At 37.9% G+C, this 72,089-nt stretch overlaps 1 protein-coding gene and 1 pseudogene across 2 annotated transcripts; both read left to right on the top strand.

Annotated features, from left to right (window-relative positions):
- The first annotated feature begins 33,492 nt into the window (after positions 1 to 33,492).
- On the top strand, positions 33,493 to 33,852 carry LOC143619393 (uncharacterized). The gene has a single exon (XM_077091336.1). It carries the CDS (start codon positions 33,493 to 33,495, stop codon positions 33,850 to 33,852), a length of 360 nt encoding a protein of 119 aa, XP_076947451.1.
- Positions 33,853 to 56,958: 23,106 nt separating this feature from the next.
- LOC143619410 (12S seed storage protein CRD-like) lies at positions 56,959 to 60,165 on the top strand (annotated as a pseudogene). Its single transcript, XR_013151180.1, has 3 exons — positions 56,959 to 57,174; positions 59,130 to 59,856; positions 59,936 to 60,165. The product of XR_013151180.1 is annotated as a 12S seed storage protein CRD-like (transcript).
- Positions 60,166 to 72,089: the final 11,924 nt, after the last annotated feature.

The following is a 72,089-nucleotide window of genomic DNA, read 5'->3' as shown; positions in this document are numbered from 1 at the left end:
ATTGTAAAGTTTGGTTTAGACATGAAATAGGTTGTGTTTAATGGATGGAAATTTGGTTAATTCATTGCTTAAACCCCTTGCGTTGGTTAACTATTTTCGTATTGACTGATCGGTGCTTGTTTGATTCTAGACTTTGTGTTTAAGGTTTGTTTGCGGTAGGTACAACCGTAGGGTTTTGTTTCGTGATTATTTGGTTAAAGTACAGCGGTTAGGCACCTTCTTAGAGACCGAGAGCTGATAAGAAGTTAGGGTCGTCTCATTACCTTTGCATGCTAGAAAAAGGATTGCGCGAGAGCAAGTTCGTTTCTTGTCCGGTTTAGGTGTTTTGAGCGACTAGTTGATCTATTTTGTTTAAATTAAATTGTTCCTCTATCCTTGGTTGTGTAGTATTCATTACCATTAGGGTCGAGTGTTGGTGAGACCGAGAGGTGAGTCAACATTAGAACACGTTAACGATTGTTTCCTGGTTTGGTTGTTTTAGCTGATTTTGAGTAGTTTAGGCTTGTTGAGTGAGACCGAGAGGTAATCCAGTGAGCCCGAGCGATCCTTAGTCTTGTCATCTTTAGGAGCCGGTGTCTTGATATCATCCAATCCATTTGCTTGTTAGGCCTACAATTTGATTCAAACCTAGGTAGACGTTTTTCTCCATCCGAAGTTAACACAGTTAGTTCCCCGTTAAGTTTTCTATTTTTGGTAACTTTTGTCAGTCAGTCCAGTTAGTCCAGTTAAGTTTTTAAAAATCAAAATCAATTAAATGTTATTCTTGGGTAGGTATTGTCTAGGGTTAGTGATCTTAAGCGTCATTCCGTGTCCACGTGTTCGATACTCGGACTTCCTAGGTCTATACTACTTACGACCGGTATACTTGCCGGTTGTGTGTGGTTTAGGATTTTTGTTTTATATTTAAAGCTTAGTTGTGAGATTCATTGTTATAAGGTTATCCGACGCACATCAAGTGACTGTTTTCATAGGAGGTTTAACTCTACTGATCATCTGTTCACCGTGTTACTAGTGATGACTCTATCTTCTCAACCGTACTAGGAAATCTAGAGACTTACAAACAATGAAACATCTCTAAAGAATCTTGGATTATTGATCTTGATCAACTTTTCCATAACTTGAGTCTTTTCACTTGATTTGAAGCAATCAATTTGCAATGAAATTCAAGAATTTTTACTCCCCCAATTTCGTTGAAATTGTCTTTGAAAATTGTTTCTTCAAATCAAGTGTGGGTGAAACAACGTTGACCATCCTTATCAAGATTGTTGATTTTGTAATAAACAAAGATAAACAAAACATTATGTTGGTTGACACTCATAAGTGATTAAATCGGTAAGCTTGGTCAACACTTGTTCTTGTAGAGCTCTTTGATGAAGTTGTGAAAAATTGATAAGGCCTTTGATTTCCTTTTGCTTGTTGATGATTGGATAAAATTTATCAAAATAAACCTGGGATATATCTTCCGTAAAGATCAGCTTGGTCAAACGGTCAACGGCACCAAATATTTCAAAAGTTTCTTCAAAACGTGTAATTCATTCACGAGTATGGATTATCGGTTCACAAGCACACATAAGTCCTTTAAGTCCTTTATTTTTTTTACTCGAGTGCATGCTCAAGGGCATGCTCGAAAACACTTGTGTTTTTCTTTTCTTTTTCTAAGCATGCTCAAAAGCAAAGGTGTGCTCGAAAACACTTGCATTTTTCTTTTCTTTTCATGAGCATGCTCAGGAGTAAAAGTGTGCTTGAAGAAGGTTTGCTTTAGTAAAATAAAGTTTGCTCAAGAATAAAAAATAGATTGTTTTGAGATAAACCAGGATGTGCTCGAGGTTCATATGCTCAAATCCAAACTTGATATGCTTGAGTTAAGATATGCTCGAGATAAGCTGTGCTCGAGACAAAAATGTGCTCGAGAAACACATTTTGTGCTCGAAGAAACACTTAGTCATTTTTCATACTCGAGACCATTCTTATCATGCTCGAGACATCCAGACTTCTTTTCTGCATCATAAATCAATGATTTTCCAATACAGAATCTGCTTGAATATTCCTTTTGCATCTTCCATCTGCTGCTACAAACAATGTTTAGATTGCTCCTAGTACCTGTTCATTCTTAAATTCTACATATCAATTGTACCAATAGCAATGTTCTTCAATATTCCCTTTACTGTTCAAGCAGCACACTCATATCATAAACAATTACGAGCACATAAAACCCTAATTTTCAGATCAAGAACCAAGCTTCGTTATCTGAAATTAATCATTGTAGCAATATCCCAGTCATCTCGATATCAACAATCTATCTTCAATCTATCAACAGCCGTTACAGATATGAAAATCATCTTCAAGAACAGTTTTGCCCCAAAACGAGCTAAAACACTGTTACATCAGATCTGGACCGATATGACCAAATAAACATGAAATTGATGTTGAATCTCCGAACGAGTCATCAACCCAAACATTAATCCACATAAATTTTACCCAAATCATCAAATAATTTCAAAACCCTAACAATTTTTCAACAAACTTCATCAGTTTAACGTCCATGGTGGATTCAAGAGCGAGATGAATCAGATTCAGCGGTTAGTCTAAACGATTCGGTAACCCTCTCTGATATCAACTGACACAACTGGTGACTTAATGATGTTCTCAATCTGATCAATCACACAGTCTTTCCATTCATTTAACTCCTTCTTTGTTTTCTACTGAAACCCTCTTGGTTCAAACCCTTGCTTCAACATGAATTTTTCAATCACCATTAAGAACACCAGGTCTTATCTTGGCTTTTCCCTTGTCATTTAACCTTTTGTTCTTCACTGGTTTGTTTGAAACTTTTGTTTCTTCCTTGATTTTCAATACCTGCTTCAATCTCTTCTCCAAACATGACTTTCTCTCTTCATTACTGGAAGTGTCCTTCTCTTCATTCAAGTACCGTTGATACATCTGTTTGTATCCTTTCATGTCAAACCCACATACAACATCTGGAACAACAAACTCTTCTTCCTCAAACCTGCAGGAATCAGTGTGATGTCCATAAGCATCACATTTCTTGCACCACACCTTGGCATAACTTCCCATGTCCTCAAGCAATTGCTTGTCCTTAATTCTGTCACTTGGCTTGGGAAAGTCAAATCCTAGGGAAGTCTTTGGGCACAAGGAGTTGCTGAAATCCATCTTGATTGGCTTATTTAAATCAGGCACTAGAGGATATTTTCTTTGACAAACACAATGTTCTTCAACTTTGATGGAGTTTTTGAAGAGCTTCCTTCTTTTCATCTGCAAATCTTCTCATGGGCACATAATCCACATCCCCAATATCAAATAGTTGATGATTAGAGAAAACTGGATAAATTGTAGGATTTTGATCATATGAGTAGCTTTCAGCTTTATCCTTTTTGATCTTTGGTTGAGGTCTAACACAGATGTCAAACACCTCATGCTCTCTTTTCATCCTTTCATAATTCTTCTTCATTTTGGGATTTATGTTAGGCAATCTTGGAATCTTTCCATCATTCTTTTTGTTTGATCCCTTCTCCTTTTTCTTGCCTTTTGATGATTTGGAGCTGCCACAGCTGCATGTACTCCCTTCACTTGAGTATTCACTCCATTTCTTTTTTACTTCATCCTTTTTTACCTCCTTATCCACTGGCTTCTCAATCTGTTTCATAGAAAACTCTCCCTCTTTGTCAACAATTACATCTTCATACTGTTTTACAAAGTCAGTTCTGTCTTCAAAGACATTCTTAAATTGTTTTAAATATTCATTTCTGCTCTCCTTGTCTACTCTCAGTGGATACTTGTTAGAAAAAGGTGGTGGTATCTTCTTGTATTTTTCTTCAGGGGTCATTTTGTCCACATATCCAACTATGTTTTTGGTAGATACCAAGTTCTTCAGAAAATCCATTTGAATCATCAGTTCAGAATTCTTTAGCTTCTCATCAGCATACATCTTCTTAAGACGCTCAATCTCAACAGTCATTCTTGATTGAGTCCTGTATGCTTGCATACAATCTTCTTCTAAGCTTTTTATCTGGTTTTCATATGTAGCCTCACTGGTCTCATAAACATTTAGAAAAGCTTCTTTTCTTCCACATTCTAACTTCCACTTTCCAACCTCCTGATTAAGCTCATCAATGGTTAAAAGAAGATCAGAAATAGAATTTTCAGAATGTACCTGTGAGTTTGAAGATTCAGCCTTGTCCTGCACCTTGGCCATGAAAGCAACATTTTCCTTTTCAATCTCTGCAGCATGGTTTCTCCAGTCAAACTCTCCATCTTGTGGTACCCTTGTGACAGCTACATTTCCTTGATCCCTTACTTGATTCACAGCATTTGGATTTCCTCTGTTTTGATTGTTCTGAATCTGTAGTTGGTTGTTTCTTTAAGGCTGGAAATGTTGTTGTTGGGGTCTCTTCTGGTGTTGGTAGGGGTTTTGATTTACTATTTGATTTCTCTGATTCTGGAAGTTTTGGTTCTGATTTTGGTAGAACTGATTTTGATTGACTTGATTTCCTACTTGCTTTGGCTGGTTACATTCTCTAGCGAAGTGTCCAGGTTGCTGACAATTGCAGCAGATGGCTTTTGACTTGTCAAACCTTATTCTTTCATTAGGTCCAGAGAAGCTTGATCTTCCTGTCCTGTTGTACAGCCTCTTGCTTCTCACAGCTAACATGGCAGCCTGCCATTTGATATCCATATCTTCTAAGTCATCTGCATCAATTTGCTCAAGGTTTTCTTACACAACACTGGTGTGTATCAGGTTCTTTGCAACAAAGGCATTATATGAGTCAGTGAACAGCGAGAACAATGCCTGATAATCAGTTCCTTGGCTTGAATTGTTCTGCACAAATGTGGAGTGTCCACTTGCTGTAGAAGCAACATCATCTTCAATCAATTGGACATTGAACCTTAACTGTCCACCACATACTAAACCTGATTCAGAAGGTTCTTCAATGATTGGTTGTTTCTGATTCTTGACAGAGAGATTTCCTATTGGTGCTACAAGAACATTGGTCATTGGAAAACTGGGCTTATCCTCTCTAATCATATGATTCTCAATCATTTCGTGTTCAACAGCCTTCCGAAAAGCAAATGGCATCATCCAGTTTAAAGTTCAGAAAGTTGACTTTCTCTTTGATGAATTTACTTGCAATATACCACTCTCCATATAGTGAAGATAATAGCTTCTTGTTTAGGTCAAAATCAGATATTTGCAAGTCAGTTGTTCTGATTTCGTTTACAATGACCATGAATCTCTGCAGTACAGACTTCAATATTTCTCCTTCCTTGAACTTGAATCTATCCAACTGTTGCTTTAGTCTATCCTTTTTAATGTCTCTGAGTTCTGTATTGCCCTCAAACATATCATTAACTGCATTATACATATCCTTTGCAGTTTTATGATAATTGACAGTTGTTAGTATTTCCCATGATAGACCTAGCTTCAGCATAGACAACGCCTTGTCATCCCTTTTCTTCATTTTCAGCTCTAGAGTAGCACTGTTGTTAGCAGCAGCAGAAGGAACATGTTGTCCTTTTGTGATAGAAGTCTAGAGCTCAGGGTCGTTGTAGTTCATAGCAGCTTCAAAAAGCACCTTCCATTTAATAAAGTTCTCTTGTCCAAGAAGTCTTGGAATCTTGTTCGTAGAAACTTCCTTGTCTTCCATTTCAGCAGATCTGACCTTTGAAACTGTCTAACACAGTAAAGCTTCAAACTTTACCACAAACCTTCAGTCCCGTGGCCTTCAGCGAGCTTCCATAGCTCTGATACCACTTGTCAGGACCGAGAATCTGGTGCAAACCTTAATAAGGTTAACAAGAACACACAGACTCAATAACCCAAAGGCCTGTTGAATATCCCAGCGGAATCAGGATATCCAACGGATGGGAGTGAAAGCGTGATATAATAACAAACGAAGCAATAAATGATAATCATTAAACAGAATCAAAGACAAAGGTTCACTGTATTTAATACTTCATTCAATGAAATAGTGAAAGGAATGTCTAGGGTTTCGTGAAAACGGCGGCGGATGTATGAGGAGACAAAATGAATATTCGTTAGAAAGTTTCTCGTATTCCGTGCCTTAAATGGAAACCTAGGACCCTATTTATAGACCCTGACATTCCTTCTAGAATCCCTAATTATTACATAATGAAAGATAAAAACAAATACAAGTGTAAGAGTATTCGAGCATGATAAGCATCTTGCTCGAGCAGTCTCACTATGCTAGGTATGCTCGATGAGTGTCTTCGAGCATACTTTTACTTAGAATATTTTCAGAGAAAATATTCTCCTCTAGCGGACTTCATTCTTCTTGACTAATTCTTACTTTGCTCGAACTAGGTCCATCGAGCAAGCCCATTCTTCTTGATGCCTTCAATCCTTTCTTAAGACTTATTCAGCAATCTTTAGCATGCTCGGAAGTAAATCTTGCTCGGAAGATTGAACCATGCTCGCAGTCCATGCTTGGATCATGTGACATCTTCTTATTGCATTCATGCTCGTCACCTTGTGCTCGGACATCCTGTGCTCGTATCACTTTGTTAAAACTTGAATGATCAAGTTGTTTACTCGGTTGGCAATCCATACTCGATAGAAGAATACTCTTGCTCGTTGAAGTGTAGCTTGCTCGAAGCTTTAACACTTAGAAGAATTATCCACCAAAGGTTCTGAAGACCTTGCTCGAGGTAGTAAACCATGCTCGATCGTCCAAGCTTGCTTGAAGTCCATACTCAGCCGATGTTCATAGGAGGTTGAGAAGATTCCAATCTTCATAAGCAAATATCCGACTCAACTTACTAACTCGAGCATGGTCTTTCAGCATATTCTTCTAAGTGTTGAAGGCTTCGAGCAAGCTACACTTCTCCGAGCAGGAGTGTTCTTCTATCAAATATGGATTGCCAATCGAGCAAACAGCTTGATCATTCAAGTTTTAGCCAAGTGATCCGAGCACAGGATGTCCGAGCACATTGTGATGAGCAAGGATGCAATAAGAAGATGTCAATATTGTGAAGTATAGACTTCGAGCATAGTTCAGTTCCGAGCAAGATTCACATCCGAGCATGATGGAGATTGCTAATAAGTTTAAGACAGAATTGAAGGCATCAAGAAGAATAGGCTTGCCCGATGGACAACTTCGAGCAAAGCAAGGATTAGTTAAGAAGAATGAAGCATGCTAGAGGAGAATAATTTCTATCAAATATTATTCTAAGTAAAGTATGCTCGAAGCAACTCATCGAGCATACACTGCATAACAAGTTTTCTTGAGCAAGATAGATATCATGCTCAAAGACCACACTTGTATTTTTGTTTTGTCATTCATTGTGTAATGATTAGGGATTCTAGAAGGAATGTCAGGGTTATAAATAGAGTACTAGGTTACTTATTTTAAGAGACAAAAAAGAAACGATAGACAAGAGAGAGAGAGCATGAGGCACAAAATACGAGAGAAAACATTCCAAAGAATATTCTCTTTGTTCCTCATACCGCCGTCGCCGCTTTCACGAAACCCTAGACATTCCATTAACTGTTTCATTGAATGATATATTTAATACAGTAAATCTTTGTCTTTGTATCGTGCTTACTGATTATTATTCTTGTTTCGTTCTTGTGTTTGTCTCACACCTTCGTTCCCATCCATTGAATATCCTGATTCCGCCAGAACATTCAATAGGCCTTTGGGTTATTAGATCTGCGTGTTCTTGTCAACCCTCTTGAGGGTTACACCATATTTACGGTCCTGACAGTGACTAATGATAGTGACTAATAATCAGTCGCTAATACTTTGACACCTTATGTGAGACCAAATTTCAGTCCCAAATATGATTTAGGAAATATAAGGTTTTGATGGAAACTTATTGGCGACTGAATTTCAGTCCCAAATATATAATAAAAAATTAGTCAAGTGTATAGCAACTGATCATGAGTCTCTAACATTGAAGGAACACATTAGAGACCGGGACTAAAGTATTAAGGACTAATGTTTCAGTCTTAAATACTTAGTATTTGGGACTAAATTTTCAGTTACTTGTAGAACTGGGGCTAATTTTTGCGCGACGTATTTTAGTGACTAATAATCAGTCGCTAATATTTAGACACATTATTTGAGACTAAATCTCGGTCTCAAATACATTCATCTAGAATAAAAAATGGGGCAAATTTCTTCAAGACTAGTCTTTAGCCTCTAATTTTTGAGGGAATGTATTACGTACTGAATGCTAGTCTTTAATACGCTTAAAACGTAACGAATTATGGTTTGTATTTAGTCTTGAACGCCTTTTACTCTAAGAAGTGATTAGTGACTAGTTTTCAGTCTCCAATTATGTTACACAGATTCTACCATTTTACAGGAAGTATTAAAGGTAGGGTTGCAAACAAGCCGAGCTGCTCACGAGCTGCTCGAGATCGGCTCGTGAAAAGCTCGATGGAGAGCTCGCTTAATAAATGAGCCTGATCCCGGACTTCACTTATCAATCTCGAGCCAGCTCGCGAGCTTAAACGAGCCGCCATTTATGTAATTTTTTAATATATATAATTATTAATTATATATACAATGTTAGGTAAATTAAGTAAACAATATACATTATTTTATATATATATATATATCATAATTTAAAAAAAATTCATAAAAATAATTATAAACATATAAAAACTAATTAATAAATAGTTAATGAGCCGAGTATAACGAGTATAACACATAGTTAAATATCTATTACTATAGATAATGGATATAAGAGAGAGAATGTTTGAAATGTTGAAAATTTAAGAGGTACAAAATTTAAAGCATAATGTCTAATAGGGGTGTTCATGGTCCGGTTTTCGCGGTTTTTAGATCAAACCGTGAACCAAACCGTTAGTAACGGTTTTTTATTTTCGTAAACCAGAATCTAACCGTTGAACTCTTAAACCGAACCAAACCAAACCGTTAATAAAGGTTTGGTTCCGCGGTTTGGTCTTCTTAGGTCTTTATACAATATGTCTAAATAATTCATGATATGTAAATATTTTACAACTCACAATTTATATAATTTAACAAACAACTGATTTTTACCTTTCTAAGATCTCATTTAAAAAAATAAAAGGCCAATTAAAGTTTCTTGCATTTCCGGTTTGGGCTTAGCCCACGTTTTTTGTTTACTATCACTATTTGTCAATATTTAGTAGTGTATATGTACACACACACTTATATATATATGTATATATATATATATATATAACAAAATACAATATATGTCTAGTTATAAATTTAAATAAACATATATATTATGAAATATTTAAAAAATACATATAAAAAAAACATATGGTCCGGTCCTGTTTTTTGCGATTGGTTTTTGGTTCAAATCGTAAACCAAACCGTTCACTACGGTTTGGGAATTTTCAAACCAACCGACCGAGAGTAAAGAAAAAAAACCAACCGTGAAACTAAACTGATGACCGGTTTGGGTGATTTCGCGGTTTCGAACCGAACCATGAACACCCCTAATATTTAATGCTTAAAGCATATGATGGAGAAATAGTTATGCAGGGAACTTTGGCTCCAATCCAAACTTTTGAAATTTGAAGTGTGTTTTGAAATTTCCATTTCACTCTCACCATCTCATTCTTCATCTTCTTCAAGTATTCTACTCTCTCTCCTCTCACACACACTTAATCTCACTATTTGACCCTTTGTATTATGAATAAAAATTTATATACCATTTGAATTTGTCTGTCCTGCTAATTATCAGGTTTCAGCAGCAGATGTAGGGACTAAGGTGGAGTATATTGATGACCTCTATGCGCACTTGGAGGTAATATAAAAGTTGAATATATTATGATGATTTATGAGTTATATTTCGAATATAGTTTATAAATCTTAATCAAGCTGCACATATTATGATGATTTATGAGGTAACATATTTTTGTTTTTTACTTGAATTGGACTAGGTTGGGCCCAAACAGTTATTTTTAATGCTGGTCAAAGGGTGCTGATCGGGATTGGGAAATATCCAATTTCACTGAGTTGGTTTCGTGCCTATTTATTTATTTTTTTATTTATGTTAGGAAAATATAATTCAACATAAACAAGCAGCCATGAAGAAACTAATATCTGAAGGAACCACTCTTACTACTTCTATGGACCATGAGATTGACAAAGAAGCCATAAAAAGTGCTTGTTGCAGGAAGAAAACAATACAATCAGCTTGGGAGGTTGGTGTAGGGCCCGTTTGAGGAAGAAAGATATTTGGATGAAGTCGGTAGCTGAATCATCTCAACAAGATTCAAGCGAGAATGAAGTTTTGAGAAATAAAGTTATTGCACTCGAGGCAGAATAGAAACAGGATAAGGAGAAATATGGAAAAATGTTAGAGTTCATAAGCACAAAGTTTCCAGAATTTGAGAGCACAATGGCTACACAAGCGAGTGATGAATCTAATAGCGATAACACCATCTAAGGCGCTAGTTAAGAAGTTTAGTACTTTTTTTAGTTTTTAAATCTAATAATCTTTTAAATTTTAGAATTTGTTGAATGACATTATTGTTTGGTTTTTGTTATGACATTAATGATTAGATAATTGTGGTTTATGGGAAACAAAAAATCAAATTTATGAATTATATTACTCTTTTTAATTATTGTATTGGTACTGTTTTTCAGTACTTGAAGGGATTTGTTAGATATTATAAATACATGTTGGGGACTAAATTAAATAGTATCGGGGGCTATTTTTCAGTCCTCATAAGAAAAATATTAAAATCTACACATAGTACAAAAGACTAAAAAATAGTCACAACACAAACACATTAGAGAATAGCTTAGGAGACTGATTGATTATCAGACTCTAAAAGTATATACTAGAGACTAAACTAACATATTATACAGGATTAATTTTCAGTCCCTAAAAGAGGTGTATTAAGGACTGAAATTGAGTAGTAACAAGAACTAATTCTATGTCCTTAAAGCAATTCATTAGAGACTGATTTAATATGGAATCATGAACCACAAAACATATTAGGGACTATATTGTTTTGTTTAGATGACTCATTTTCAGTCCTTAAAGTCATACATTAGGGACTGAAATATTATAGTCTCCGGGATTAATTTAGTCTCTGAAGAAATGTTTTAGTGACTTAAATGATATAGTATCGGGGAATATATTAAGGACTGAAAGTTTATGTTTCAGAGACTGACTGTTGGTCCTTGTTTGTGTCACACAACGGGGACTGACTTTTAGTCGCTAAAGCTAGTATCAAGTACTAGGCATCTGTCACTGGTTAGGGACTAGCAAATCAGTCCCCGATAACCATTAAGTACTGATTAGGGAGCATCAAAGAATAATTTTTTAGTCCCAAATAACAATCTTTTTTATCTGGAGCTAATAATTTGACTTGTATATAGGTTCAGACACTTGTAACCTCAATCATTTTGCGGGTAACCATGAAAAATACAAGGGATAGGTTGGTGTGCAAGTTTGTGGATTGTGGTGGACTAGAGAAGAGGATAGCAAAGGAAACCAAGTACTCGTAAGTGATCATAATAGGGTGATCGGTTGTAGACACGATGGGTGGGTGTTTGGAATTTTTGAAGTTTACTACGTAAATTGTTTAAAATATGTGTGGCCATCTCAAGAGCATGATGCCACATATTAGGAGGTAGGGAAGCATGAGTGAGGAAGGTTCGAACAACATTGTTAATGGACCGAATTTTGCGTTCAGCCTTGCCGTTTTGAGATGAGGTATGAGGGCATGATAGGCGAAATAACATGTCATTTTGGGCACAAAATTTTTTAAATGTATTGTTTATATATTCGGTGCCATTGTCACATTGAAGTGTCTTGAAATTACGTTTGAATTGTGTTTCCATTTGCTTGTAGAAATTAGAAAAGATGCCAAATACTTGTGATTTATGAGATAGAGAGTAAGTCCACAAGAAATTAGAGTAATCATCTAGAAACAATATATAATAGCAGTGTCCGGCCGTACTGATGATAGGAGAAGTCCATATATCACTATGGACGATATCAAATGGTAAAAATGTACTAGAATAAGAGTCTAGAAATGGTAATCTTAACACTGTTTCCAAAAACACAAGATTGACAAAGGTGTTTATTATTTATATCATAAGAGATAGAACTGGAATGTATTAATTTATTTAATAAAGTTTGTCCTGGATGACCAAGACGATTATGCTAATGGTCTTGAGAAACAGCAGCAAAAGTGGTGTGGTAATTGAGGCCGAAGAGCATGGACAGGAGAAGGTGATAGAGATTGAAAGGGAGCGAGGGGACTAATGTAGACACTGATTAGGATATGATAGAGTTATAGCTTATGTCTCAAGGTGTAGAACACAATGAGATTAAGCATCACAAGTAACATTAAGCACATACATCATTGATAATATCAAATGTTTACAAGATATAACACTTCAGGAACTTTCTCTCTCTAGTCTCTCTCTTTAGCATGTGACATGAATGGCCAAAAGTCTAGTTAATCACCCATAAGTCCCCTATTTATAAGAAACATATGAAAGTACACTTGGGGCATATATCTTATACGGCGCATAAGTTATGTGCCACATAACATATACGGACCCAAGGGACTTATGCGCTAAACATATACCCTAACATATACATATGACATTTAAAGCCGTATACAATCAAAACTAAGACCCTAGCAATAGACATTATGCTCCAACAAATTCCCCCTTGGATGTTACTAGGTCTTGATCTGCAATCTTCAATCTTTCGTTCCAAAAACCTTTTTCCCTGTACTCCCTCCTCAAGTCTTCCCATGAACGTTTGTTTGAAGGTTTCTGATTAGTAGAAATTGATACTCCAACACCTTTGTATTGGAATTTCTTCAACGAAGCAATGCTAATATTTTCCTTGATCTTCTATTCATGCTCTTTCTTATTTTGCTCTTCCTCTTCACCCATTTTAAACCATTTGCTCTTCCAAACTTCACCATAATGAATCTTATATTTATGACAGATTCTCACCACTTTCTGGTATTGCATAGCAGACGCATGATGCTTATCCCGTGACACTTGTATCTTGCACTTATATAGCGTCTCTATATCTTTCTCTGAGCAATTCACCAACCACATCGGGTCCATAACATCAATCACATCCATACCCCATCTCAATTCAGCACAATCTGAGCCTCTCCTCGATTCTCATCATAGTACCACCATCTGAAGTATACGTGAAAATATTGTTCCATCGGGTACATAGGAATCATCTTCAAGGTCTGTGGCTGCTTGTACCTCCATGTCTTTACAAAATCATCTGTTTTAGGATCCTTCATCACACGAGACATATGTAGGAATGGTGTCTGTGGAGTCCAACTCCTGAATCTACATTTTGCTTGCCTTTTAATGAAATACCAGATTTCCTTTACCCGCCCTCACTTAGGACAGTATAACAATCCTTCCTTTACAATATCCACAATGTCCATCCATGGCAACGATTTCAACTCGCAAAGACTTTCGAAATATTGCACTCCATATGTTCTCCTAACTACAATTTTTCTTATCTTAGGAAGATAAGCAATACTCTCAACTTTCCCGAGCTTTACTTCTTTTTCCTTCTTATAATACTTGACAGGATTCAAGTATATACATTTAGGTTCGATCTTTCGTCTTTCGAACCATTCTTCCTGTTCCTGACTATTAACCTCTGCTTCTTTAGTAGATTTTCCCTTGTCAGATGGTACCGGATTACCTTGACTATCCAACTCTTGACTCAACATCTCAATCTCTTCATCAAATTCAGGAAATACTTGATTTGCATTGATGTAAGTCACTGGCTCTTTGTCTAATTCCTAATCTAGAATAGGTTCATTCACCACAACAACATTTTCTTCATCAATCGACCCTAAATCTTTCTCAAAATTGAATAAAAATTCCTCTTCAGTCACATTCAGCATACGGGCTAGATCAGCTCTAGTCACCTCAATCTCTCCCTCTTCTAACTCCTCTCCAGTAGATGAAAATCTAACAGGAGGCTTACAGGAAATCGGATCAATATCTAGAACTTCAAGCTTATCTACATTTCCCCCAGCCTGAGTTTGTTCCTGAATAGGCTTATTTTCGACAACTGGTTCAGTAACTGATTCAACAACTGCACTTGTACTCGAACCAATCAGCACTCCAAGTCCGCCACCCGAACTTGGATCATCTTTATCATCATCATCAAAATCATCATAACCTTGGGTTCTTCAACATCTGGCTCACAATAAGTTTCAACTTAAGTGATGAAGCCCTCTTTGACTTTTTCTTAATTCGAACCACTTTTGGTTTACCCTGCTTCTCAACCACAACTTTAGGCACATAAGACTCATCTTTTTCATCTGTAGACTTTCTTTTTCTTGAGCTCTCAACCTTTTTCTCAAATAGAGCACGTGGTTTTGCTAACCTCATACGTCTACCCTCAGAATCCGATTCAGTTTCTTCAGGATCCTTATCAGACGTAGCAGAATACACCTATTCTTGTGTTACCGAGGTAACAACTTCTTTCTTGATAATCTTCTGTTTCTTTTCTTCGGAGCTACAGATTCTTCTTCAGATTCCGACTCAATCTTTACCCACTGGTTTATAATCCAACATCAATCTAATCTCCTCATCCCGATCTGAATCACTTCCATCATTTCCCCACTTGTTCTCAGTAGGTGCAACATAATCAAGATTCTTCAAGTGACCAAACAAACCTCTGTACTTAGGAATATCTTCTTCTTTCACTTTCTAGTAAGATGCTAACTTGGCTAGATTATTACCAGTCACATGATCAAGAAAAATCTTTGGTCCTTCCTTCTTGACTTGAGGAAACTCCTCCTCAACAAACATCTGCACAAAAAAAGGATACTACCACCACTATTCATCTCCAAAATTCCTCTTCATAATATCCAGAATCATACGGGAGAAGTTGTACTTTAGATTCAAACACAGTGCAACCATTGTACTCATCTGATAATCAAGGATATCATCATAACCTCCCTTTCGATGACCAAGACAGTTAACCACCACATGCACCAGATACTTGTAAGGTCGGGATAATCCAGTCTTCATCAATGATAACCTGTTTCACGAATCTCTATAACCCATACGAAGCATACACCCTTTAACCAACTTTCATCAAGCTCTACTGGATCTGTAGATTCATCTCCAAACTCTAAAACCTTCCTGATCAAAGCTTCATCTACCACAATCTTTTGATCTTTCACTGTAGAGTGAATATCTTTCCCAAAAACCTTGGCATTCTTCCAGAATTCAGAAACTATACTCTCATACGGATCCACAGAATATGTAATGGCTTTGAAGATTCTGGACCTCTTCAAGAATGGTATGATCACAACAATTTTCTTCGCTTTGGGATCTTCTTCGTTTAAATAAGCACAGATATTATGCTTAGCATCTGTAACTTTCACATTTTTAAGCATCTGAAAATACAAAACAAATAAACATGTTGGATTCGACGGATATGTTCTGTTCAACGCATATGTATACAAGGAACGTACAAGTCTATAACAGCGGATATGTATACATGTAACATATAAGTTTATTTCAACGCATATGTCTGAATCAGCGTATAAGTACCCTCAACGCATAAGTCTTGACTTAGCGTATTTGTAACCCTCTGTGTATATGTTTGTGTTTAACCAAAGTCAGCGGACATCATATACTCCACATATGTATTGACATATGCGGCGTATATGTCCTGGTTTTTACCAAAACGTCAAAGAACAAGATTTAATCACCAAATGATTAAAACAAACATTACGCAACATTCGTTAAAGTCCGATTAAAACAAATTTCTTTTCAATTTTATGATTAATCAATTTTTAACTGGACTAATGAAAAGTCTCTCAAACGGATATGTCAAGTTTATCAGATCAGGCCATAAGAACATCAAATTATTTCAATTAAGTGTGAACATTAAACTTGTTGTCTTATTCCGAGCCTAATATGATGATTTATCAAACTGATCAGGTTAAAAAATTAGAACTTATACGGATTACAGATATACTGTTCACTACTGGATCTTTATCAAACATCATCCTTACCTTTCTAATTTGGATTGGTGTGTAAATAACCAATACAAATATCACAAAAGCAGAGTAATGGTAGCAATTTGTGAAAAGTATGAGTCTTCAGAGAGAATCAAAGAGTCAGGCGCATAAGTAATGGACTTATGCGCCGTATACATCCTTTTATACTCTCTTACTTATGCGGCGCATTCCTTATACGCCGTATAAGTTCTTATACTTATGCGTTGCATAAGAACATCCTGAATAAATCAGGAATTTTGTTCAATTCACACCAATGTAATGTCCCAAGTACAACTTAATGTCCTTGTACATTAAAATAATAACTTAATTAAGCTCATTTTGATAATCCACTGTTTACCAAGTCCAAATTAATGACCTTGAGTATAACATATAAACGTTTTGATTTCTATTGTTTTGAATTTGATAAAACACAACAAGTTTCATTATTCTAGAAAAACCCCAAAGAGACAGTTCACCCGCACACCAAGAGTCGAAAACTAAATCTAAAATAAAATCCTTTTGGTTTTTCAAATAGAAGCAATAACAAATGAAAACTAGAAATTTAACAATACAGAAATCACATATTTTTGTGAGTTTGAGCAGAGAATCATATTGACCAAATTGCCATTCCATCATAGTTTTATTTTCATCGTTTATTATGACTGGTGTTAAGTCAGTTATTGGTATTGTTCTCTACCTAAACCTTCCAAACAAATGATTTAGGAATTTCTATGACACATTTAATTGGTTCAATTAAGTACGAATCTTATGTGGACCCCACCCATCAGACATAATTTGTATATCATTATACAGTGAATTTTTTTTCACATGTATACTTTTTCACTATTTTCTCAAATTTATTAGATGTGACTCATGCAAAAATAACAAAGCAAAACAATTCAGAACATTAAAATTTTCCCTTAAGGTCGGTATTACTACACGTAGATAAGGTTCCATTTTAACAAAAATAAAAAGATAAAATAAGTTGAAATTGTATAAAGCCTTAACAATCAGTTCGGATAATACCGTATTATGGCGCGGAGAAAGTCCAAAGCTTTATACAAAACACCAAGAAAATAAAGCAGAATATCCAAATCTTAACCCTTAGGTCGGATAATCTTATCGCGCAGGAGAAGATCCAAGATTTGAATAAAAAATAAAGAAAAATTCAAATTGAATTTCTTTGCAAAATAAACGAAAAAAATAAGCTGAATTTCTTTGCAAAATGAACACATGCACACACAGCAATCTTTAAACTTTTATTTGCTTAAAACAGATATTAATCAAGCTTCAAGATGTTTCCCACTAGATTCGGCAATATTTTATGTTTATATCACGTAAATTTCCTTGTTGTTTTAAAGGCCTACCAATGTACTGATGCAATTAAGCACTCAGCCTTTATGCCTAGTTTTTATTGGATTTAGGACTAGATGATCAATGTACTATCATCTTCCCTTTTGTTTCAAAAACTCATTTTTCTGAGGAGCATTTTTACTATTTTTGACATTTTTGAATTTTATAATGTTTTTGGCTTTTTCAAATTTTGTCAATGTTTTTGGTTTTTCAGAAAATTTCTCCCCCCTAAAATCAAAAACCATATTTACAGAAAACAAAACGTGACTCTGATGTTTAGGATCACAAGGTACCCAAGCCACCCATTATCTCTGTAACCCTCTTATCACCGCCCAAAACTTTAAACCATGGAGTTTTATTAAGTATTGAAATCGTGACTTATCAAAATCTTTGGTGAAAAAATTTGCTTTCTGTTCATCGGTGTGAATTTTGTCTACTGTGATCAACTTCTTTTCGTAGAAATCACGAATGAAGTGATACCGTATTTCAATATGTTTAGTTTTATAGTGGTTTACCTGATTCTTAGTTATCGAAATAGCTGCATTATTATCTACGAAGATAGGGATAGTAAGAAAATTCAAACCGTAGTCGCGCATCTATTTTTGAATCCATAGAACCTAAGAACAGCAATTGGAGGCAGCTACATACTCACCTTCACAGGTAGATAGCGAAACCGTGGTCTGTTTCTTGCATTGCCAGGTGACAAGACGCTTATCGAAGAACTGTCACCCTGCCGTTGTAGATTTGGCATTCAGCTTACAGCTTCCATTGTCTAAACCTGAGTATGCCCTCAGTATAAATTCATCGTCTTTTAGATACCAGAGACCGACCCCTAGACATCCTTTGAGAACGTGGAATTCTTTTGACGATTATGAGATGTGAAAGATCCGAATAGCTTCAAGCCTTGCTACAGGAGCATAAACCTCATTGTAATCAATACCCTCTCTCTGGTTAAAACCTAGAACAACCAGCCTTGCTTTTTTCTGACTATAATCCCATTCTCGTCCCGCTTGCATTTAAACACCCATTTCGTGTTTATCTGCTTCTTGTTTTCAGGCAACTCGACGAGCTTCTAGGCACCGAGCTTTTCAAACTGCATTAGTTCCTCTTACATAGCATTGACCCAGCTCTCTTCTGTCAAAGCTTCCTTATATGTCTTTGGTTCAACCTAAGAAATAAAACATTTGAATGAGAATTGATTCTATAACGGGGATACCTTTGTAGAAAAACACCGTAGGCCATAATCTATTTGACTTCTCGTCTGGACCCCAGCGTTTAAATCTCCAATGATGTTCTCTTCTTGATAATAAGATACAGTTCTTGGCACAATTTTAGTAGAAACTATCACTTCATTTTAAAGATTGGTGACATTCTCTTAATCAGCAACAGTGGATGGAGAAATAGCCTCGATTATCTCCTCGTCTGTTTCACTATTATCATCAAACACGGGTATAGTCTCTGGTACATCATCAAATAGAATAGGATCAGGTGTAACTTGAGGAACAACCATAACAGGAACTTCTGGTATTGATATGGGATCTTCTGATAAATGTTGTTGGTATAACATTGTCACAATCTCATCAGAAAGCACTTCCTCAGGGAGCTTGAAACTATCCTAGAGGCTCTCATAATCAAACAACCGAGAATCTCCTGGTCTTTGAACTGGAGGAGTATAACATTGACAATCAATGTTCTGAACTTGACCAATCTTGTGGAGGCTAGGAATGTATACACGTCTTAGAGGACTAGCATACCCCGCAAAGAATCCTTCAACTAATTCGGGACCGAACTTTCCACTCGGTTCAAGAATAGTACATGTTGATCCAAACGGTTCAAGCCACTTAAGATTTGGTTTTCGTTGATTAAGTAACTCAAAAAATGTTTTACCGAACTTCTTCACGGTAAGTACCAGGTTGAGAGTCTAACAAGCTGACGCCACTGCTTTAGACCAAAAATTCGTAGGTAACTTTGAATCAGAAAGCATGGTACGATCTGTTTCTATCAATGTGCGATTCTTTCGTTCAACGACCCCATTATGTTCTAGAGTATAAGGTGCACTAAACTCATGAAGAATCCCCCGGTCATTAAAATACTCCAGCATCTTGTTATTCTTGAACTCTGTCCCATTATCACTTCTTATTCTTCGAATAGGTAAGTTGTATAATGTTTCGAGTTTCTTGAATAAGATCATCAGGAAATCATAAGTTTCATCCTTGGATTCCAAAAACATCACCCATGAAAATCTAGAATAATCATCAGTAACCACAAGACAGTAGAGTTCTCCTATGATACTTCTGACATTCACTGGACCAAAAAGATGCATGTGTAGACGTTCGAAGGGTAAGTTAATGGAATTAACAAGCTTCCTTGGATGAGGCTTCTTTATTTGTTTTCCCTTCTTGAAATCCAAACATTCATCATTCAGTTGACAACTTCTCAATTTCACTCCCTCGACCAAATTATTTATGAACCAAGTGGTTCATCTTCCTCACGCTAATGTGACCCAATCTACGATGCCATAACACAGACTCCCGTTCAGATGCCCTTGGAATGAAACATTGAGCAGACCCTGAAGATGTTGATGCAGTACCCATGTTAATAACATAAAGATCATTCTCTCAGGAGCACGCATTAACACCCAGTCATCAAGTATTTTGAAACCTGGCTTCAAAATAAGACACTCCTTGTCCATGAAATGTGTAGAGAAATTCTTATCACCAATTTGTAATGTGCTAAGAAGATTATTCTCCAACTCCGAAATGTAGTTGACTTTATCAAATATAACTTTTCTGTTTGTCAACGTGCCTTCTCCAACAATCTGACCACCTTGGTTTCCCGCAAAACCAACATAACCTCCTCTAATAGATTTGACATTTTTAAGCAAGTTGAGAGTACCAGTCATGTACCTTGAGGCCCCACTATCCATAATCTAACGAGAATCGTTGGATCTTGGAAGCCCCTGCACACACAGAAAACTATTTTAATGAAACAAGGAAACCCAGGCCTTCTTGGTCTTAGGTTGTTTGAAATTCTTGAATAACAACCTAACATCTTAAGAATCCGATTCACATGATAATAAATCAGCACTTGCTATATGTGACTCAAACTCAACTTTCTTTTCTTCAACAATTATTGGAGGTTTTGACACAATCTTGGCCAGCCAATTCTGACCCACAGCTTGTTTCTTGCTGTAAAAAGTAGTTTGTGAAGTCTTGAAAATCTCATTTTTAATCACATCACTTTTTACTGATTCACCACGTTTTAAAATTCTCACAGGTTCAGAAACAACACTTGGTTTATTCACAAATCCAAGACCTGGTTTCTTGCTAACAGTCTTTTGGGGCGGAACATGATCATGTTTAAATTGATTGGGACAAGCGTAAAATACGTGCCCTACTTCATTACAATTAAAACAACATCTCCGATAAATGAACTTGTTGATTTGAGATGTCGTTTCAACCATATCACGCTCGGCCTTTAGATGATAAAACTCTTTATTCAACTGATTTCTAAAGGCAGCCTCTTTTTCAGACTCAAAAGTCTTAACTTGAACAAACACAACTGGTTTAATTCGATGAGATTGCATGTTTTAAAAACTTGTTTCAGCAAATCTTTTCGATTCAACGCAATTTTCTTTTCCCAACCCATTATCATCAACCTTTTATTCAGTTAAAACTAACTCAGCAACTCTAACTCCAGTTGACATATCACAGCCAGAACTTTCATTTTCAACCTTTTCATAGGTAACACAATCATCATCATCAGACTTTGAGGTATCATGAAGTGGAGATTTGACATCCACAGTTAAAGCCTTCTTGAAACCTTTTGGTTTCATGGGAACATAAGCATTCCACATAGGTGGGGGCACGGCATGATAATCCTCAGTAGATGTTATGTTATCATTCACATCATCCTTTGTTTTTGATGAATTTTTAGGCATAATGTGATCGAGAACATAAGATGATGCAGCATAGCTTACAAGTTTTAAATTGACTCTTTCAGTCTCAATCTTGAGTGTTTGTAACTCAAGCTTTAGAGCTGCATTCTCATCTATATGTCTGTTGATGGCAATTTGTTTGTCCTCAACCCTATGTTTTAACATTGAAATAGTCTTCTGATATTGAAAAATCTTTTCCCATAAATTCTTTTCATACTTTTGAAGTTTCATATATGCCTCATTAACAATGTTAAGATCTAATAATGATTTGTCATAATGCCTTTTCAACTCTTTAATTTCAAGAGTAAATCACATTCATCGCAATTCACATTTTTCACATATATTTGAGTTTAGAATTACCTCATTAGCCATGAAAGCATGATCAGTTGATGAGAATTCTTCATTGGAACTATCTGACTCTTCATCAGTTATGTCTTCAACAATTCCATCAACCAACTTCTCAATTGATTCTTCAACCTTACTTGATTCCTTGACTTCTGATTCATCCACATTGTCTTCCTCTCCAAAATTGATTTTACCATGTGGTACTTCCTCGCCATTAAACCAACCTGCAAAACTTTCAATTATATCAGGCGGAAATAAAGAAGTAAGATAATCAGAAGGAACCATATGAATTTTGTCATTGGTTCTCGGAAGATCGTCATCAGAATAATTTTAATCAACTTCTTGATCAACCTTGTCACTCTCTTTGTCATCAACCTTTAACTCTTTCTCCAAACTTTCATTATCAACTAACTTATCCTTTAACTCATTCTCAACTAGCATGACTTCTTCCCTTGTATCAACCATCTCAACCTTTACACTGTCCTCAACCACTTCTGCTATATTTGCCAGAAATACCAAGTTCCAGTTCAACCCCTCGTCCATCTGTGCAGTAGCAGCCTTTTGTTGTGATGTTGAAGCTTCTGACGATTTCTTAGCCTTGGAAGATTCAGCTTCATTTTTAGAAGGACGATGATAAATTGCTTGTTTGTAATAATCTCTCCCAAACGGATTTACAACATTATCATCTACATTCTTGCTTGTACACTCCCTTTTGAAATGTCCCTTTTCCTTGCATCAAAAACATCTTACTATGGATTTATCAAAACCCACCTTTGAAGTAGGCCCATCCAACACATTTCTTCAAGTTATTTCATTGAAAAATTAAGCTTTCCTGATTACACTAGCCATACACCAACGAATATCATCATTTCCATCTCTTCTGGGTCGATCTGATCATAATCTTCTTTTGTCATGTTGTAGTTACCAATTCGACCAGCAACTAAACATTCATAAGATTCCAGAACTGAGCCCAAAAATGCCATATGTTCCTTGACTATTTCAGTGGTTAGGCCTCCTGTTTTCTTCAAGTTTACAGCAATGTTGCACTGTAGAACATCAGGGTCTTGTATGTTAGGAGCTTGAGATACTGGAATGGTGTCCGAGTAACTACTACTATTTTGGGAAGTAGTAGGAGTAGCAAGTACATTTGTTACAAAGGCTTGTCCAATTTGTTTAGCACAGAATGCAGTGGGAATCTTGGGATTAGAAGATACACCAGATTGTGAACCTTTCTAATACAAACCAACATCTTGTAATATAGCACTTGATTTCATCTTTTGCTTCTTCCTAAGCTCTAGATCATGAGCTTTAAGCTTCTCGATAAAACTTGCTAGATTAAGACGAGAATATGCTATGGGGTTTGATTACTGAATCATTATAAAAGTACCCCATTCTTCTGGCAGTGCATCAGCAAGCTTGTCAATGTACTCATAATCAGGCTTATCAATCTTCAACCTCTTCATCCCACTCACTATATAACAATATCTTTCAACCAACTGTGCAAACGACTCTCCCTTGACTTGAGTGAATATGTCAAATTCTTTCTTGAGCAACGTCATCTTACTCTTTCTCATATCATGTAAGGCCCCGAATCTCGGGAATCCTACAGTTGGTAATCACATCCACAATTTCACAAAAATTTAAAACTGAATAATTCATTTTATTTAAAACCAGTTCAGAGTAAATAACAGCGGAAGAAGTTTAAGTATTTAAAAAAAATCCCAAACACGGGTACAGGTGTCCAAAATCAAATGTAAAGAAAATGTTTGTTTTATTTGAATTCCTCGAGCAGAAATGCCTTCAACCTCCCGAGTAGCATCCAACACGTCCAAGCGGTAGCATCCACTTCTTAACCTGAAAGTCAATCTAACATACACACAAAGTCAGCTTGAGCTGAGTGAGTTTAAGTTTTAGTAAACAATAATTCATACTTTATTTCAAAACTATAGTTATAAACAATCGAGAGGATAAAATAAAATAAATAATATAATTCACCAAGTAATATAATCATCGTCCAACACACGTACACGGGCCTCTCCACCACGAGTCAAGACTCGAGTAATATATTTGACCCGGACGCGGTAAGACCTAAGCATGTGACACGAGCCTCTCCACCACGAGTCAAACCCGAGTAATATATTTGACTCGGTCACAGCTTATACATCCAAGCACGAGATACGGGCCTCTCCACCACGGGTACAACCCGAGTAATATATTTGACCCGATCTCGGCTCATACATCCAAGCACGTGATACGGGCCTCTTCACCACGGGTACAACCCGAGTAATATATTTGACCCGATCACGGCTCAACATCCAACAGGCCTCTTCACCACGGGATTTTAAAACCCATGTAATATATTTGACCCGCCAAAATTATGATCACGTCACACGGGCCTCTCCACCACGGGTACAACCCATGTAATATATTTGACCCGGCCGTGAATCACCATGCACACACACATCAATAAGCCTACACACATCATTCTTAGTCACGAGGAACTAAATATCATTACACAATCGTAGGCTATAAGGTAACACATCCTCATACGTACATATATACCTCCATATATACATAAATATATATATACCTACATATATATATATATATATATATATATCATCCCATACAGGAACTAAGTAGATAGGTCTACTCATATTCAATTACTGCCAAGTCTACTAACATCCTCGAGTCTAGACCATCAATAATGTATGTAACCTTAAGGACACAAGACCTTGAATGAGTCTAAAATATCCTAAGGCATATAAAATAATTCAAATATAGCTTTCAAAATGCACCATCACGAGTGAGACCATGTAAAACTATTCAAATCATTGTAACGAGTAAAATCGTTTAAAATTGTATTTCGGTGTGTATGCTAGCCCAGAACGTAAAAGAGTAAAAAGGGCTTCATGAACTCACCTGAAATCAATCGAACACCTGCAACGAGCTAGGAAATCCCTAAGTGCACAATCACAAGCAAGGGCTTGTAAAATTATACACAACGCGTTACTAAGCTAGACCGAAAGAACACTCTTGCCTAATGGGCCGCCCAAGGCCCAACACTTGGCCCAAGGCCCAACCACTTAGGCCGAGGCCCAACCCAACCCCAATTACTCTACCTCAGCCCCTAAACCTTTCAACTAACCAAATCCACCCTACGAATATGGCCGGGGCTAACCATGATGCACAACTCACCCGCCAGTAACCAAATCGAGTCAAATACGCGCGTAATAAATCTTAAAACCAATTGTCAAACGAATCAGCCCCAAATGGACTAAATTCCCATCTTAGCCTTTTCTTACATCATAATTATGTCACCCGAGTTGATAGGGTTGACGGTTCCTTTTTACAACTTTCAATTTTACATTTGAACGAAAATTCGCGCACCGCCGACTCGATTGACCAATCACCAACCAAACAGCCCCGAGTATCAAAAATATAATTTTCCCACAGCCCTTAAACCCCCCCTAGGGCTGTACAAACTGATTCAGTCGGTCATCCGATCGTTTAACGCATCAAGCTCAACAATTGCCAATCCTACACCCGATAAACCATAGTTTTCGAACTAAAATCGATTGACCGACCTAAACACCTCCATTGACCATGAAATTTTAGTATGTTGTAAGTGACATACCTAAGATGATGACGGAGTACGAACTTCAATTATAACAGCCCCGAAAGATGCGAGAAAGGGCAGCCACCGGTTAAGCCTAAAACGAACTTATCGATCAATAACGAATATAACATGCAGATTTTAGCATGCAAAGATGTATTTTATTACATAGGAAAAACATGGAATTAGATTATCAAATTTTTACCAGTGTTGCATAAATATCTTAAGTTTATAAAAATATTTTTATTATATTTTTCTAGTGGACACAAAAATCATAAAAATTCTTCCAACACAGAAAGGTATGTGCAGCTATTTCAGCGCGCAATAAAATGGTTTTATTTTTATAAAATTCATTACCAAACCAAATTAAACGATTCCAATTGGGTTTGGTTCCTAACTCAAAATACTAATTTCCAGAAGTGGAACCAACCAATTTGGACCTGTCTAAAAAAGGTTATGACGTCGGGAAGACAGACCAGAATCCGACATCCCGCATCAGCTTTGACACTCGATTTTATAAAATCATAAAAACCATTCAAATCTCGTCCAAAAATTACGTACTATACCTTTCTGGAAACTAGACTCAAAGTATAACATCATGGTATCAAGAATCGATCAAAAACAGTGGATTAACATCGCGTTACAGACCCTACAATAAACGTATACGAATCTGTCAGCAAGTTGTTATCATCAAAACTCAATCTTAACGACCAATAAACGCGTTAATGTGATCAATTAAGGTGTAAAAGAGTTGTAGACACTTTATACCGACCTTGAATTAGACTCGGGAGGGCTGGAACTCAGCTGGAGCTGCACGGAAAACGAGGTGGGAGGGCTGTAGCTGCTGCGATCGGTTGCTGGTAGGAGTTAGGATTAGGGTTTGTTTTGTTTTATGATATAAAAACAAAAGTTACATCTAAGTCCATCCAAATTGAAGTGTAAGGCAAAATGGAAGGAAATTTAATTGGTTTAATGTACCGAGATGACGCAAAGGCTTCCGAGAAACGTCGGATAAATCCCGAGAATTATACATACTCTACAAGCTTTAATTCTTGAAACCTGAATTAACGGGCGTTACATATTAGGGTTTCCTCTGTCTTTGTTCAACAATGCTTGCCATATTGAATAACATGAACCATTGTGCTGTAACAATTGAAAGATTTCAGCTTTGATGGCTTGTTGAAAGAGATTCAACATTTTCTTCTCTTTTAAAAACAAAGCTTTGTCAACATCTGCAATTTGTGACAATCGATAGTTTTCTCCATTCTCATTCTTAGGGATTATATAGTCTTCTTCAACAGCGGTCCATGTCTCATAGTTTATAGCCTGAACATAGGTTTCAAACTTATCGGCCCAAGAAGGATAGTCTTCCATACGAAGAAGCTTTGGGGGTTTGTTTGACGTCCTCATTTCATTCTCAAGATTAATGTTCTGAAGCAAGGCAGATGGTTGAGACACGAAAGCATTTAGATTGTCCATGATGTGAATAACCACAAGTTAACGTATATGATAGATGGTCAATGTATATGTAAGAACAGATATGTATGATATAATCAAGTCAACGGATATGTGTGAGTGGTCAACAGATATGAATATCAACGTATATGTTATATCCAACGTATATATTTATAACATATACGGCGTATAAGTTATGTGCCGTATATGTTATACATGAGAGGCATATACGTGAAGACAACATATGCGCCAAGAAGATACATTTTGGTAATTTGACAATTTGAATGTCTAAATTTTGATGAAATTGAATGAAACTTTGAAGGGTTTGTCACGAACGTATAAGGAATTACTTGTGATAGTTTGAAGGAATTGTGACGGTTGAAAGTGAAGATAGAGAGAAAAACTTGAAAAACTTGTGATATTCAAGCTAGTAACGAGCCAAATTCTCTGATACCACTTGAAGGGGGCGAGGGGACTGATGTAGACACTGATTAGAATCTGATAGAGTTACAGCTTATGCCTCAAGGTGCGAAATACAATGACAATGAACATCACAAGTAACATTGAGCACATACTTCAGGAACTTTCTCTCTCTAGTATATGACATGAATGACCAAAAGTCTAGTTAATCACGCATAAGTCCCCTATTTATAGGAAACTTATGAAAGTACACTTGGGGCGTATATCTTATATGGCGCATGTGTTATGCTCCGCATCATGTGTTATGCTCCGCATAACATATGCGGACCCAAGGGACTTATGCGCTAAACATATACCCTAACATATATATATGACATTTAAAGCCATATACAATCAAAACTAAGACCCTAGCAATAGACATTATACTCTAACAGAGATCACCGCTGCTATTGCACTGGAGGATAGGAACCCGGGTCTTGTAATCCTTTACAAAAGAACCAAACGGATCAAATTAAATGGATATCCAATTTGTCGGTTGTAAGACAATGAACCAAAATTAGATTTTTTAATAGTTTAGGGGCATTAAGGACATTATTAAGTTTAAGAGGTGGATAGGGTGGTGGTAAGGTTTGATTTCCATGTCCATGAATCGGGATGGTCTTGCCATTAACAACTATAATATTTTGTGAAATGTAGTTATTAAAAAAAAGTTTGAAAATTATCCAAGTTGTTTGACATGTGAGTAGTAGCCCCGGTGTCCAATGCCCAACTTTGATCCAGAGGATTAGGAGACACCATGTACAATGCTTTCTCAATATTTGTAGGAGTGTAAGCTAAGTAGTGGGCTTGATTGGGAATGGGTCCTAGAATACCACTCCTAGTAAGGTTAGGCTGCTGATTAGATGTAGTGGGATAGGGACCTGGTGGTGTCGGCCAAGTTGTTTGGTTTTGAAACTGATGTATATGGTTTTGGTGCCAAGGATAAGAGACGGTGTAGAAGTTTGAAGAGAATAAGGTGGTTTATTGAAGAGAGGTGGCAGGGTAGCAGAGATCGACAGAAGCTAGGAAGGGAGGCTAATTAGGACAGGCTCTAACACCGTGAAAGAATTAATTCTGAATGATCGATCCCCTTTTCTAATTCCTTATCTCCTTATATTATTACAATCGGTATCCCAAATATATAAAACAATATCTCCTAATATAATACAAGATATGAACAAATATTCTGAGTAAATATATTATTCCTATTACAATCAATGTTTCAATCACTTCTTTATGTGTATCTTCTTCTTCATTTTCAGCATTCCTCAAATTAATGACTTACATTAGATTCTCTAGCTCAACTCTGGCAGCATCATCAGCATTTTCAATCATCATAAATTGATCTCCAGAAGTTGGCTTAGGGGCTCTAGTGGGGTGTAAGTCTTCTTCTGTAAGTGTCACACCTTTCCACTTGATTTTCCTCCTTTCCTCTTCATTAGCTCCTTCATTAACACTTTCAGAAACCCTTTCTATCTCCAAGTCACCATATAAGACTTGCATTATTTCATTATCCTCTTCTTCAACTTCAGTATGTTTTTCAGCTACTTTCTCCCCCTCTTGATTTGCATTTTCAACTACATTCTCCACTTTATCTTCATCCTGATCATCAGGCATACCATATAAATTTTCTATCAAGTTCAAGGCATTGGTCTGCACCATTTCCTCTTCACCTTCCTCATAATATTCACAAATTTGATGCAGAGCATTGATATTCTCCCTCTGTCTTGGTGCATCTGAGGTCTTCTCAACCTCCAAATGTTCCAGGGTTTGAATCCTTTTATGTGCAGCCTCTAGGGCTTCTTCAAAAGACTGATTCTTTAGTTTCAGCTCTATGTTCTCAGCCTCCAATTCAGCATTTCGTGTCAGTAAGGCTTCATATGCATCGTTTGGAGAAGAGATTGGCGATTCATGTAGTGGTTCATCTTCTAGCTCAAATTCATGATGACTTGATAAGGATTCGAGTGAATAATTGAAAGGTTCATTTACAGAGATAGGAATGTAAGGTTCATGGTGTTGAATAGGTTGTTCATGTGATTGTTGGATGGGTTCATTTATAGGTAAATGTGGTGCTAATAAATCGGATGGATTATCCATGGGTTCTTGAATTGGTGAGTAAGGTGGTGAAGGAATGTTTGAATTTGGTTGAGTCATGTGGTCTGGTGAGATTGGTGTTGTTATCATTTGAATGTTTTGAGTCACTTGATTAACAAAAGTATCAATGAAAGTATCATCATCAATTGGTTCATTTGTCTCTTGATCATCTTCCCTTTCTCTCAGCATCGGTTCAGTCAATACTGGCTCATCCACAACATTCTCAACCACCACTTGATCATTCAGAGTTTCGGGTTTATGATACCATCATTATGTACTCCCGCATTACCAAAAGTCTCATCAACATTGTCAATTTTAGCAGTATCATCTCCACCATTATGATTATCATCACTGCTTTTAGAATTATCTTCCTCATTTTGTACTCCCGCATTACCAAAATTCACTTTCCTCCACCTCAGGTATAGGTGAGGCAGGAACCTCCATGATCTCCACTTGGTTGTTCAACAACCAAGGAAAGGCATCAATCTCTACCCTTGAATTGAATTGGCTTTTAGAACTCACATTCTTTATTCTTTTGAATACATTTGGATCTTGTAAGTTACACGTTTTACCATTGGTTGCAAGTCTGTTCAAAGCACCATTAATAATGATCTGTAGTTCTAATTAGATCCCTTTAAGTTTGTTTGATTTAGAATTAACATATATATATATATGTGTGTGTGTGTGTGTGTGTATATATGTCACACCCCGTTAAGCAATTTGCGGAAGCGTAAAACGGTAATTTTAACGGACATCACTGCTATCAAACACATTGTTTATAGAGAAACCTTGCTAACTAATTTACAATATATTACATCGTTCTAATTTCTTTTACAAACTAGGTGATACAAATCTAAGACAGTCCTTTGACTGCTTTACTCCTTACTAGTACCCTTGCATCTACACATAATCTAGATCGCAATCCAAACACGTAGCACATAAGCGATTTATTCGACTTTTCTGTACACCTGAAAAGCATGTTGGAAACAGGTCAACTACGAATAGCTGGCGAGTTTCATAAGTTTTAATGAAATCAGTTCCGCGTACCACACAATCATCGTTTGTATGTACGCACGTATGTAAATATGTCTTTGTGTTTATATGTATGTGAATATGTATGTTTAGATGTGCGTATGTATGTTTGTATGTTTATGATATAAGTATGAAAAATTATGAGAAGATCGAGACTATTCATTCAAGCTACGTGCCTCCATTTTCCACGTAAAATCAACCACTGTTGCCCCCCTTCCGCCCACAACAGATTCCAAGTAACTAAATCAAGCACTACATAGTATGTATATATATATATAGTATTTCCCACACACACCTAAATAGTATGTAATAGATATGTGTGTGTATGTGTGTGTGTATATATAGTATTTCCTACGCTCACTCACATAGTATGTGGCACGAATATATGTTACACCCTGCCTCCAGGCCTAGGCGTGTGACTCACAGTTGGTACCACTTTTGTCAAATTATCAAAGTTTGCAGCGGAAAATGTTAATTTAAAATATTTACTAATATTAATTTAAAATGTTTACTTTTATAACATAGGGAATTAAGTACCCTGGTTTGTTTTACAAAAGTACTTGTTTAAAAACAAGTTTTACATATGCATCATTTCAAAATTAGCTGAGCCACCAGCTGCATACTATGCCTAGTGATCTTCTATCTCTACTGGCATATTCACCACTATTCCTTACTCCTAATTAGCTTAAAAAAGTTTGAAATTACGTCAGCTATATGCTGGTGAACACGCATACTCGATAAAAGGTTTTCACAATTCATAATGACACAACACCAATAGCATTCAACGACTCGGTGGGTCTCAATCCCATCTCATCGGAACTAAATATACGCACAAACCACATAATCGGACTTCACTCGCCGTAGAGACAATCACATGCCTCATGGCTAGTATGTCTGTAGTGTGCCCACTACAGTACATATATGTAAGGATCCAGACACGTGTGTATTTTAGCCTAAGTGTTTAGAACTACCTTGTATCAAAACGTTTTAGAGGATTTGAACCAACCCTCATGCAAAGCTATCCATAGTTTATGAGAGTAAATATCTTTCATCAAAAGACAGTACATAGACGTATTCATGTCTAAAACATATACTATAAAAAGGTTGAGCGTATTCACGCCTATAAAACATACTCATATAATAAAAGGTTTAGCGTATTCACCTTTTGATATATCAATGTATCTCACTGATAATTGCTTTGATCTTTTATCTCGGACCTATAGTACGAGAATAATATTTCATAAATAACTAGATCTACGGTCTAGCTTTAGACCTTTAGTCTACTTGCGTAACCTTTACCTTGATATTCATTTCTTTTATAAAACATTTATATGCTACATTTCTCCATCATGAAGAAACGTGTATATCAATTTCATCTTTCATAAGAAATAAAGAACGATATTTCATCTATAATCTTATCTTATGAAAGCTTATATTTCACTTACTTAATTGATCAAGGTATAGACTCTACCCCTGACTAGTGTCTAAGTCATATAAAATAATAATAATAATAATAATAATAATAAGTAAAGCATAACCCCTACCTTATACAGGTATTTTGCCTAAGCTTTACACGGGCAGCACCTCTACTTCCTTATCACGTATTGAAGCTTAAACTGTCGGAACCTTGTTTTGAACTCGCTTAACCACTCAACAGAGCATTAGAACTTCAGTTTATGCACGAATCACGAGAAATTGGGACCTCGGAACCTCACAATGGTCGGGCACGCTTCCCAATGTTATGTGTGTGAAAGAAAAGGTGATTGTGGGATGAAAATGTTTCAAACCCGTAGCCCCATTTATAGGCAATGCTTACCCCCCGGTCGCGTAGCGTGATGGGCCTTTCCATAGACCATCGCGTAGCGCGACGACGCAATGTCTGAGATCCTGCCTCGTGTGTAACATCCGTATTTTGAGAATTAATAAATAACGGAAAGTTTTATTATTATCGGTGTGTCGTTAGTTTGGTTGTGTGCGTGTTTGTATTTGGATAAGATTGGAATGGAGGTGGATGGTGGGGCCCATGGCTCCCTATATAAGGCCATTCTGCATCCTTTCACCATGTCTTTACACAACACACATACTAGAAAACACACACTTTCTCTATAGCAATTCGGATTCGGATCCAAGCAAAAGGAAGGAAGAATCTTGAGTGTAAACACCATAAAACAACAAGAAACACCACCAAGCTCCACGAATTTATCCAGATCCGAACCCGAGACCAACAAAAGGTGAGTTTTGGTTTTAAAGGTTAAGTTTTAGGTCCGATTCGACATGCAAACCGATAAACGGATAGATCGGGGTATATGATGGAAGAAAAACATGAACTTGATAAGTTATAACCCCAGAGAATGTTATATGGTAAAAATGTGATGTTCGGGCCTTATAAAATGCAAGTATACAAAGTTGGTACAACCCAAAACCCTTAAAAAAGGGTAAAATCGGGTCCTAAGGAAGAGTCACGAAGTAAAATGGCCATTAAATGATAAAAACGAAGAAAAAGAAGAATTTCGCATCGCATAAGCCATGCGAAGCAAAAAAGGCTATTTCGCATCGCATGACCAAACGAAGCGAAAAAGGTAATTTCGCATCGCACAGTCATACGAAGTGAAACAGTTTCATGCGAAGCGAAACAGTTCCATGCGAAGCGAAATTCCATGCATGCGAAGCGAAATTCTTCCATGCAAAATTTTATAAAAATTCATTTGACTAAGAGTGCTCACTTTTTGCCTATACGAGAGGCTATCTCGTCGGAAACGTTAGCAAACGTGTTCGTCAAAGAGGTGGTTACAAAGCATGGGGTGCCGTTATCGATTGTGTCAAACAGGGATACCCGCTTTACTTCAAGATTCTAGAAGAAGTTCCACGAAGCCATGGGAACAAGACTAAACATCAGCACGGCGTATCACCCTCAAACAGATGGGCAGTCTGAAAGGACTATCCAAACCCTTAAGGATATGCTACGTGATTGTGTGTTAGACTTTGGAGGAAGCTGGGATGATCATCTGCACTTGGCAGAATTCTCTTACAACAACAGTTATCATTCAAGTATCGGCATGCCTCCTTTCGAAATGCTGTATGGAAGACGTTGTAGAACTCCTGTATGTTGCGGAGAGATTGGTCAAAAGGAGATTGGAAGTGGTGCAAGAAACCTCTTAGAAGTTTGATCAGATTAAGGCCAAGATGAAAGCTGCTCAAGACCGCCAGAAGTCATATGCGGATAAGCGGAGACGGCCCATTGAGTTTGATGTTGGAGACCACGTGATGCTTAAGGTCTCGCCATGGAAGGGGATCATTCGTTTCAGAAAGAAAGGAAAGTTGAGTCCGAGATACATAGGACCTTTAAAGATCGTGGCCCGTGTGGGTGAAATGGCTTACAAGCTTGATCTACCCGATGAGCTGGAAGGAATCCACTCTAACTTTCATGTTTCTCACTTAAGAAAATGTCTAGCGGATGACACGTCCCATGTGCCGCTGCTGGACATCGAGGTAGACGAACAGTTGAACTATGTCGAGCAACCCATTGGGATAGTTGACCGCTAGGAAAAGCAGCTTCGTCGTAAGGTTATTCCCTTGGTGAAAGTATCGTAAGGGATCGGATGCTACATGGGAAGTTGAAGAAGAGATGCGCAAGTTCCACCCGCAATTGTTTAGTGATAATTGTTAGGTTTCAGGGACGAAACCTCTTTTAAGGAGGGTAGACTTGTAACATCCGTATTTTGAGAATTAATAAATAACAGAAAGTTTTATTATTATCGGTGTGTCGTTAGTTTGGTTGTGTGCGTGTTTGTATTTGGATAAGATTGGAATGTAGGTGGATGGTGGGGCCCATGGCTCCCTATATAAGGCCATTCCCCATCCTTTCACCATTTCTTTACACAACACACACACACTAGAAAACACACTTTCTCTCTAGTAATTCGGATTCGGATAAAGCAAAAGGAAGGAAGAATCTTGGGTGTAAACACCATAAAACAACAAGAAACACCACCAAGCTCCACGAATTTGTCCAGATCTGAACCCGAGACCAACAAAAGGTGAGTATTGGTTTTAAAGGTTAAGTTTTAGGTCGGATTCGACATGCAAACCGATGGAAGGATAGATCGGGGTATATGATGGAAGAAAAACATGAACTTGATAAGTTATAACCCCACGAGAATGTTATATGGTAAAAATGTGATGTTCGGGCCTTATAAAACGCAAGCATACAAAGTTGGTAAAACCCAAAACCCTTAAAAAGGGTAAAATCGGGTCCTAAGGAAGAGTCACGAAGTAAAATGGCCATTAAATTGTAAAAACAAAGAAAAAGAAGAATTTCGCATCGCATAAGCCATGCGAAGCGGAAAAGGCTATTTCGCATCGAATGACCATGCGAAGCGAAAAAGGTAATTTCGCATCGCACAGTCATGCAAAGCGAAACAGTTCCATGCGAAGCGAAATTCCATGCATGCTAAGCGAAATTCTTCCATGCGAAATTTTATAAAAATTAATTTTAAAAATTTTTCTGAGCTGACCTGACAGCTCAACCCCAGCCAGGGGCGCTGCCCCTTGGACCCTGCTAGGGGCTGCCGCCCCTAGACCCCGCTACCAGGGGCGCTGCCCCCGGACCTCTGTTAGTTGAGGGTTTCATAAATTTAGATGTATGAAATACTGGTGATAGATAATTGATACGCGTAATGTATTGTACAGTTAGCCGTGCACAACTAAAGGAGGGAATTACCATTAACGGCGAGAGAAATCGACTCTAGGTGAGTTCTAGCCCCATTTCTCTTTGAAATGTTTTCGGGGCTATGTGCATACTCCTATGTGATAGTTAGTACATTTACTTAATTGATAAGCGTATGATACGTGTATGGCTATGTATTGGATGTTATTACTATATAATGATAGTATGAATGAGCATGTATATATATATATATATATATATATATATTATATACATGAGACAAGTAAAATACACACGTATGATAAATGTATGGTTATTCGAGGCAGTAGGGACCAGACCCTTATAATATCTGTGATGTTAGGGACCAGACCCTTATAATATCTGTGATGTTAGGGACCAGACCCTTATAATATATGTGATGATAGGGACCAGACCCTTACAATATCTGTGATGTTTAGTGTAGCATAGCTTATGGTATACCATAGGGTTTTATGAAAGAAAGTATGTAAGTATGTATGCATGTATATAAAGTATGTATGAAAGAAGTACTAGCAAAGTAAGGTATGAATACGTATCTTCGGACGCATATGAGTAAGGATAAGAATGTATTGTATGTTAAATTGGTTAACTAGAACTCACTTAGCGTAGCTGACTTTTATTATGCACGCAGGCAGATAGGTTAAGGCAGCTGGCTTGAGGCAAGACACATGGCACGAGCTAAAGAGACTGGCATCTATGAAGAAGTGTCAAGACTATTTTATGTTATGTTATGAAAAGACAATTTGTATGTTATGACAAAAATGAATGTTTGTAATGTGATGTTGAAGTTTTAAATTATTCCGCGAAAGTTTAAATTAACTCTGATGTTAGAATTGTGTTTATGAGTAAATCCAACACCAAAGTAGGGTTACCGGGAACGGGGCCTTACATCGTGTTGACACGTGGTTGGACACGTGTATCCAGTTACTTAACCGGGTCATCGCATAGCGCGATACCCCCTTCCTTCTGGACCATCGCGTAGCGCGACGCTCCTTTTTCTAAGCTTCTTGGGAAACACCATCGCGTAGTGCGATGATCAACATGTTCTACCCATCGCGTAGCACGATGGGTCTAGAAAACAAAAATTTTTATTTTTAATCCTTTATCTTTATACATATATAAATATATATAGGGGAAGGTTAACGTACAATAATCGCTTAACGTACATTACGTACGCGACATACGTTCAGCTAAAACGTTCAAGCCATAATTCTCAAACTTTATTTTTAGCTTTATTGTATATCTATGATGATGTTTGATTTGAATTCTGTTTTATTCCATTTTTTGTTAGATTTCTACAATTTTGAGAAACTAAGATTGAACCTTTTAACCTAATTTAGATCACTGGGGAACGATCAGAAGGTGAATTCCCATCGTTACAAGCACTCTGAGATATATATGTTTATGTTACTACTTAAATCTAATTAATCTATGATATATATTAGCTATCCCTAATTTACTGATTTGATGCAAATTGCTGTCAACTTTGTTGTTATTCAGGATTTGATGATTTGATGCGAATTCTTGTGAACTCCACTGTTATTCCTAAATTTGATAATTTGATGCAAATTATTGTTAAGCTATGCTCGTTTTTGTGACCTAATTTTGTTTCGTCATATTACCTTTTTGTTAGATTTATACAATTTTATTTGTTCGAATACGACTTAAAGTATGGGCACAACCAAGTCGGATTCGATTTGCTAGACTTAGAGTGAAATGGCAATCGATTGGGGCGAGAAAATGCACAACCAAGTCGGATTTGATTTGCTAGACTTAGAGTGAAATGACAATCGATTGGGGCAAGAAATTCCTCAGTGGTTCTTGAATCTTCAGCAACCTGCCAGTCCTGCCTCTATCCCGTTCGTCTTCCATCGGTTATATTATCCTCCAACCCATTCCAAGTTAGTAAATAGCATGTAATTGTCGATTTTGCTCAACAGAACTAAGAGCAAAAGTGAATCAGGTGGTTTTGTCTCATTGTTATATAATTAAAGCTAATTTATGATACGGAACTTCTTTTTTAGCAACCGATCATTTTTGAAAATTTGTGGTACAGTAACGGTTTATGGTGATAGAGATAGTTCAGGGCTTAACGTCATTTCGATGATAAAAGCTGAAGGTTTGTTAAGACGAGGGTGCAGTGCCTACCTGGCGTATGTTGTCAAAGTTGCGGCCGAGACGAAGGAAGTGAAAGACGTTCCTGTAGTATGTGACTACCCAGAAGTATTCCCTGAGGACCTTCCGGGGTTACCACCGGAACGAGAAGTAGAATTCCAGATAGAATTGATACCAGGAGCATAGTCCGTCACGAAAGCACCTTACCGTTTGACGCCGTCTGAAATGAAGGAATTGATGTCCCAACTGCAAGAACTCCTCGACAAAGGTTTTATAAGACCAAGTGTTTCCCCGTGGGGCGCACCGGTATTATTCGTTTAGAAGAAAGACGGAAGCTTGAGGATGTGCATTGACTACAGGGAATTGAATAAGCTTACTGTGAAGAATAGATATCCGTTTCCACGGATCGATGATTTGTTTGATCAGTTGCAAGGTGCTAGTTGGTTCTCGCGAATAGACCTCAGATCGGGTGATCATCAGCTGAAGGTAAAAGAGGCAGACATCCCTAAAACAGCGTTTCGGACGCGGTACGGACACTACGAGTTCCTTGTGATGTCGTTTGGTCTAACCAACGCTCCCGCGGCCTTTATGGACATGAACAGAGTATGTCGGCCGATGTTAGACAAGACGGTTATCGTTTTCATTGAAGATATATTAATTTATTCAAAGACCAAGTTTGACCATGTTGAACACCTGAGGGAAGTATTGGAAGTTTTGAAGAAGGAGAAATTGTATGCAAAGTTCTCGAAGTGTGCATTTTGGCTGCGAGAGGTACAGTTTTTAGGTCACATAATCAATCCCGAGGGCATTACTGTGGACCCAGTCAAGATAGAAGCGATAAAGAATTGGAAGACTCCGCAAAACTCGACCGATATACGCAGTTTCCTAGGGTTAGCTGGCTATTATAGGAGATTCATTCCGGGCTTATCCAAGATAGCCGCACCGTTGACCGGCATGACCCGGAAGACTGTAGTATTCAGTTGGGGTAAGAATCAGGAAGAAGCGTTCGAAGAATTGAAGAGAAGACTCACTCAGGCTCCAATCCTTGTTCTGCCCGATGGTGAAGAAGATTTAGTAGTTTGCACTGATGCTTCATATCAGGGGTTAGGTTGCGTGTTGATGCAATGAGGGAAGGTCATAGCTTATGCGTCTAGGCAATTGAAAGTTCACGAAAGTACGTACCCGACGCATGACCTAGAGTTAGCGGCTATGGTGCATGCTCTCAAGATTTGGAGGCACTACTTGTATGGTACCAAGTGTACTATATATACAGATCATAAGAGTTTGAAATTCTTCTTTGAGTAGAAAGAGCTGAACATGAGGCAGAGAAGATAGTTAGAACTGATAAAGGATTATGACTGTGACATCAAGTCCTATCCCGGAAAGGCTAATGTAGTCGCTGACGCCTTGAGCCAGAAGAACGCAGAAGTTATCGCGACGGTCAAGTCTTACAAGTTGGTTATCAATTCGGATTTCTTCAAAGAAATCAGCACGGTGCAGTCAGAAGTGTTGGTAGATGAAGGATTGATGAAGAAAGAGAGGATTTTTGGGCAACAGAACGAGTTGATAGATAATAATCATAGTGTAAAGACCAGGTTTGACCGGATGTGGATCCCACGACATGGGAAACTTAGAGGTCGAATCCTAGATGAGGCCCATAAGTCCCGTTACTCGATTCATCCAGGATCCACCAAGATGTATCAAGACGTGAAGATAGACTACTGGTGGCCGGGTATGAAAAACGAGGTGGTGGATTATGTTAGTAAGTGCTTGACTTGCTTGCAGGTTAAGGCCGAGCACCAGAAACCGTATGGGAATATGCAGCCACTGGAGATACCGGAATGGAAATGGGAACACATCACAATGGATTTCATAACTAAGCTACCACGTACAACTAGAAATCATAATACCATATTGGTGATTGTGGACCGTTTGACAAAGAGTGCTCACTTTCTGCCTATACGAGAGGCTATCTCGTCAGAAACATTGGCAAACGTGTTCATCAAGGAAGTGGTTACAAAGCATGGGGTGCCGTTATCGATTGTGTCAGACAGGGTGTAACGATTCCGGCAAATCCAGGTATACCCTAGCCGGAATATACTATTTACGTGTTATTTAATATTGACTATATGTGTTATAGTACGTTTATACGAGTATATATGATTCACAGTACGAATCATACTCGAGTATATAGTGAATCGTATTGGAATTACAACTAACCAATGAACGATTATTGAAACCCGAACGAATCGGGAATTACATTATAGACGAAGTATATAATGTTTAGTGATGTTTACGAAGTATTAATGCTTCGGGATAGGTGAATTATAGCACAGAAAAAGGATTTCGATTTAATGGTACGTCGGTACGCTAAACGAAACCTTTAACACCAAACCAAGCAAGAGACGATCAATCAAACCGAAAAAGATGCACAAATACCGACAATATGATGTTTTAATGTCATGGGTTAAGTTTTTAAAGTTTTTAAATCAGTTTTATATAAATTTTATTTTAACCCGAAAAACAACCATTTTAGGCTCGTTTTAAGCCGAATTACGAGTTTAAACGAGAAACGAACTGAACCAGATTATCCACAACATTATCCGGATTGTGTAATCCAAATGTGTGGCTAATATTGAACTTGTGGGGCCCTCCCACCCCACCATCTTGGCCGGCCCCTTTATACACTCAATTATACACTTTCATATTTTTTTTTAACATCAAACTCACTCAAAAACTCTCCAAACACTCTCAAATCTTCAAGTGTTCAACCAAATTCTTGAGTTTTAACCAAGAACACAAGGTATAATACATGTTTTGAAGCTTGATTCTTGTTTCTAATTTCATAATTCTTGAGAAAAGGAGGTTTTCATGTGAAAAATGGGTGAAAACCCGAGATGAAACCGATTCTCGTGTGATCAAGGGATGTATACAAGTTATACAAAGGATCTTGATCCAAGTAATTAGTTAAAAGTGTTTAGAATGAATTTTTACGGTTGAAATCTTGTCAAATGAGTTTTCCATGTGAAAGACGGGTGAAAACCCGAGATGAAACCGACTCTTGCATGATCAAGAGATGTATACATGTTATACAAGGGATCATGGTCCAAGAAATGAGTAAAAAGAGTCGGGAATGGATTTCTACGGTTAAAACCTTTGTTTTTACTTAAAAACCGACACTATGAAAGAAATGGTTTGATTGTTGGTATAGTTTTCTTGGTATAGTGTTATGGTGCTTGTAAGTGTTGTATCTAGCGGCTAGCAAAGGCTAGAAACCAAGATCTTTGCGATCTAAAGCTAGAAAACACAAGATAGTTCGGTTTTCGTGTGTATATGAGATTTGGACAGATTTTCGTGTGCTTAGAGTCGGGTCACGAAATTTCACAGAGATGATCTACACATGAAAATATGAGATCTGTGAATTTTTGGTAATTTTTGGATAAAAGATGAATATTTGGTGAATTTAATGCTCGGTTTTGGCCAAAAATAGTGAAAAATAGCTAAACATGATGAAAAATTCTGGAAACTTTAAGATAAGCTTTTTATAACATATAAAAGTCACCCACAAAATTTGAGCTCAGTTGGAAAAGTCTAAGTAGGCTTTTCGGTGAAACGAGTTCTAGGGCTTTCTAGCTCGGTTTTGGGTGAAAATGGCTTGAAAAATGAGTTTTAAATTCTGGAAAAATTCCAGGGAGTTATGAGGATGGCAAGGATCATCCCAGAAAAATTTGGGATTTTTCTAAAGTGTTTTGGTATTTTTGACATATTTAGTGTTTTAATAAGATTTAAAAATAGATAAATAAATGTAAATATAGGAAAATAAATCTGGAAAAATTCCAGGAAGTTATGAGGATGACAGAGATCATCCCAGAAAAATTTGGGATTTTTCTAAAGTGTTTTGGTATTTTTGACATATTTAGTGTTTTAATAAGATTTAAAAATAGATAAATAAATGTAAATATAAGAAAATAAATCTGGAAAAATTTTGTAAAATTTTCTTTCTGTCAAAATAAGTTTTGTGCAAAAATTCAAGACCCGAGACTAAACGGGTAATTATTTGTGCTAAAAAGAACGTAAAAACAAATATTTAAAGCTTAAAACGTGTAAACCGGCAAAGTTCGCATAAGCGAGCTGACTGGTACACGAAAACTTTAAAAATGGACTATTTTCATAAATCTAAGTAAATTAGGTAAAAATAAATCATCCGAAAATAATTCGGATGATTTGGGTAATTTTACCCGATTTTACCGTTTCCGGCACCGAAATACCGGAAACGGGCCCCACGGCCAAACGGGGTGTCAAACCGAGCTATAATTTCATCACCTTAACTAAATTGACTGTCAAACTCTAAGCAATGTCACAATCTGAGTCCTTAGAAGTGTCACGGGGTTAACATTGTCCCCGAATCGAATACAGTACTGGGTTAACAATGTTCCCAGATGTACCGATTGATACGTATTTAAGTTATGGGAATTATATAGTAACGACTAGATATTATATTACAGATCCAGGCACGTAGCTGTTCCTTATATTACTCACCGACTCACAAAAAGGTGAGTTTTCACGAGCCCCTTTTAATGAATTGTTTTAATTATATTTTCCCGGGGCGGAAAACATGTCTTATTTAAAGTATTTAAGTACATACCGATCGTATGGAAATACTTGTACATTTATATATATATGGTCTGATGCACAGAATATATAAAATGTTTATCATGTGTTATTGTTCTGGGGTAACATAGTTCCCAGGGGTTATTATTGTTCTGGGGTAACATAGTTCCCAGGGGTTATTATTGTTCTGGGGTAACATAGTTCCCAGGGGTTATTATTGTTCTGGGGTAACATAGTTCCCAGGGGTTGTTATTGTTCTGGGGTAACATAATTCCCAGGGGTATTTATTGTTCTGGGTAACATAGTTCCCAGTGGTTATTATTGTTCTGGGGTAACATAGTTCCCAGGAAGTTAATGGAAATGTTCTGGGGTAACATAGTTCCCAGCATGATTATATTGTTATTAAATGATTATTAAAATGATTTGTCAGTGTTTATTTAAATTAGTGAAACTCACCAACTATTCGTAGTTGACCCGTTTTCTTTACATGTTTTCTAGGTATGCCCAAGTTGGAATGATTGATATGTGCTTAACTATCTGTGCTACCTGTTGGAAGCTTGCTGCTCTATGTTTTGTAATGAATTTATTAATGTCTTATCGGTAAAATATGTGTGTAACACCTAGACAGTAATGAAACTCGCAACAATGTAATATGTTATAAATTAATGTAGTGGTATTTTCCTTATAAGCAATGCTGTTGATATCAGATGTGTCAGTGGCATCCCGTGTACGTTTCCGCTGCGGTTACGGGGTGTTACAGAACTTGGTATCAGAGCCATTGGTTATAAAGAATTAGGATGTCTGAAAGAGATACCTAAAATATAACCAGTAGCTCAAGTATTATAGGATCTGAATATCAACTAATAATATATTGTGACGAGATCGGGATGAACTTGGATGGACAAGTGGGTTATTATGGTCCGGAACATAATAACAGGCTTGTCTGCACGAGGGAATTCAGGGGAAGTCACGGGGGACTTAAATAGGTAGAAATTGGCAACATATGTGTAAATGTATAATAATATTACTATGTGGCAAAATTGTATAAGTAAGTGCATGATTAATTTAATTATGAATTACACTATGGAAAGGGACTATATGTTTGTTAACTTGTGTGCATGTAAAAATGGCAAGAACACCTAGTGTGTCGACGGAAGAGGACCCGGAAGAGGTCAGTTCCGGGGACTCTGGAAGCCCAAGTGTAGCACCCAGCTCCGAGCCTTCGGAGGCTAGTCATAGTACTTCTAGACATACCACCCCAGCTAGGAGTGCTAGTTTACCCTCCCCTGCTAGGGTTACCAAGTCTCCTACCCCGCCCGCACCACAGACCGCCCCGATTCCCCCCAGACACGGTCCCCGCCTCACGGCGCGGATCAGTGTCCCGTATGTTCCGCCCACTGTTACCCCACCCAGATCCACATACCACCGGGGCGAGTCTTCCCGCCCCCAGCCCGAGCCTGCGACCCTACCTGTGTGGGGTCTTCCGAGACAGGAACGGGACTTGGCGGCTTGGCTACGTGTTCTCACCGAACAGGTGAACGAGCACTCTGCCGCCCTGGTTGTGGGGGTACAGAGGCGGGCATACCTCGGGGACAGCATACTGGACCACCAGTATGCTACTAACCAGTTAAAGAGGGAGTGCTCATACTCCCACTGGTTGATCGGCCAGATGGAAACCCGAATCCGGGTTATGGTGGCAGTGTTGGTGGTGCTGGTGGCGGTGTTGGTGGGGTTGGTTTACCACCATGTGTAGATGTGTTAGATGGTAGAATCTTGAACCGCTTTTTGATACTCCGTGTAAGTAGTTAGTGGTGATACTAACACGGAGTGAATCTTGTTTAGTTATAGTACAACCACTGGCCCATAGGGGGTCTCTTGTAGGGCATATCACTTTAGATACTTTTGGGTATCGTTCAAGCACTGACCCCTTTACGGGTTATGTCGAGATGATACCAACATAGGGCCCTTGTAATAAAACTAGTTATGTAATGTTGACTGAAAGTATGTAAATTGATGTTTGTGTAATATGAATCAATGTTTACTAATGAATGAAATATGTATTGTGTTTTATATTTTGAGATGGTATTGATTATATATATTTCTTTGATGATTGTGTAGAATGGCACCGAAACGATCAACGAAAATATCGGAAGTAGATGTGAGCCGTTTGATTGCTCAGCAGTTGGAGGCGGCGATACCGGATATAGTATCGCGCATCGCCGCCAGTATTAATAATTCATCTAATCCAAACCCTCCGAGCAATCAAACGCCCATAAATAATGGCGGGGAACATAATGCTAATCCTCCACCTACTGATAACACGATTCCGAGTAATGACGCACCGCCTACGGTGGTCGCTACAGACAGTAATGGCCCTATACCTACCGTAGAGACCAACCGCACTGGACCATCCAGGGGTTGTTCAATCAAGGACTTTATGTTATGCAAGCCTTTAGAGTTTAACGGGTCGGAAGGACCGAATGGGTTAGTGAAATGGATAGAGAAAATAGAATCAGTGGTGAATATCAGTAACTGTCCCGAGGATTGTGTCGTTAAGTACGCCACCTGTACGTTCACAGACCATGCTTTGACATGGTGGAACACCATAGTACAGACTCGAGGTCAGGCGGCGACAAACCGCATGACCTGGACAGAGCTTAAGGATCTTGTTTTGAAACATTTCTGCCCAAAGAATGAATTGCAGAAACTGGAACATGAGTTGTGGAACCTAGAGATGCATGGGGCGGACCACTTGGGATATACCAACCGGTTTAATGAACTGTCACGATTAGTGCCGTGGTTGGTCACCCCAGAGTCAAAGAGGGTGGAACGTTATATTTGGGGACTTACTCCAGTAGTGAGGAGTATAGTTAACGCGGGAGGACACCAGACGTATGAGGGTGCAGTGACACAGGCTGGTATTGTCACGTATGATTTCTTAAGGAGCGGATCGATAAAGGCAACAGGAGAGTCGGCTGGGGGAAAGCGAGGTACGTATGACAATAGGATCCGAGAGAAACAGCAAGGTAAGCGTGCTAGACCTACTGCCCAGAACTACGCCATGACTAGTTCGGGCGGAAGGCATGAACCGCAGAGGGGAACGTTTCCTAAATGTGGGAAATGTGGTTACCACCATAGTGGCGTGTGCAAGGAGGTGGTGTGCCACCGGTGTGGCAGGGTTGGACACTACGCACCAAATTGTAAGACAAATCTGAACAACCTGAACCGTCAACCGCAACCTATTCGTGCGCAACCATTTAGAACTCAACCAGCCCGACAGCAGAACCCGCAAGGAAACCAGATGGTGACCACTAGCCGTGCTTGCTACGAATGCGGCAGCACGGATCACTTCAAGAGGAACTGCCCGAAACTGAATCTGGGAGGAAACGGGAGACAACTCGCGGGTCAGCCATCGTCGTCCAATCCGGCGCGAGGCCGAGCATTTGTGATGGGAGCGAACGAGGCGCGCCAGGACCCCAGCGTAGTGACAGGTACCTTCCTCGTCTCTGATCATTACGCTTCTGTATTATTTGATACAGGCGCCGATAGAAGTTTTGTCTCCGTTAGATTCCTTTCGATAGCAAACCTTCCTATTGGTGAAACCATAGAACCTTACACCGTAGAAGTCGCTAACGGTAAAACCATGATAGTTAATCGGATTGTTCGGAATTGCCCTTTTATTCTGAGCGAACAATCCTTCCTGATTGACTTGTTACCGGTAGAATTGGGTAGTTTTGACGTGATAGTGGGAATGGATTGGTTGGCACGTAATAGGGTAGAAATAAACTGTGAAAGGAAAACCGTCAAGATCCGGGTGTCGGATGACGAGGAGGTATTAGTGCAGGGAGAAAAATCCGGCACCATGATGCCATTTATATCTCACCTCAAGGCGCTAAAATATATGCGTCAGGGATGTGTGGCGTATCTAGCGAGCCTGACGGCCACTGATTCTGAGGAAAAACGAGTGGACGATATTCCCGTGGTACGCGAATTTCCACAAGTTTTCCCAAAAGAACTTCCTGGTTTACCGCCAACCCGACAAGTCGAATTCAGAATCGACTTATTACCTCAAGCCGGCCCTATTGCTAAGGCCCCTTACAGACTTGCACCGTCCGAGATGCAAGAACTATCCAACCAGTTGCAGGAATTGTTGGATAAGGGATTTATTCGTCCCAGCTATTCCCCGTGGGGTGCACCCGTACTATTCGTGAAAAAGAAGGACGGAAGCCTTCGAATGTGCATTGACTACAGGGAATTGAACAAGTTAACCATCAAAAATAGGTATCCTCTTCCCCGAATCGATGATTTGTTCGACCAACTACAAGGTGCGAGCTACTTCTCAAAAATTGATCTTAGATCGGGATACCACCAAGTTAGAATTCAAGAGGAGGATATCCCAAAAACCGCGTTTCGGACTCGCTACGGCCACTACGAATTTTTAGTTATGCCTTTTGGGCTAACAAATGCGCCAGCGGTGTTCATGGATCTCATGAACCGAGTCTGTAAACCCTACCTCGACAAATTCGTCATTGTATTTATTGACGATATTTTAATATATTCAAAAAGTAAAGAAGAACATGAGCGACATTTGAGGTTAATTTTGGAGCTTTTGGATCAGGAGAAGTTGTATGCAAAATTCTCCAAGTGTAACTTCTGGTTACAAGAGGTGCAATTCCTCGGTCACGTTATAAACCACCAAGGAATACACGTTGATCCGAGCAAAGTTGAAGCAATTAAGGATTGGCAAGCGCCTAAATCTCCGAAGGAAATCCGCCAATTCTTAGGCTTAGCTGGATACTATCGTCGATTTATAGAGAACTTTTCCAGCATCGCCCAACCTTTAACCCTCCTGACTCAAAAGGATCGGAAATATGAATGGGGTGAAGAGCAGGAAACGGCGTTTCAAACGCTAAAGCAAAGATTGTGCCAAGCACCAATCTTAAGTCTCCCCGACGGAGACGATGGATTTGTTGTATATTGTGACGCATCCCGTAAAGGGTTAGGATGCGTGTTGATGCAAAATAAAAAGGTCATAGCCTATGCGTCTCGACAGTTAAAAGTTCATGAGAAAAACTACACTACTCATGACTTGGAACTGGGAGCAGTCATCTTTGCACTTAAAATCTGGAGACACTATCTCTACGGTACAAAGTGCACCATCTTCACTGATCATAAAAGTTTGCAGCACATATTCGATCAGAAAGAACTGAATATGAGACAACGAAGGTGGGTCGAGTTACTAAGTGACTATGACTGTGACATCCGATATCACCCCGGCAAGGCTAACGTTGTAGCCGATGCCTTGAGTAGGAAAGATCGAGTTAAGCCACTACGCGTGCGAGCGTTGGGAATGGTAGTCCAATCGAGCCTTTCGGATTTGATTCGAGTCGCTCAACGCGAGGCGTTGAAAGAGGACCAATTGGATAAAGAAGGACTTTTCGGGAACGAGAAGAATTTCGAACAGCGTGTGGACGAAATTCTCTATTTCAAAAGTCGGATTTGGATTCCGACCCTCCATGACCTTCGTGAATTAATCATGGACGAAGCGCATAAATCGAAATATTCCATACATCCGGGATCGGATAAAATGTACAAGGATGTGAAAGAATTTTACTGGTGGCCAGGTATGAAAAAGGATATAGCCACCTACGTCGGCAAGTGTACGACGTGTGCGAGGGTTAAGGTGGAACACCAGAAACCCTCGGGGATGTTACAACAACCGGAGATTCCCGAATGGAAATGGGAGCAAATCACAATGGATTTCGTGACACACCTCCCTAAGACATCCCGGGGAAATGATGCAATTTGGGTAATCGTGGATAGATTAACCAAATCGGCACATTTTATTCCAATTAGAAACAATTATAACACCGAGAGACTCGCGCAAATTTATATAAATGAAATAGTGTCTCGTCATGGCATCCCCATCTCGATCATCTCCGATAGGGATAGCCATTTCACCTCCAAACTTTGGCAAGCTGTTCAAGAAGCATTGGGAACACGTATTGACCTAAGCACGCTTACCACCCTCAGACCGATGGTCAGTCTGAGAGGACCATTCAAACTTTGGAGGATTTGCTTCGTGCCTGCGTACTGGACTTTAAGGGAAATTGGGATCACATCTCCCACTCGTTGAATTTTCCTATAATAACAGTTACCATAGCAGTATAAAGGCAGCACCTTATGAAGCATTGTATGGGCGGAAGTGCCGATCACCACTTTGCTGGTCTGAAGTGGGTGACCCGCAGATCATTAGATCGGATCTGGTCCAGGAGACGACCAGCAAGATTATTGAAATTAAGAACAACCTGAAAGCTGCGCGGGATCGGCAGAAGAGTTATGCCGATACTCGTAGAAAACCGTTATCATTCGAGAAAGGTGATAAAGTGTTTTTGAAAGTATCACCCTGGAAAGGAGTGGTCAGATTTGGAAAGGCGGGGAAATTGGCCCCTAGATACATTGGACCATTCAACATCACTGCAAAGATCGGTCCGGTAGCTTACCGACTAGAACTGCCTGAGGAACTAAGTGCAGTTCATAACGTGTTTCATGTGTCAAATTTAAAAAGATGTCTGTCGGATGAGACATCGGTGTTACCCTTAGAGGGTGTTCAAATAAGTGATAGGCTCAACTTCGTAGAGGAGCCCATCGAAATAGTGGACGGTAAAATCAAGCAACTTAGACACAATAAGATCTCGTTGGTCAAAGTTAGATGGAATTCGCAACGAGGCCCAGAATTTACTTGGGAACGAAAGGACGAATTTCGGAATAAATACCCCCACCTATTTCCTCAAAAGGAAGTAGTTGTCGCGTAAAATTTCGAGGACGAAATTTTTATAACGGGGGGAGAATGTAACGATTCCGGCAAATCCAGGTATACCCTAGCCGGAATATACTATTTACGTGTTATTTAATATTGACTATATGTGTTATAGTACGTTTATACGAGTATATATGATTCACAGTACGAATCATACTCGAGTATATAGTGAATCGTATTGGAATTACAACTAACCAATGAACGATTATTGAAACCCGAACGAATCGGGAATTACATTATAGACGGAGTATATAATGTTTAGTGATGTTTACGAAGTATTAATGCTTCGGGATAGGTGAATTATAGCACAGAAAAAGGATTTCGATTTAATGGTACGTCGGTACGCTAAACGAAACCTTTAACACCAAACCAAGCAAGAGACGATCAATCAAACCGAAAAAGATGCACAAATACCGACAATATGATGTTTTAATGTCATGGGTTAAGTTTTTAAATCAGTTTTATATAAATTTTATTTTAACCCGAAAAACAACCATTTTAGGCTCGTTTTAAGCCGAATTACGAGTTTAAACGAGAAACGAACTGAACCAGATTATCCACAACATTATCCGGATTGTGTAATCCAAATGTGTGGCTAATATTGAACTTGTGGGGCCCTCCCACCCCACCATCTTGGCCGGCCCCTTTATACACTCAATTATACACTTTCATATTTTTTTTTAACATCAAACTCACTCAAAAACTCTCCAAACACTCTCAAATCTTCAAGTGTTCAACCAAATTCTTGAGTTTTAACCAAGAACACAAGGTATAATACATGTTTTGAAGCTTGATTCTTGTTTCTAATTTCATAATTCTTGAGAAAAGGAGGTTTTCATGTGAAAAATGGGTGAAAACCCGAGATGAAACCGATTCTCGTGTGATCAAGGGATGTATACAAGTTATACAAAGGATCTTGATCCAAGTAATTAGTTAAAAGTGTTTAGAATGAATTTTTACGGTTGAAATCTTGTCAAATGAGTTTTCCATGTGAAAGACGGGTGAAAACCCGAGATGAAACCGACTCTTGCATGATCAAGAGATGTATACATGTTATACAAGGGATCATGGTCCAAGAAATGAGTAAAAAGAGTCGGGAATGGATTTCTACGGTTAAAACCTTTGTTTTTACTTAAAAACCGACACTATGAAAGAAATGGTTTGATTGTTGGTATAGTTTTCTTGGTATAGTGTTATGGTGCTTGTAAGTGTTGTATCTAGCGGCTAGCAAAGGCTAGAAACCAAGATCTTTGCGATCTAAAGCTAGAAAACACAAGATAGTTCGGTTTTCGTGTGTATATGAGATTTGGACAGATTTTCGTGTGCTTAGAGTCGGGTCACGAAATTTCACAGAGATGATCTACACATGAAAATATGAGATCTGTGAATTTTTGGTAATTTTTGGATAAAAGATGAATATTTGGTGAATTTAATGCTCGGTTTTGGCCAAAAATAGTGAAAAATAGCTAAACATGATGAAAAATTCTGGAAACTTTAAGATAAGCTTTTTATAACATATAAAAGTCACCCACAAAATTTGAGCTCAGTTGGAAAAGTCTAAGTAGGCTTTTCGGTGAAACGAGTTCTAGGGCTTTCTAGCTCGGTTTTGGGTGAAAATGGCTTGAAAAATGAGTTTTAAATTCTGGAAAAATTCCAGGGAGTTATGAGGATGGCAAGGATCATCCCAGAAAAATTTGGGATTTTTCTAAAGTGTTTTGGTATTTTTGACATATTTAGTGTTTTAATAAGATTTAAAAATAGATAAATAAATGTAAATATAGGAAAATAAATCTGGAAAAATTCCAGGAAGTTATGAGGATGACAGAGATCATCCCAGAAAAATTTGGGATTTTTCTAAAGTGTTTTGGTATTTTTGACATATTTAGTGTTTTAATAAGATTTAAAAATAGATAAATAAATGTAAATATAAGAAAATAAATCTGGAAAAATTTTGTAAAATTTTCTTTCTGTCAAAATAAGTTTTGTGCAAAAATTCAAGACCCGAGACTAAACGGGTAATTATTTGTGCTAAAAAGAACGTAAAAACAAATATTTAAAGCTTAAAACGTGTAAACCGGCAAAGTTCGCATAAGCGAGCTGACTGGTACACGAAAACTTTAAAAATGGACTATTTTCATAAATCTAAGTAAATTAGGTAAAAATAAATCATCCGAAAATAATTCGGATGATTTGGGTAATTTTACCCGATTTTACCGTTTCCGACACCGAAATACCGGAAACGGGCCGCACGGCCAAACGGGGTGTCAAACCGAGCTATAATTTCATCACCTTAACTAAATTGACTGTCAAACTCTAAGCAATGTCACAATCTGAGTCCTTAGAAGTGTCACGGGGTTAACATTGTCCCCGAATCGAATACAGTACTGGGTTAACAATGTTCCCAGATGTACCGATTGATACGTATTTAAGTTATGGGAATTATATAGTAACGACTAGATATTATATTACAGATCCAGGCACGTAGCTGTTCCTTATATTACTCACCGACTCACAAAAAGGTGAGTTTTCACGAGCCCCTTTTAATGAATTGTTTTAATTATATTTTCCCAGGGCGGAAAACATGTCTTATTTAAAGTATTTAAGTACATACCGATCGTATGGAAATACTTGTACATTTATATATATATGGTCTGATGCACAGAATATATAAAATGTTTATCATGTGTTATTGTTCTGGGGTAACATAGTTCCCATGGGTTATTATTGTTCTGGGGTAACATAGTTCCCAGGAAGTTAATGGAAATGTTCTGGGGTAACATAGTTCCCAGCATGATTATATTGTTATTAAATGATTATTAAAATGATTTGTCAGTGTTTATTTAAATTAGTGAAACTCACCAACTATTCGTAGTTGACCCGTTTTCTTTACATGTTTTCTAGGTATGCCCAAGTTGGAATGATTGATATGTGCTTAACTATCTGTGCTACCTGTTGGAAGCTTGCTGCTCTATGTTTTGTAATGAATTTATTAATGTCTTATCGGTAAAATATGTGTGTAACACCTAGACAGTAATGAAACTCGCAACAATGTAATATGTTATAAATTAATGTAGTGGTATTTTCCTTATAAGCAATGCTGTTGATATCAGATGTGTCTGTGGCATCCCGTGTACGTTTCCGCTGCGGTTACGGGGTGTTACACAGGGATACCCGCTTTACCTTAAGATTTAGGAAAAAGCTCCATGAAGCCATGGGAACAAGACTGAACATCAGCACGGCGTATCATCCTCAAACCAATGGGCAGTCCGAAAGGACTATCCAAACCCTTGAGAATATGCTACGTGCTTGTGTGTTAGACTTTGGAGGAAGTTGGGACGATCATCTGCACTTGGCAGAATTCTCATACAACAACAGCTACCATTCAAGTATTGGTATGCCGCCGTTCAAGATCGTGGCTCGTGTGGGCGAAGTGGCTTACAAGCTAGACCTACCCGAAGAGCTAGAAGGAATTCACTCTACCTTCCATGTCTCTCACTTGAGAAAATGTCTAGCCGACGACACATCCCATGTGCCACTGCTGGACATCAAGGTGGACGAACAGTTAAACTATATCGAGCAGCCCATTGAGATAGTCGATTGCAAGGAGAAGCAGCTTCGTCATAAGGTTATTCCCTTGGTGAAAGTGATATAGAAGAACCGTAAGGGATCGGATGCCACTTGGGAGGTCGAAGAAGAGATGCGCAAGTTTTACCCGCATTTGTTTAGTAATAATAGTTAGGTTTCGGGGACGAAACCTCTTTTAAAGAGGGTAGACTTGTAACATCCGCTTTTATAAGAATTATAAATAACAGAAAGTTTTATAATTAACTATGTGTCATTAACTTAATTGGGTGTGTTAATATTTGGATAATAAATGGAATTAGAAGTGTGAGTGGGTTGTGAGGCCCATAGTCCCCTATATAAACCCAACCCCTCATTCCTTTCACCACTTTCTTCCTTTCCACCACACACACACACACTCAAGAACACACACATTTTCTCTCAAGACCCGAATCCGAATCTGGGCTAAAGCAAGGAAGATCTTGGTGTTCGAGTATCTCAAACATCAAGAAAATGTCCAGATCTTCGGGGTTGTCCAGATCTGAACCGAACTCGGAGCAAAAAGGTAAGCTTCGGCCAAAGGGTTAAGTTTTATGGTTAGAATCGACATGCAAACCGATGTAATGCTAGATCGGGTTGTGAAATGTAAGAAAAACATGAACTTGGTGAGTTTTAGCCTCACGGGTGTATTATAGAACAAAAAAAGGTGACGTCTGGACTATGAGAAACATGGGTATACAAAGTTGGTATAACCCAAAACCTATAAAAAGAGTAGAATCGAGTCCTAAGGAAGAAACAAGGAGAAAAATGGCTTTAAAATGGTAAAAACGACGAAAGGCAAGAATTTCGCATCGCACAGTCATGCGAAGCGAAATCAATATTTTCGCATAGCACAGTCATGCGAAGCGAAAAAGTCATGCGAAGCGAATTTCCATGCGAAGCGAAAAAGTCATGCGAAGCGAAATTCCATGCGAAGCGAAATTCTTCCATGCGAAATTCTTCCATGTGAAATTTCATGAAATTCATTTTCTGATGCATTTTTGTTAAAGGACTGTTAGCGAAGCGAAATTCTTCCATGCGAAATTCTTCCAGCCAGGGGCTCTGCCCCTTGGACCCTGCTAGGGGTTGCCGCCCCTAGACCCCGCTACCAGGGGCGCTGCCCCCGAACCCCCGTTAGTTGAGGGTTTCATTAACGTTGAGGGTTTCATTAACTTAGATGTAGGAAGTAGTATTAATGAATAATTGACACGCGTAATGTATTGTACAGTTAGCCGTGCACAACTAAGGAAGGGCATTACCGTTAACGGGGAGAGAAACCGACTCCAGGTGAGTTCTAGCCCCTTTAACTGTTATGTTTTCGGGGCTGTGTGCATACTCCTATGTGGTAGATAATACACTTACTTGATTGGTAAGTGTATGATACGTGTGTGGTTGTATATTGAAGGTATTGTTACATAACGATTGTACGAACGAGTATGTATATATGTTTATAACTAGAAGATATGTAAAGTACGCACGTATGATAAATGTATGGTTATTCGAGACAGAAGGGACCAAACCCTCATAATATCTGAGATGATAGGGACCAGACCCTCATAATATCTGAGATGTTAGGGAACGGCCCCTTATAATATCTGTGATGTTAGGGACCAGACCCTTATAATATCTGTGATGTTTAAAGTAGAATAGCTTATGGTATACCATAGGATTTTATGAAAGAAAGTATGTAGGAACGTATGCATGTATGTAAAGTATGTATGAAAGAAGTGATAGTAAATAAGGTATGAATACGTATCTCTGGACATATATGAATACATATATGTATAATTTAGCTAAACCGAGAATTTTTTTTTACGGGTTTTTTTTAGAAACCGGGATGATAAATAAGAAATTTGGTTTTTTTAGTTTTTTATTTTTGTGTTTTTTTTTTGTTTTATGATTTTCTTTATTTTTGGGTTTTTTTTGTCCAAAATGGTTCTAACAGTTCTCAATTCCTAAAAAGTTCTCACATTATCCTGATTATATATATATATATACACTATTTTGTAAGTAATAGAATAAATAAGATATAAATGATAATCTATTAAATAAGATGTAAAATTAGTATGAATAATAATAATAATAATAATGATAATAATAATAATAATGAACTTGTTTGTGATACATAAATAATCGTTAGTACATAAATAAAGTGTGCATATATAAAAGTTAGAGAGATAGTAAGTAAAGGTTAGAGAGTTATTAGTCCTATAATTAGTAAAATTTCATAATAAGATGTCTTTTATATTTGTTTTGTTTACCATTATAGTTATCCTTTTTTAATCATTATTAACAATATGTTTACCTCGTTTATTATTGATATCCTCTTACTTGGTTGATCTTCTTGATCAAGACACAAGCGATTCGTGCTGATAACGTGTTATAATTTGACCACTAAATTATAACAAGGTTATTAATTTAATCTTTAAACTTGAAGATGACAAAGAAACAAGAGAATAAGAGATATATAAATGAGTAACTTTTTGATGTGTGTATTTCATTTGTTACATGTGATAGATGCATATACACAGTTATAATTAGTATTTAGGAGATAAACGTAAGAGTAAAGTGCCAAAATCATCCCTGAGGTTTAGTCAGTTATGCGATTTTTGTCCAAATAGTTTCATTTTTACAATTGGACCCTTAAGGTTTTCCATTTGCCAATATCATCCAAATCGTTAACTGTGCTAGTTTTTTAATGTTAAATCAGAGATATATTGGTCTTTTCAGTTTACTTATTATGGGTTAGGTTCAAATAAGAAGTTTGATTTTCCTAAGAAGGCTAGGAAGAAGGGTATTTTAGTCTAACACTTAAATATCAAAACCCACTTAATTTAATTTCAAAAACCCACTTACATAAAACCCAATTACATATTTACTCTCTACAACCACCAACACTCCACCGCCCAACCACCAACACAATGGAAAACACTATGAAAAACACAATGGAAAAAAAAAACACAATAAAAACACAATTGTATAACACAATGTAAAAAATACAATGGAAAAAACACAATGAAAAATACTATTGTATAACACAATTTGGTAAAACACAATTTGTAAAAAACCCACTAATTTTTTTTAAATTTTATATTACAATATGGTACTCATATGAAAGATAAAAAGACACGCGTTATTATTGTGAATTTGTTTTTCAATAAAAACGTCGTAAAAAAAGTTATGGATGTTTTAAAATGATGGGGTAATTTGACATATGTTTTGCATGTGGAAGAGAAAGTCAACAAATGTGTTATTTCTTTTATGCCATTTACCTTATGTTCACACTTAATTTCCCATTAAAATAATCCCAACCCTCTGTATTCAAAATAAATGAACAAGATTACTTCTTATCCTTCCTACAAAAACCATATTATTTTAGCCAATTACTTAATACATTTAATACCTTAATATCTTTAGTGAGCAAAATGTAAAACTACAAAATAAAACAAACAAAACAATATAATTAGTCACCAAGCTTAACTCTAAGCACTCGTCGACATCTCCCGCTGAAATTCCGGTCACTTTGGCGGTGGCCGGTGACTAGCAAGAACACCTCTCTCTCTCTCCTGTATATGTTTACTTGCAAAAATCAAACAAAACTACGAAATGGAAAATCATACCGAATATGGTGGGGTTTGCCCGGAGATTAAAGCTAAGATTGCGACACTGGAGACGGATCAAACGTGTAGACTAACTTTAGCAACTGATAAAATAAATCAATTAACCCCCTAAATCAATGTTCAAAAAATGAAACCCTAGATTTAAGAGTGATGTGGGTCACCGGAGATGAACAGGTTGATTAAGGCGAAGGGAGCCACGCTTGAGGGTCACCGGAGATGCAGATCTGGCCGACAACCACCAAGATCTCTCTCACTCTCCACCACTTGTTCAGTTCATCTTCTCCGATTGTTTCCGGCGACCTTCATCAAACCTAACAGATGGCGACATCACTCTTGAGTCTACTGTTACAGTTTGACGGAAAATCAAAGGGGACGGTGAGAGGGTCGGTCACTTTTCCGGTTAACTGGATGGTTTGGCTGTTGAGAGGCTATCGGGTGGTGGTGGATTTTGATGGTGTTTGGTGATGTTGATGGTAAATATTAAGGATTAAAATATTAAATGCATATAATACATTAATTATTATCAATAATAAATAAATTAAATATAAAAAATCGGTGGTTGTTAACTTAAAAGTTATAAAACAAACAAAAAGGATAAAAAGACAACTTTATCCCTGAAATAACTTTGAAAAACTAACGAGTTAATGATTTGGACGATATTAACAACAAATGGAAAACCTTAAGGGTCCTGTTGTAAAAAAGAAACTATTTGGACGAAAATCGCATAACCGACTAAATCTCATGAACGATTTTGACACTTTACTCTAAACGTAATTAATTGGTGTTGAAAACTTTTCATTTATTCACATGAATATGAATACGTTTTCTTTCATTCATATAGATATGTTTATCCTAACACGTTTAAAACACGAGGCAATTAAAAGTAGTACACAATTGGGATGTCCCTACTAGGCCCTCCCTGCACTAGGATAACTCATCTTTCTGAGATCACATGCATGCCAAGTCATACGTTGGGCCATCCTCTTTGAATAGAACAACATTTGTAGTCTTTGTCAGGTCGGCATTGCAATCCATCACCAAGTTGCAATTATTAAAGAACATTCAATTACAATTATTATGACAAGGCCCAATTATCAACTTGATGGTACTTTTATTCTATAAGTAGGCAGCCCAATTGGCCTTTGTGAATCATGTACTCCCTCTTCCTCTCTTAACATTTCTTTTTGGTTACAAGATGGATGCAAAATTGGTTGTGGAGAAGTACGATCAAACGTCATATGAGGGTGATAGCGGTGGATATTACGTATGGTCAAATGCAAAAGTACCATTGTTAAGTGACTTAAAACTCGGTACCGGAAGACTTGTTCTTCACCCTCTTGGCTTTACTCTGCCTCACTATACGGATTGCAGCAAAATTGGCTTCGTTCTTGAAGGTACGTCGTTTTACTTCTTGACACACATGAATACGTTATTGTGACCGTATATGTTTGCTTCTACCCACATCTGCTCATCACAAGTACACCCTTTTAGACAATATTTTCGTCACAAACCAGCAGATTTATTGATTTATGCATCCAGCCTAACTCTTACTTAGACTTTTTCAACACGTACAATAAGATTTTTTAGGATCTCTCTCTACGCGCACACCCACTAATATGTCGTACGCAATACATAAATTATAATTAGAGGTAGTGGTGGAAACATATATGAGTGGTTACATGAGTGTTATGGTACGTTTAAATAATAGATATAAATACATTAAAAAGTTCTCACAGTTTTCACCATAACCAATGTTGTTGAGACATGGCCGGTCCGATCAGGATTCGATTCACTGGCCGGTCCGGTTCTATGTAGTTCGTTTGTCTACCAGAGAATCGGCCTGCTCGAATCGGTTCGACAGAAAAACCGGACCGGTTGAAATGGTTTACTATGAAAAAAAATATATTTTTTTTAAATAATTTTTTCAACCCTAATAGTTGTTTTTTGACCAAATTTATTCGGCCAGTTCATCCGGTTGAACCAGTGAACCGGTTGCTCGTCCGGTTCACTGCCAGATCCCGCTATGAAAGCATTGACCATAACACATTTATCTATTCTATATATAATATACCACTCATGAACAAATTAGGACACTAAATTTATAAGTAATTTACGACATTCCAAGCATTATGTACACCTAATAAAGCATGTTGTATAGGGCAAAGTTTTCCAATATGAAATACGTTAAAAATAGTTACAATATTGCCCCTTATACTTTACTAACCTTTAACCGTTAACCATATATTCTTTTAAATTTTATTTTTAATCCAACCTCCACCTACGATTTAATTTTTTAATATATATATATATATATATATATATATATATTAAATTGCACCATAAAAACGAGTATTTTATTCTCTTTTATTTGAGTACGTATTGCTATAGTTTTTTTGAGTTAAAAAGAGTAGCGATGTTTGAAATCCGCTTTTGATAGCATTTAAACTAAACCGTGAGACAAAATGTTAGTAAAGATTTTTTGTTATCGTAAATCAAAATCGAACCGTTGAAAATTAAACCGAACCATTACCAACGTTATGTGTTTCCCGATGCATCGCGCGGCCACCCGTCTAGTAAACCTTCATACACAACAAATTAAGTTTTTAGCCAACACAATTTTAGTAAAAGTTATTTTACCTTCCTACACTACACAATATTTAACCTACACAATCTTAAAATATAACAATTTTTAACAAAACAGTTCTTAGTAATTTTTAACCTAAATAATTTTGTATAGTACACTACTTTTTAACGTAGAAAGTTTTAACTTATTTTATTTTTATTATTATTAAGAAAAATTGGGAGAGAAAATTAGGATCAGATTAATATGAAGAATGGAGAAAATCTTTTTAGATTGATTCTATATATAGTTATATACTGTGTAAATGTAAATCTTTTAAGTTTTCTACACACCAAAGGGTCTAAAATACCTCATGCATATTAAAGCTAAAAAAACTAATTAAACCATTTATAAAATTCAACTATTGATTTATACCATTAAATCATACAGGTCTCAGATTTTTACCTCTTCGTGCAGATATAGTAGAAGCCTCCTTCACCATTGAAAATACATGTGTGTTATAGTCAATTTCTATAATAAGTGGTGTAATGAAGGTCTTCTATGTATAACCAATTTAAAAAATAAATGAAATTTTCATTTAACAAAACATGGTGTCTAAAGTAGTGAATCAATAAGCATATAAATGAGATTTAAAAGAAAAAAAAAGGTCTGAGATCCAAAAAGTCCGCCCGACTCGGCTTTCTAATGCGTTGTTCAAATAGTTTACTTATGTCACTATTTGCGCCATTATTCTTTGATTAATATGAGTCGTTCAACATGAACGTATAGGTGCTGTCACAATTGGTTTGATCTCAGCTAATAGTTCAGAGGAAAAGGTATTGATAGCCAAGAAAGGGGATGCAGTTCCAACCTTAGCAGGGCTGGCTTCCTGGTGGTTTAACGCAGGTGATACGGATGCAGTCATTATCTACTTGGGTGAGAGCAGCAAAGCCATAGTCCCTGGCCAATTTACATACTTTCTTCCGTCAGGACCCCTTGGATATCTTGTTGGATTTCAGTCTGATTTTGTTAGTAAAATCTTTGGTCTGGACGAAACCGAGTCAAAAAAGCTTATAAATAGCCAACAAGATCTAATGCTCACTCTACTTGATCAAGGGATCAAATTCCCAGAACCAAGTAATGACACCAAAGGTGTATCATACGCCACCATTGATGATTAATCGGACGCGGTTGTTGTGAATTGTGGTGGATTTGTTAATGACTTGACAGAAAAGAACTTGTCCGTGCTTAGTGAGCTTGGCCTGAGTGCAAGATTTGTGAAGTTGGAGGGTAATGCTATGCTGACCCCGAGTTATGTAGCCGATGGTTCGGTCCAGATTTGTTATGTTTGCAAGGGAAGTGGTCAGATTAAGATTATGGGTGGTTTTCTAGGAAATCCAACATTTGACAGTAAAGTTGAAGAAGGTGACTTGTTCATTGTTCCTCAATACTATGAGCTTGCTTATATTGCAGATGACTCTGGACTGGAAGTTTTCTCTGTCATAACTAGTTCAAAGTAAAGTCAAAATGAATTTTAACTTTTCTAAAAAAATTGGAATTTGTATGTCTGAAAAATAATTTTACTTATTTTGCAGGGCTTTGTTTGGACAACTGGCTGGAAATACGTCGATATGGAAGGCAATGTCTCCGGGGGTTGTACAAGCAACATTAAATGTTACTCCAGAATTTGCACAGCAGTTCAAGTCCAAAAATGAAACAAACCTCACAATTGTCCCTTCAAGTACTTAACTATCAAGAGTGTTTGTCTTTGATATGTTGTGAGCATTCAATAAGGCGACGTCCAAGACAAGAAATAAAATTCTTTAAAATGTATTTTAATATCCGGTTTTTTTAAGTAGAGAAAATTACGGTTTACATCACTGTGGTTTGAGAACGGAGGCACATTGAGTCTCCCCCAAAAAATAAACTTATTGAGTCCCTGTTATTCGAAGAGTGACCAGAATGAGTCCCTCAATTAAAAGTCTTGTTTGGTTTGAGAAGCTTTAAGCTTTTAATTTTGGAGAAAAAACTCATTTTTTAAACGCTACTACTACTAGGTTTGAGAAAAAGCTAGAAGCTTTTACAATTAAATTTACAATTTTGGTACTTGAACTTTCATCAACTTTTGTTAATTTATATAATAGTTACATATTTTAACATTATTCATAACTAACTACCCTCGTGACTCTTTAAAAGTTCATAACTTTTTCATACGTTAATACTTTTATAAACAAATTACATCATAAAAAAGAGCATTTTATTCTCTTTAATTTGAGTATGATATTGATATACTTCTTTACCGATTATGATTGGCAACAAGTCGAGTCAGACGAGCTCGGGTCATGTGTAAGACTAAATTAGGGTCGGAACGAGTCGATAAAAAGGGTTAATTTACTTTGGTTCATGTCAGTACGGTTTTGAGTCGAAAGGGGCCAGATCAAAACATGTTTTAGATTAAAACGGTGTCGGGTCGGAAAGGGTTTCATATCAAAAGAGGTTGGTTTAAAAAATTATCTATTTCGCCACCGATTACACTCTTACTGCCTTTGCACGAAGTACACGTCTGCATTCGGGTTATGCGTGCACTAATATCAAGTGAATCACGTACCGACACTGATTATGCGGTTGATGTTAGGTTGCGAGCGCACTCTGCCGCACTGCACTGGCACCCAATTAGTTTTATTAAAAGCTTCAGCTACTCTGCCAAATACCTAAATATATCTAAAAAGCTGCAGCTACGCTGCCAAACACCTAAATATATATAAAAAACTACATCTAACAGCTGCCAGCTACTAGCTTCCAACTACCAACTACCAGCTTCCAGCTAACAGCCACCAGCTAGTTTTGCCAAACATACCCTTAGAAAAAGCTACAAGCTTTTAGTATTTTATTTACTTAAATAGCCTTCCAAAATAAGTACATTTAATATTATTATTTTTTATTTATGTCCATTTTGGTCATTTTATACATTTTATTAAAAGCTCCAGCTATTCTACCAAACATCTAAATATGCATGAAAAGCTACAGCTTCCAGCTACAACTACCATATAGTTTTGCCAAACATACCCTAAATAATAATAGACTATTTTAACTCCATTTGTTAAAAAAGAACAATAAAATCAACTTAGATTCCACTTTAATTAGTTGTTTGAAAAATTAAATAGTGTCGTGATTATTAAACAACGCCATGCTATCCCAAAACCATAGTGAATGAAAAGTCAACCTGTATAGTTACTATTGCTACGAGGATGTAGCTCACAACAAGAGTATGGCGGTTCAAGAGTGTATCCTAACAAGAGCTTCTATACATGCTAAGAATCAAAGAAAACACAACCAGCTAGTCTCACCGTAGGAGGGGGTCTCCTACGATCAACCTCCGGTGTGACAATCAGTGATATAATACGATGATAAGGTTGTTGGAGTGTAAAGAGAGAGTTTAGAGAGAGTAGAGCGAAATTAGAATGAGAATACATTTGGTGAAATGTTTCTTTTAAAGGTAGTCGGAGGCTTCCCTGGGAAGCTGAAGCTTCTTAACAGGAAAAGGTCAGCTCTTCTTTCAGCTTATGCAGACTGGGTGTATGCCATTTTCGTATAAGCTTTGCTAAGTTTTTATTTGTCTTCTTGTACTTTTACTTTATGACAGACACCAGGTTTTCGTCAGCCATGACTTTTCCTGACGTTACTATAGCAAGAGCTTCCTGGTCAATTTAGGAACCTTGCTTGGCAAGTGTCAAGCTTCTCCATCTAGCAGCTTATGCTTGTTGTTTTTTTATTCTTAAGCTTCCCTGGCTGGTAAGCTTATGCTTGCTGCTTTCTTATTCCTAAGCTTCCCTAGCTGGTAAGCTTATGTTTGCTGTTTCCTTATTCCTAAGCTTCTTTAGCTTGTGAGTGGGTAGGGGTACCCATGTCATCAGCCTCCTAGTCAGAATTATTTGGATTGTGATGACGAATGCTTGTAACTCAACTATTTTTCTTTTCGGGATCTTTACCCCCTTGGTCTGCTTTTGGGTTTAACGGCATGCCTCTTTATAAACCAGTGCATATATCCCATATTGCTATTTTGACTTGTTTATTGAAGTCCATAACTAGAAATGTTTCTAACGTGTGGTCCGGAAGCTAGAAGTCTGTGGCCCAAAGCTTCCGTTGTTGAAGCTTAGGGCTAGAAGCTAGGAGCTTATGGCAATGACCTATCTTATGTTTATTATTTGTTTTGTGATTATGTACTTTTATTATGTTTCCTTTATTTTGGAATCTGGGAGCTCGTGAACCTAGGTCTCCATGTTTTATTCTAAGGGTGAGAGCTTGGAGCTTCTTGTGATTACTTGTTAATTATTATTCTGATGTATCAATATGACGACTGCTCCTTGTCTTGTCTAATTGATTTGACCTTTGTGTCAGGAGGTCATTATGCAGCCGACTGACATAGCTATGGCTATGTTAATTTCGACCTCCCACCTGTCCATATTATTAGCTATTTGAAATTCAAAAGGTCCCTTTATAACCCCAAACAACCACCACTCAAATCAGTTTCCTTCTTTTTTGCCTAATTGCCATCGGTTATAACGCTTCTATCCGGTGGTTTCTTTTTCGTTTTATTTTCTTATATAAGATAGAAACTGTTTTTCTTCTTCTTTTTAGGGGGATATGGAGACCCAATTCTCGAAGCTGACCCAACCAGAACTTGATCGGTTTTATTCCAAATGCGGGATTGGGGCTGATCTTCAGCCGGAGTTGCCCAAATCCTCCACTCCCGTGTCTAGTTTTCCTCATGGAAAGATTCCCCTTTACACTCGTTATTTTGATTAGTGTAACCTTCGATACCCCTTTACTAAGTTTTTCGTGAGTGTTTTGATGCATCATAACGTGTGTCTTGGCCAGTTAGCCCTTGTTTGCGTTGCTCGGATGCTACATTTAGAGGTAGTATGTCGTTCTCTTGGATACGAGCCTACTCTTTTGATGTACCAAAGGATCTTCCAATTGGCTAAAAATGGAAGCTGGTTTACCGTCGAGAAGACTCGTTGTGAAACGAGATTGATTTCAAGTACGGTTGGTCTTACGTCCGCCTGGAAAGATAAGTTTATCTTTGTTTTAGAATCTATCTACCTTTTTCCCCGTTTTGGAGGAAACATGAACTTGCTTTGAACCCTACTGAGCCTAAGGTTGAGGTGCTTGAAGGTGGTTTTTTTAAGAACCTTCGTTCAGTTTCTGTGAAGCTTCGGACCTTCCCGGAGGAGTTCCTTGTTTATTTAGGTTTTAGCATCAAATGGCCTAACCCTCATACCGAGCCCAAGATTTTTATTGATGAGAAAGGTTTGCTAGATTTTTGTTTAAGCTTCTTCTACTTCTAGGGTTTAACCTTCACCTCCCTCTTTTGTAGAAATTGGTGCTTTGTAGTTTCTTGAGCTTGACAATTTTTCTTCTGTGACCTTCGTGTCTGTTGATGTTACTTCTGGCTATCCCAATGTGATTGAAAATACCAAGGACTTTTGTCAACTTGGTGATCATATGACTTCCTCATCTTCTGCGGCCCTTCCTCTTATAGGTACAGTCGGGAAGGCTGCTTCTACTTCCCTTCGATGCAGGAACAGATTCAAGGCAACTCCTGCTCCCAGCTCTTCCGCTACCAATCCTGTGGAACTGGATGAGAATGCTGCACTTGTTGCCTCAATCACTGGTTTTACTCCGTCTGGTGTGGAGAAATTTCTTAGGAGCCCAACTCCTTCACCATTGAAGTCACCTGTGAAGCCAAGTGCCAAGAAGGAAGCTTTGGCTGTTAAGCCAAAGAAAACTGCTAAAGCCTCTAGCAAGAAGCCAGCTCCCACAGTTGATAGTAAGGTGGTGGAGAAAAAAGAGCCTGTTAGTGTTGGGCCATCTGAAGAAGCTGTCAACTTGGAGAAGGTCAAGGGGAAGGGTGTTGCTTCCCAAGCTGCTGATGCTGAGTGTGGTTTCTCTAAAAAAACTACTTTTGTGTATGTTTCATCATGGAAGAATCTTAATGGTGACATTTTGAAGAGGGCTCATGTTTTTTCAGACCTTTTTCTTCATTGTATTCCCCCACCAGAGAAAAAGGTTGTTGAAGGTTTGAGTGATGGTGAAGTTATGGGGAAGGTTGTGCAACATCTGGCTTCCTTGGTCTCTCTTGTCCCGGAAGGTTTTGGGCAATGGAGTGATGTTTCGGGTGAGAACAAGAAGCTGGAAGGTGAGAAGGTATCATTGGAGAGTGCCTTGAGTGAGGTGAATGAGAAGGTTGTGACTCTAACCGCTAGTAAACAAAGCTTGGTTCTTTGCTTTCAGCGGCTAAGGCTTCCGCCAAGGATGAGCGGAACAAAGTGGAAGCCTATGCCAAGGACCTTTACAAGCAACGTCATAAGGTCAGTCAGGAGAGGAACTCTCTCGTTAACGAGAAAGGAAGCTCGATGCTGAGCATGAGAAGCTGGAGGGCGAGAGGCAGAAGCTCATGGATGTGAAGCTTGCCTCTAATGCTACCATTTCTAACCTTCAAACCCAGGTTGATGAGCTTCTCTCTGAGAATCGGTTATTATTTGAGCAAGGTATTCCTCACGTCGTCTCCTATCTCTTGAATAGTGGTGAGTTCAATTCAACCCTTGGTGAAGTTTACACAAGGGCCATTGTTCATGGTCATCATCATGGCCTATCCATTGGGTCCGTAGCTGGTGAAGCTGGCCGTCCTCTTAAGGGACTTTCTGCCTATCGACCCCGTGCCGCCATTGACTTTGCAGCTGCTTTGAGAGCTATGGAGATGAATACCTTCCCCTACCTTGAAGCTGTTTCTTGTTGTCATGATCTTCCAATTTCAACTTTTTAGGGTATTGTGCCGGAAGGTCTCAAGAAATGACTTGCTCATCAGGTTATTCAAGCTATGGTTGATAAGATCACTAGGAAGGTTGGTTTTGATGAGAACGACCAAGAAGATGCCACTAATGGTGGTAAAACCAGTGCCGAAGCACCTGCCACTAAAATTCTGGCTAGCCGAACTTTTGATGACGAGGACAGGGAAGTTAAGTTTGCTCCTTCCCGCACTCTTCCCATGGGAGAGGTTGAGGATACTCCCTCTCCTGTCCATTCTGAAGCTTCCCCATATGACTTTGATGCTAAAGTGAACATGTAGTATGAGGAACTTTTTGGTGAGGCACCAAAAGCTTCCGGAGGTGAAGATGATGCTACCGCTGGTGATAAGTAGCTTGTGAGTTTGTAAGCTTCGTGTGTGAAGCTTCTTTTTATTTCTTGTTTGTAAGCCTTTATTGGTATAAACAATTTAGTCTTTGTGATGCTCGTAGAACCTTCTTCTAGTGCCTTTATGTTTTATAATTAATACCGTAGTTGTTTTGCTTTGCTTTTACTTGTGTTTTTTATGTTCGTTATTTTTGCAATGCTTTAAAACTTTGCTAAGGAGCGGTGCTGCAGACACCCTTCCTTACCTTAATGACTAAGAACCGATGCAAAGCATATCCCTTCTGCTAGTCAGTCCACAAGATAAAAAAGTTTTATGACCTGTTTTGTGGTATTTTGTTAAATAAGTCTTTAGCTATTTTAAGCTTCTAAACCTTGTAATCTTCTAGCTTCTTGTACTTATGGAGCAAGTTGGTGTGAAATGCTCAGTCTTGTTGCATGGATACAGTTTACTTTTAAGTTTTTCATGGAGTCCTATTGTTTTAGGGACTAAACCTGTATACAGGAAGATATAGCGTTTTGCTACATGTTAAGCGATATGGCCTAGGAGCTCAACCCTGTACATGTGTAAGAACTTTGCCAGACCTTATGGAGCCTAGTTTGGAGGGGCTCACCCTTAGATTGGATAGTAAACAAGTGTGTTACTCAAAAGATTAAATCATTCATTGATTTCTTCACTTAAACAAAACAACTACTACGTAGATTTTCGATGAAGACCTATACTAAGAACTTTTTGAGGTGTTTGTCAATCCAATGACGTGGCACCTTCTTTCCTTCTAGGTCACTGAGCTTGTAGGATCCACCTTTGTGGGCTTCCCTAATGATGTAGGGACCTTCCCACTTGGGTCCCAGCTTCCCCATGTCTGACTGCTTACTGGCCTTGTTATTTATGAGAACCAAGTCTTTACTCTCGTGTTGTAGAAGGCTTCCAGCTTTTTCTTGTACCAGGCTTCTTTGATATCAGCCTGATCACGGGCTTCTTCCAGGAGATCGAGGTTGAGCAGAACCTCTGAGTTATTAGCTTCTTGATCAATGCTTCTCACCCTTCTTGTGTTTACCCCTATTTCAGCAGGGATCACAGCTTCTGAACCGAATACTAAGCTATAGGGTGTTTTCCCATGACTTGTTTTTTCCGTTATTCGAATGGCCCAAAGAACACTTGGAAGTTCTTCTACCTATTTTTTGTCATACCTTCCCAATCTTGCCTTCGTGCCTTCTAATATACTTCTGTTCATTCATTCGACTTGGCCGTTTGATTGGGGGTAGGCAACTGAGCTAAATACCTGCTTGATTTGTAGCTCCTTACACCAATGGCTAAAAGGCTTCTCAGTATATTGCTTCTCGTTGTCGGTTACTATCTCTCCTAGCAGCCCATATCTACAAATTATGTTTTCCCATATGAAGTTTATCACCTGATTCCCTATGATAGAAGCTAGAGGTTTAACTTCTGGCCACTTGGTGAAGTAATCCACAGCTACCGGTAAGAACTTCACCTTCCCTGCTGCTTCGAGGAAGGGACCAACAATGTCCATTCCCCATTTGTAGAAGGGCCAGGCAGATACGATGAGCACCAGGTTATGTTTTGGATTAGTCTTAATAGGAGCATGAAGCTAGCAAGCTTCACACTTGTGTATTACTTTTGCAAAGTCCTTGTTCATTGTTGGCTAGTAGTATCCTAGGTTCATCAGTCTAGTTACCATTAACCTTGGACCAGAATGTGTTCCACAAATGCCTTCATGCACTTCTCTTATGAGGTAATTACTTTGATCTGGCCTTACACATCGTAGTAGAGGACCTAAATATCCTTTCTGATATAAGACACTTTTTTCCACAATGTACAGCTTAGCTTTGAGCTTCAGCCTTATGGCTTTTCCTTCATAGGCAGGAAGCTTCAATTCATTGAGAAACTCTAGGATGGGGGTCATCCAGGTAGTTCCTTCATCTTCGAAGACATCCTATACTTCCACCAGGACCTTCTTTGTCAAATGAGCGAAGGTCACAAAAGCCAGCTTACTAAGAGCATCAGCTTACTTATTTCGAGTTCTGGAAACTTGAGATAAGGGCCAGTTTTTGAATTCCTTCATAAGCACCTTGACCTTTTGCTTATACTTCAGCATTGAAGGTTCCCTCTCAATGAACTCATTGTTTACTTGGTTAGCTACTAGTCTTGAATCAACAAACGCACTTAGTTCCTGAATCTTAATTTCCTTTGCTAAGCGGAGCCCTGCAATCAAAACCTCGTATTCTGCCTCATTGTTAGTACATGGAAACTTTAGTCAGAGCGCGTTAGTATATTTGGTTACCTGGGGGTCTGTGATTATGAGACCAGCTTTAGAACCTTCTATACTTGAGGCTCCATCGGTATAGAGTGTGCACTTTCCCAGAGAGATGGCAGGTTCACCTTCTTCAAGCTCATTTACTTCCATGGGATCTTCCTACGTTTCAACTTGGAATTTGGCCAAAATTTGACCTTTGAGTGACTTCCTAGCTTCGTACATTATGTTATGTTCGCCTTGTAACATCTCGGATTTTTCGTATTCGTTTACCCGATTCGGGAATGCAATTTGGATCTTTTGTAATAATAAAATCATGAATTTTGATTGTAATTAATTGTTTTTAATTTAGTTTATACTTTTATAATTTTCAAATAAGCCAAATAGCCATTAGAAACTCTTAAAATCACTTAAAATGGCTTAAAAAGGCAATTCTGGAACTTTAGGGACTAAAATTGCCAAAATATCAAAGTCTGGTAAAAGGAGTCCTTAGCGCCGCTTGAAGGATTTTCTTAGCGCCGCGCGAAGGATTTTCTTAGCGTCGTGCGAAGAAGCGTCAGATCAACCAAATTTGGGTTCAATCTTCGTTTAATGCTAAATCTTTCCCTAAATGACCCTAAATCACGAAATTTGAGCAACAAGTTATTGTATCTACTAGGGAATAATGTCTAGGTTCATTCTCTGTATTTTTATCAATATATCGAAGATTTCAAGGCTCGATGTTGTCATTAATGCGCTATTCGTTTACCAAAACGAGTCGATTTCTTGTCCTACAACTTGATATACTAACTATATAAACGAACCATCATTCCAAACCCTAGAGACTAATGAAACATTGAATTCTCAGCCGTCAATTTTCCCTATACCGATGATTTCTCCCTCGTTTTTGCTTATTTACACGAAGATTTGAAGCTGGAGTTTGACCTTGGCGTTTATTTGACCTTTGACCTCGATTTCCCGTCAAGTCAAGCGTTATCCGGGTAATTTGTCAACTGATGAATTGTTCATTATAACTCACTTGACAATAACCCTCACTCAATTTCTGAGATTGAGGGGTATTGACGGGTCAATTTTACTAAAACCTGTGTAAGGGAAAATAGTCAATAACTTTGACTAATCGATTTCTCATGCTTCTGGTTGGAACCGACTTTAGGTCTAGAAGACTTTTATTTTTGTTTCAATATCTTAAGGATACTGACCAAAACCCGACTTTCGACTCGCTGGTCGGATTCTTGTTAGTACCAGCTCGCTTATTTACTGAAAATCTCATAACCGGAGTTCTAGATATCCTTTGTATTGATTCCAGCGGCTATGTTCTCGTTTTTTACTCTATTTTATTTTTTATAATTCTCAGGTTAGTTTGGATCAGAAAACTTGTCACATTAACTTTGCTCATTTATTCTACCTCTCGGTTTAATCGCTTAATCATCAAGGTGAGATATCATTCCCCTTTTACTTTACTATTTTCAAATGTTTTGGGGACATATGCGTATCTAATTCATATTTTATGTCTTATATATATATATATACAAAACTTGCAAACATAATTATTATGTGTATTTCAATTAAATGCTAATTGCTACTTGTTTAAGTGTTTGTATTCTATCATATTCGGAGAGGTCCATCAGAAGTCTAGCATGTTAGTATGATTATACATCGTCTTAGTAGCCATAGCCCGTGTTCGTTAGGCATGGTCAACCAAAAATCACATTTGTATGCTAGTCATAGTAGCCAATTCCCGATTCGCTAGGCAACGGCCAATTGACACATTATTTGCTTACGGTTTGATTGATTATCACTCACATTATTTTGTTTGTATATTTATCATTTATTATTTATTATATATATACTATTATATTGTACATGAAAATTGGTGATCATCTCACTCAACATGTATTGTTAACAAATCTCTTTTTTTTTCTACGCATATGCAGGTTAACAGTGATTCGAAGCTAAGGTGAATAACGTAGAGAAAGACCTTAGCAAATAATATAAAGAATATTTGCTCTATTATTTAGTTTGGGATTATTATTATATTTGAAACTTGTGCACTTTATTTGAAATTTGAAATAATTAAATTAAATAGATATTGTCATATTTTATAATGTATGATAGTATCTTGTGAGCTGTGAACAATCAGTTCGTGCCCCGGAATTTCCGCCTTAGGTTGGGGTGTGACATATTGGTATCAGAGCCGAAGGTTTTAAGATAGGTCGTTAGAAATTTTCCTAGACATATGCTTAGAACCCATACGTGCTTATCTGACTACGTTATGTGTTTATTAATGGTTTACTGCTTATTTAAGTTAATTGTTTTATTTTTATTTTTATTTATTGTGCTCACACACAAATTCCGAGGCTATGCCTCACCTTCAAAATATTTTTAAATCCTTTTATTTTTACTAGACTGCCTTTTATTTTGCGAAATTCCTTAATAATTCCCGTTTTTTGTTTTACTTCCTCACCTTAGGACATGGGAGTATGACATGTTCCTATAAGTAACTAGAAGGGGGAGAGAACTGTGAGTCGAGCCTTAGCAAAACGGTTCTGAGAAACCAAGGTAAGACGCTATTCTTTACCTAGAGGATAACCTGACCACAGTAGTCGATCTTATAGGCCAAAGCGGAACAAGATGTCATACGACCGGAACCCTAAGTGGACAAACGTGACTGGTTAAATGGTTGCATTCCTATTATAAAACCAAATCCACGGTGATTCGTGGCTAAATTTGGTAAAAACTCCCAATATGTGTTTTTATTTATTTTAAAATGCCTAGTTGGGTAAAAAATCCATGACAATCCATGGACACTCCAACTATCCAGTTCTCAACCCGTTTTCGATTTGATATTTGGTTGGAACGTATTACCCGTGGTGATTCACGAGATACTCCAACTACTCATATTTGGATTTGTTAATTCGATATTTAGTTGGGTCAGTTAAAATGCCATGTAACGCTCATGGGCCAACCAATTCCATTGATTTGATAATTCGTTATTTAGTTGGGTCAATTAAAATGCCATGTAACGCTCATGGGTCGACCAACTCAATTGCTTTGTAATCCGTTATTTAATTGGGCATTTAAATTGCCATGGAACGCTCATGAGATGTCTAATTCACAAAACTTATGTTGCGTTATTTAGTTGGTCCATTCAAATTGTCATGGAAAGCTCATGGGAGGCAACCTCATTGGATATACTTCGTTATTTGATTTGGGTTCTCAAGCTACCATGGAAAGCCCATGAAAAGCCCAACCCAAAAACATTTTATTTTTGAATTTTAATAAGCATTGTTTATTCATTTAAATACCTCAAAATCATTCACATTATTTTAAATCACGACTCATCCTCAAGTCACGATAAATCACTAGCACGACTTTATTACATTTCCCTATTGTCTCACATCAACTCATACACACAACTTACCCATTATCTCATGAAATTCATCTTTGGTCCTCATAGAATATCTTCTCTAATTCATCGTCGTAATCAACGTCGTCCATTTGCTTCTCATGATCGCCATCTGGCTGCTAGAATCCCCAAGGAGTTTGCTACTGCTATGCCTACTATTGTAACCCAGATCCAGAGCCTCAATTCGAATGGTTATGCTACTTTAGCTGCTTCGAGCAACTTTCACTACAAGAAATTTACTAGTGCTAAAATGCCTTCGTACCTTGGAGAAGAGAATACCATAAAACTTCTGCGATGGTTCGGGAGAATGGAGAACATATTCATCCATTGCGAATGTTCGGACAAGAAACGAACTAAGTTCACCTCGAGCGTCTTCGAAGAGCGAGCTTTCACTTGGTGGAACACTTTCAAAGCTTTTCAAGGAATCGAGATTGCTATGACTATGCCTTTGGATGAACTCAAAGATGCTATGAAAAAGGAATTTTGCCCTGAACATGATCTGCAAAGGCTCGAGACTGAGTTTTGGGAACTCAAGAAAATTAGTGGTGACAACTCTACTTATTCCAACTGTTTCAAGGAGCTTAGCCTACTAGTACCCCACCTCGTAACACCCGTGAGTTGTGGTATTCGAAAGTATATCCGTGGATTGCCAACAATTTTCCATGATGCTGTGGTTAGTTGAGAACCTCTCTTCATCGAGGAAGCTATTGCTCTTGCTTCTTCACTTTCCGATGACCATGTTAGGGATGGAACCTTGACCCGAAAAAACTCTAAACCTAACCCCAATAAAACCGAAGCCGAATCCTCAACCGATGTCAAACCTACTCTTCACAATAACAACCCTTCTCACCACAAAGGTAAGTCCAATCACCAAAGTTA

The sequence above is a fragment of the Bidens hawaiensis genome, unplaced genomic scaffold (genome assembly GCF_021521415.1).
Source record: "Bidens hawaiensis isolate Kalapana, Puna unplaced genomic scaffold, B.hawaiensis_p1.1 tig00002438_1, whole genome shotgun sequence".
NCBI lineage: Eukaryota > Viridiplantae > Streptophyta > Magnoliopsida > Asterales > Asteraceae > Bidens > Bidens hawaiensis.
The sequence above is the reverse complement of the archived record's forward strand: the minus strand, read 5'-3'. Positions and strand labels throughout refer to the sequence as shown.

Excerpts from the sequence above, each read along its gene's own strand:
- LOC143619393 (XM_077091336.1), top strand. The coding sequence starts at position 33,493 with ATGAAAGCTGCTCAAGACCGCCAGAAGTCATATGCGGATAAGCGGAGA.